General features: G+C 45.3%; 2 pseudogenes; both read right to left on the reverse strand.

The window, feature by feature from the left end:
* Window positions 1–13050: 13050 nt before the first annotated feature.
* Window positions 13051–35040, reverse strand: LOC116810411 (DNA-directed RNA polymerase III subunit RPC9-like; annotated as a pseudogene).
* A 35960-nt stretch (window positions 35041–71000) lies between these two features.
* Window positions 71001–71547, reverse strand: LOC116811834 (golgin subfamily A member 7-like; annotated as a pseudogene).
* Window positions 71548–72089: the final 542 nt, after the last annotated feature.

Here is a 72089-nt window from a genome sequence, read left to right on the forward strand (position 1 = left end):
GGTGTGTTTACTTAAGTCAATTTTTTTCCCAAGACTTATATATATATATATGTGTGTGTGTCTCTGTGTGTGTGTGTGTGTGTGTTTGTGTACATACCCCTCAATGATTTATCTATTCTCATTCTGGTATTACACATTATTACAGTTTTACAGTGTATTTTTCCATATAAGAGGAAGAATCTCTGTTATTACTTTTTTTTTTTTTTTTTTTTGAGCCAGAGTTTCTCTCTTGTTGCCCAGGCTGGAGTGCAATGGCACGATCTTGGCTCACTGCAACCTCCACCTCTCCGGTTCCAGTGATTCTCCTGCCTCAGCCTCCTGAGTAGCTGGGATTACAAGCATGTGCCACCATGCCCAGCTAATTTTGCATTTTTAGTAGAGATGGGGTTTCTCCATGTTCGTCAGGCTGTTCTCCAACTCTCGACCTCAGGTGATCTGCCTGCCACGGCCTCCGAAAGTGCTGGGATTACAGGCATGAGCCAGCACGCCCAGCCTATTACACTTATTCTTCACAGATTTCTCAGTGGTTATTATGTTTATTTTTTGTTGTTGTTGTTGTTTTTTGAGATAGGGTCTCTGTGTCACCTTGGAGTACAGTGGCACCATCTCAGCTCACTACAGCCTCAACCTCTCAGGCCCAAGCAATTCTCCCACTTCAGCCTCCCAAATAGCTGGGACTACCGACGCATGCCACCATGGCCAGCTATTTTTTGCATTTGTTGTTTTTATTTTTTTAGAGATGGGATTCTTGCTATGTTATCCAGGCTGGTCTTGAACTCCTGGACTCAAGCAATCTGTGCACCTTGGCCTCCAAAATGCTGGGATTACAGGCATATGCCACCATGCTCAGAATTTGTAAACACAGATCAAGAAACAGTGACTGCAGTGACTGCCAGCCCCGGCTGCACTTTGAAACCATTTGGGGACCATTTAAGAAAATATTGATGTCGGGACAGCAGGTTACTCCTACAACTCAAAGCTTTTCCCCATGGACCACTTATTGATTACAAAGAGGGAAAAATTACCTGTACAGCAGATAACTCTGGCAGACACCACATAAGTGACAAGCTTAGCACAAATAGTGGGCCAACGTGACAAGAGGAACCTTCCACTGTGATGCCACAAAAGGATCACAATGTCATCCTTGTAGAATTTCTGCCCAAAATGATGAACTTGAATCTAATAATGACAGGGAAAAAAAAAAACAAATCCAAATTGTGAGATAATCTGTAAAACAGATGCCTGGACTCTTGAAAAAATGTGTGTGTGTGTGCGTTTTCTTTTCTTTTTTTTTTTTTTTTTTTGAGACTGAGTCTTGCTCCATCGCCAAGGCTGGAGTACAGTGACACGATCTCGGCTCACTGCTACCTCTGCCTCCCAGGTTCAAGCAATTCTCCTGCTTCAGCCTCCCGAGTAGCTGGGATTACAGGCATGGGCCACTACACCTAGATAATTTTGTATTTTTAGCAGAGACAGGGATTTCACCATGTTGGCCAGGCTAGTCTCAAACTCCTGACCTCAAGTGATCCACCCACCTTGGCCTCCCAAAGTGCTGGGATTACAGGCTTGAGCCACCACACCCAGCCCAAAAATGTCAGTTTCATGAGGATCAAAAAAGACTGGGTGCCAATGCAGCAATGTGTGCCTGTGTCCTAGCTCCTCAGGAGGTTGATATGGGAGAATTGCTTGAGCCCAGGAGTAAAAGTCCAACCTGGACAACATAGCAAGACCCCATCTCTATATAATAAAATAAATAAAATGTTAAAAATAAAACAAGTAATATTAAAAATTTTTTGAGACAGTGTCTCACTCTGTACCCAAGCTAGAGCTGGAGTGCAGTGGTACAGTCACAGCTCTCTGCAGCTTGAAACTCCTGGGTTCAAATAATCTTCCTGCCTTAGCCTCCCCAGTAGCTGGAACTACAGGCATGAGCCACCATGCCCAGCTATTTTTTTTTTTTTTAACTATTATTACTTTTTTGTCTAGACAAAGCCTCACTGTGTTGCCCAGGCTGGTCTTGAACTCCTGGCCTCAACTGGTTCTCTCGCCTCAGCCTCCCAAAGTGCTGGGATTACAGGCAAGAGCCACTGCTCCTGGATAAAAATTATTTGTTAAACAGACTGGGCAACTGCTCTAGATCAAAGGCAACTGACTCGACAGGGAGACCCTGTCTCTACAAAAAATACAAAAATTAGCTGGGCATGGTTGTGCACGCCTGTAGTCCCAGCTACTTAGGAGGCTAAGGAGAGAGAATCACTTGAGCCTGGGAGGCAGAGGTTGCAGTGAGCTATGATTGCACCACGGCACTCCAGCCTGGGCAACAGGGTGAGACTCTGTCTCAAAAAAAAAATAAAATTAAATTAAAAAGTATGGTCTAGCTTAAAGGCAACTGACTCAACTTTATGCATTATGTGGTTACATAGTGCATTGGGGGGAAGGGCTCTGAAGGACATTTTCAGAACAATTTTGGAGAAATCTGAATAGTAATTAATAGAATTATATTAATGTTCAATGCTCTGGGTATGGTTAACTGTGATGTGGTTTATGTAGGAGAATACAACTGCTCTTAGAGTTACATGCTTGTATGAATCTGTTCTCATGCTGCTAATAAAGACATACCCGAGACTAAGTAATTTACAAAGGAAAAGAGGTTTAATGGACTCACAGTTCCACATGGCTGGGGAGACCTCACAATCATGGCAGAAGGCAAAGGAGGAGCAAAGGCGTGTCTTACATGGTGGTAGGCAAGAGAGTGTGTGCAGGGGACTCCCCTTTATAAAACCATCAGATCTCATGAGACTTATTCACTCGCAGGAGAATGGCACGGGAAAAACCCACCCCCGTGATTCAATTATCTCCACCTGGCCCCGCCCTTGACACGTGGGGATTATTACAATTCAGGATGAGATTTGGGTGAGGACACAGCCAAACCATATCATTGCCGAAATTTATAAAAACAAGTGTCATATCTATAATTTATTTTAAAAGGTTTAAAAAAAAAAAGACCCAAAGAGAGTGATAAAATAAAGGTGGCAATATGCCAAATGCTAATTTGGCTGATGAAGGATCAGCAGACATTTTCTGTAAAGAGCCATATTGTAAATTGTTTAGGCTTTGCAGCCTACAAAGTCTCTGCCAAAATACTCCACGTTGCTGTTTTAGCATGAAAGCAGCCATAAACAATATATATACCAATAAGCATGGGTTGGGTGTGGTGACCCATGCCTGTAATCCCACCACTTTGGCAGGCCAAGGCAGGAGGACTGCTTGAGCCCAGGAGTTGGAGACCAGCCCTGGCAACATAGCAAGATCCCATCACTACAAAAAAATTTTTTTAAGTAGCTGGGCATGGTGGTGCACACCTGTAGTTCCAGCTACTTGGGAGGCTGAGATGAGAGGTTTGCATGAGCCCAGGAGTTCAAGGCTGCAGCGAGCTGTGCTGGCACCACTGCACTCCAGCCTGGGCAACAGAGCAAGACCCTGTCTCAAAACAAACAAAAAAGCATGACTGGGTTTCAGTAAAACTTGATTATGAACAACGAAATTTGAATTTTTTTTTTTTTTTGAGATGGAGTCTCGCTCTGTCACCCAGGCTGGAGTGCAGTGGTGTGATCTCGGCTCACTGCAACTTCCACCTCCCAGGTTCAAGCAACTCTCCTGTCTCAGCCTCCTGAGTAGCTGAGATTACAGGCATGTGCCACAATGCCCAGCGGATTTTTTTATTTTTGAGAGAGACTGGGTTTCACCATGTTAGTCAGGCTGGTTTCAAACTCCTGACCTCAAGTGATCTGCCCACCTCAGCCTCCCAAAGTGCTGGAACTACAGGTGTGAACCACTGTGACCCAAATTTGGATTTCTTATCATTTTTATGTGTCTTGAAATATTTTCTTCTGTTAATTCCTGCTTCCATAAGCATGAATTTTATCTAAGATCAGTAAACAGCCATTTCAAAACTTGGCTCTCTGAAAGTATATACACCAAAATGTTATCAATGATGACTCCTTCAGGATCAGGAGGGAGAAGATGAAGGGGAATTTTATGTGTTTTTTGTTTTTGTTTTCCTGAGACAAGGCCTCACTCTGTCACCCAGGCTAGAGTGCATTGGTGCAATCACAGCTCACTGCAGCCTCAACCTCCAGGGTTCAAGTGATCCTCCCAGCTCAGCCTCCCATATAGCTGAGAATACTGGCATGCATCACTAGGCGCTGCTTTTCTAAAAATTATTTTTTGTAGAGATGGGGTCTCACTATGTTGCTCAGGCTGGTCTTCAACTTCTGGGCTCAAGTGATCCTCCCACCTCGACCTCCCAAAGTGCTGGGATTACAGGCATGAGCCACCACACACCCAGCCAGAACTTCATGTTTTACTTTATATATATCTATATTGTTTAAATGTTCGCAAGAGGCCAGGCACGGTGGCTCACGCCTGTAATCCCAGCACTTTGGGAGGCTGAGGCGGGCTGATCACAATGTCAGGAGATCGAGACCATCCTGGCTAACGTGGTGAAACCCCGCCTCTACTAAAAATACAAAAAATTAGCTGGGCGTAGTGGCGGGCGCCTGTAGTCCCAGCTACTCGGGAGGCTGATGCAGGAGAATGGCGTGAACCCGGGAGGCAGAGCTTGCAGTGAGCAGAGATCGCGCCACTGCACTCCAGCCTGGGAGACAAAGCAAGACTCCATCTAAAAAAAAAAAAAAAGGTTCGCAAGAATGCATGTGCTGGGCACAGTGGCTCACACCTGTAATCCCAACACTTTAGGAGGCCGAGGCAGGTGGACTGTTTTGAGCTCAGGAGTTCAAGAACAGCCTAGGCAACAAGGCAAAGCTCTACAAAAAACACAAAAATTAGCTGGGCGTGGTGGTGCAAGTCTGTGAGCCCAGCTACTCAGGAGGCTGAGGTGGGAGGATCACTTCAGCCTGGGAGGTGGAGGTTGCAGTGAGCCAAGACTGCACCACTGCACTCCAGCCTGGGCAACAGAGTGAGACCCCATCCCCCAAAATAAATGAATGAATGGATGAATGAATGTTCACAAGAGAGCTTTGGTTTGAGGAGGTGGTGTATTTTTTGTTTTCTTTTAATTAAGCTGCTTCTTAGTCAGCTTTTGCTGCAGTAACAAACAACCCCAACATTCCAGTGGCTTACAACTACACATATTTGTTCCTCATATTACAGGAGGGCTGAGGGTGGGCTGGACATCAGCCCAAGGCATTTACTCACTCTGAGACCCAGGCCAAAAGAACAAACGTATCTAGAACCTGAAGGCAGAACACCTAGAGACCAAGCTAAACCACGCAACTGCTTCTGCTCAGATGTAATATAAACCATGCACTTCAAAGGTTAAAATAAGTGACATGGCTGAGCCTCACAACAGAAGGCATAGTTAGGGTGGTTTGTAAAATCATTGTAGAGGGGAGGGAATGAGTAATTGTGAGGCAATGATATATTTTACTACACTTCTATTGATTTTTTTTTTTTTTTTTTTTTGAGATGGAGTCTTACTCTGTCACCAGGCTGGAGTGCAGTGATGCAATCTCGGCTCACTGTAACCTCCACCTCTTGGGTTCAAGTGATTCTCCTGTCTCAGCCTCTTGAGTAGCTGAGATTACAGGCATGTGCCACCAGGCCCAGCTAATTTTTGTATTTTTAGTAGAGATGGGGTTTCATCACGTTGGTCAGGCTGGTCTCAAACTCCTGACCTGAGGTGATCCCATTTGCCCACCTTGGGCTCTCAAAGTGCTGGGATTACAGGCGTGAGCCACCATGCCCAGCCACTTCTATTGAATTCAATTGGTCTATTTTGAAGAAATTTGTTTTGGTTATTGTGTAATTTTTTTCCTGTTGACTCATTTTTCTTTTCTTTTTTTTTTCTTTCTTTCTTTTTTTTTTTTTTTTCTTTCCCAGAAACAGGGTCTCTGTCACCAGGCTGGAGTGCAGTGGTGCAGTCTCAGCTCACTACAACCTCCACCTCCTGTGTTCAAGCGATGCTCCTGCCTCAGCCTCCTGAGTAGGTGAGATTACAGGCGTGGGCCACCACACCCAGCTAATTTTTGTATTTTTAGTAGAGATGATGTTTCACCAGGTTGGCCAGGCTGGTCTCAAACTCCTGACCTCAGGTGATCCGCCCACCTTGGGCTCTCAAAGTGCTGGGATTACAGGTGTGAGCCAGCATGCCCAGCCACTTCTATTGAATTCAATTGATCTACTTTGAAGAGATTCTTTTTGGTTATTGTATAATTATTTTCCTGTTGACTCATTTTTCTTTCTTTTCCTTTTGTTCTTTTTTTTTTTTTTTTTTTTTTTAAGAAACAGGGTCTCTCAGCTGGGTGCGGTGGCTCACGCCTGTAATCCCAGCACTTTGGGAGGCTGAGGTGGGCGGATCATGAGATCAGGAGATCCAGACCATCCTGCCTAACATGGTGAAACCCCGTCTCTACTAAAAATACAAGAAATTAGCCGAGTATGGTGGCGTGCACCTGTAGTCCCAGCTCCTCAGGAGGCTGAGGCCTGAGAATGATGTGAACCCGGGAGGTCAAGCTTGCAGTGAGCTGAGATCGTGCCACTGCACTCCAGCCTGGGCGACAAAGCGAGACTCCGTCTCAAAAAAAAAAAAAAGAAAGAAAGAAAAAGAGAAAAAAAAAAAAGAAACAGGGTCTCTGTCACCCAGGCTGGAGTGCAGTGGTGCCATCACAGCTCGCTGCAGCCTCGAACTCCTGGGCTCAAGCAATCCTCGCACCTCAGCCTCCCAAGTAGCTGGGACTACAGGCACACACCACCAGTGAGCTATGATTGCGCCACTGCACTCCAGCTTAGGCAATAGAGCAGAACCCTGTCTCTTAAAAAAAAATAAGTAAGTGGCTCACGCCTGTAATCCCAGCAATTTGGGAGGCCGAGGTGGGCGGATCACAAGGTCAGGACATCGAGACCATCCTGGCTAACACGGTTAAACCCCATCTCTACTAAAAATACAAAAAATTAGCCGGGTGTCGGGGTGGGCGCCTGTAGTCCCAGCTACTTGGGAGGCTGAGGCAGGAGAATGGCATGAACCTGGGGGGCGGAGCTTGCAGTGAGCAGAGATCACACCACTGCACTCCAGCCTGGGCAACAGAGTGAGACTCTGTCTCAAAAAAATAAATAAATAAAAATAAAAAAATAAATAAGTAAGCGGCTCACGCCTGTAATCCCAGCACTTTGGAAGGCCAAGGCAGGCGGATTACCTGAGGTCAGGAGTTCGAGACCAGCCTGGCCAACATGGCAAAACCCATCTCTACTAAAAACACAAAAATTAGCTGTGCATGGTGGAGGTGCCTATAATCCCAGCCACTCAAGAGGCTGAGACTGGAGAATCTCTTGAACCCAGGAGGCAGAGGCTGCAGTGAGATGAGATCACACCACTGCACTCCAGCCTGGGCAACAGAGTGAGACTCCATCTCAAAAAAATAAAAATAAATATATAAGATAAATAAAGCATTTAAAGAAGAAACAAAGAGAGGGCTGGGGCCTGACTGAGTGAGTCATCACAGCAAATGAGGAGCTGGGCCAGCTGACCCCAGCTGATAGGATGCAGAGGCTGAACCCCCAGGGAACAGAGGTGGGTATGGTCCTGCAGGGCCTATTGGAAATGCCCAGCTGCAGCTGGAGAGGTGAACGTCCACCACAAAGCCTGATCCTGGAGGATCCCTGCAAGCAAGACCTGTTCCCGGCCTCATGCATCCCCAGCCCGGGGCCAATATACCAATCTTGGGCCACTATCAGACCTGGCGAGCAAGCCTCCAGCATCAGAGATCTGCAAATACAGGCTCAGGCTCCGCTGCCCTGGTCCTATGTGATCCTGGCTCACCAGAGCTTGTTCTTGGCTCCAATCCTTGACTGCAGTCCCCTCCTGTGACCTCGCCTGCATCAGTGAATTCCGCATCTCCCAGCATTGAGACCCTGGTTGTCCTCTGGTTTCCCTGGTTCAGTGCACCAGCCCTGACTCAAGACTGGTGTCCCTATGACTCAAGACTCTGGCTCCCTGTCCCAGGAACCCACCCTGCCCATGTTCTGATCCTCCCAGCTAAGGCCCCACAAGGAGGAGTAATAGACAGCATTTAACCCAGAAGCTGCCAGGTTCCTGGAACCCTCTGCCCCTGCCCTTTGAAAGGACAACATGGGGCTTCTGGTTCTATGAACACAGCCACTGACCCAGCCGTGCCCGCAAGACACTCCAGAAGTGTAATTAATGACCCACGAAGCTTCAAACGGGCTCATTCTGAGCAGCTGGTACTATAGGGGGAGTGGACAGGGGAGATTAACTCTTGGCCACAAGCCATACCCAGCATGTCACAGCCCCCAGCCCTAAAGTCTACTTGCTCCATCTTCCTCCTTGGTCAGGGGTGTTTGGGAACAAGAAGGAAGGAGCTTTAGAAACAGGCTTGCTCAATAGAGCTGATACTTGGGCATTTCGAGTTCCCAGCAAACACTTGCTTCCCAAGACCTAGCACGTGATCTCTAGCTCTGGAGCAGACAGGTCTAGGTCTGCCTCCATCTCTTTTTGAGACATAGTCTCACCCTGTCTCTTAGGCTGGAGGGCAGTGGCACGATCTTTGGTCACTGCAACCTCCACCTCCCAGGTTCAAGGGATGCTCCTGCCTCAGCATCCTGAGTATCTGGGACTACAGGCGTGCACCGACCATGCCCGGCCAATTTTTGTAATTTTTGGTAGAGACAGGGTTTCGCCGTGTTGGCCATGTTGGTCTTGAACTTCTGACCTCAGTTGATTTGCCCGCCTCGGCCTCCCAAAGTGCTGAGATTACAGGCGTGAGCCTCTGTGCCTGGCCTAAAAAAATTTTTTTGTAGAGATGGGGACTCACTTTGTTGCCTAGCCCGGTCTCAAACTCCTGGCCTTAAGCGATCCTCCTGCCTCAGCCACCCAAAGTGTTGAGATTACAGGCATGAGCCACTGGGCCCTGCCATCTGCCTCCACCTCCACTGTTTGCTCCCTGGGAGTGCCTGGGCCATTGTTTTACTCTGCATGTTTGGTTTCCTCCTCCATGACACAGGGACAAGGCACGCAGAGCCCTTAGTGCAGCACCTGGAATTTGGTTGGTGTTCAAAAATAGTAGCTATTGGTTGAAGCAAGAACCATCACTAGATGCTAAGAGTAGTGAGTAAAAATGTGGTGAGAAAGAGAATATATCTATCTTAAATATCTCCCATAAATTGCTTGTTAATTAAAAACAGGAGCCAGGCACAGTGGCTCATGCCTGCAATCTCAGCACTTTGGGAGGCTGAGGTAGGAGGATTGCTTGAGGCCAGGGGTTCGAGACCAGCCCAGGCAACATGGTGAGAACCCATCTCTACAAAAAATACAAATTCTTTTGGCTTAGGATTGACTTGGCAATGTGGGCTCTTTTTTGGTTCCATATGAACTTTAAAGTAGTTTTTTCCAATTCTGTGAAGAAAGTCATTGGTAGCTTGATGGGGATAGCACTGAATCTATAAATTACCTTGGGCAGTATGGCCATTTTCACGATATTGATTCTTCCTATCCATGAGCATGGAATGTTCTTCCATTTGTTTGTGTCCTCTTTTATTTTGTTGAGCAGTGGTTTGTAGTTCTCCTTGAAGAGGTCCTTCACATCCCTTGTAAGTTGGATTCCTAGGTATTTTATTCTCTTTGAAGCAATTGTGAATGGGAGTTCACTCATGATTTGGCTCTCTGTTTGTCTGTTATTGGCGTATAAGAATGCTTGTGATTTTTGCACATCGATTTTGTATCCTGAGACTTTGCTGAAGTTGCTTATCAGCTTAAGGAGATTTTGGGCTGAGACGATGGGGTTTTCTAGATATACAGTCATGTCATCTGCAAACAGGGACAATTTGACTTCCTCTTTTCCTAATTGAATACCCTTTATTTCCTTCCCCTGCCTGATTGCCCTGGCCAGAACTTCCAACACTATGTTAATAGGAGTGGTGAGAGAGGGCTTCCCTGTCTTGTGCCAGTTTTCAAAGGGAATGCTTCCAGTTTTTGCCCATTCAGTACGATATTGGCTGTGGGTTTGTCATAAATAGCTCTTATTATTTTGAGATACGTCCCATCAATACCTAATTTATTGAGAGTTTTTAGCATGAAGGGCTGTTGAATTCTGTCGAAGGCTTTTCTGCATCTATTGAGATAATCATGTGGTTTTTGTCTTTGGTTCGGTTTGTATGCTGGATTATGTCTATTGATTTGCATATGTTGAACCAGCCTTGCATCCCAGGGATGAAGCCCACTTAATCCCTGGATAAGCTTTTTGATGTGCTGCTGGATTCAGTTTGCCAGTATTTTATTGAGGATTTTTGCATCGATGTTCATCAGGGATATTGGTCTAAAATTCTCTTTTTTTGTTGTGTCTCTGCCAGACTTTGGTATCAGGATGATGCTGGCCTCATAAAATGAGTTAGGGAGGATTACCTGTTTTTCTATTGATTGGAATAATTTCAGAAGGAATGGTACCAGCTCCTCCTTGTACCTCTGGTAGAATTCGGCTGTGAATCCATCTGGTGGCTGGAGGCATCATGCTACCTGACTTCAAACTATACTACAAGGCTACAGTAACCAAAACAACATGGTACTGGTACCAAAACAGATATATAGACCAATGGAACAGAACAGAGCCCTCAGAAATAATACCACACATCTACAACTATCTGATCTTTGACAAACCTGACAAAAACAAGAAATGGGGAAAGGATTCCCTATTTAACAAATGGTGCTGGGAAAACTGGCTAGCCATATGTAGAAAGCTGAAACTGGATCCCTTCCTTACACCTTATACAAAAATTAATTCAAGATGGATTAAAGACTTAAATGTTAGATCTAAAACCATAAAAACCCTAGAAGAAAACCTAGGCAATACCATTCAGGACATAGGCATGGTCAAGGACTTCATGTCTAAAACACCAAAAGCAATGGCAACAAAAGCCGACATTGATAAATGGGATCTAATTAAACTAAAGAGCTTCTGCACAGCAAAAGAAACTACCCTCAGAGTTAACAGGCAACCTACAGAATGGGAGAAAACTTTTGCGATCTACTCATCTGACGAAGGGCTAATATCCAGAATCTACAAAAAACTCAAACAAATTTACAAGAAAAAAACAACCCCATCAAAAAGTGGGCAAAGGATATGAACAGACACTTCTCAAAAGAAGACATTTATGCGGCCAACAGACACATTGAAAAAATACTCATCATCACTGGCCATCAGAGAAATGCAAATCAAAACCACAATGAGATACCATCTCACACCAGTTAGAATGGCCATCATTAAAAAGTCAGGAAACAACAGGTGCTGGAGAGGATGTGGAGAAATAGGAACACTTTTACACTGTTGGTGGGACTGTAAACTAGTTCAACCATTGTGGAAGACAGTGTGGCGATTCCTCAGGGATCTAGAACTAGAAATACCATTTGACCCAGCCATCTCATTACTGAGCATATACCCAAAGGAATATAAATCATGCTGCTATAAAGACACATGCACACATATGTCTATTGCGGCACTACTCACAATAGCAAAGACTTGGAACCAACCCAAATATCTAACAATGATAGACTGGATTAAGAAAATGTGGCACATATACACCATGGAATACTATGCAGCCATAAAAACGATGAGTTCATGTCCTTTGTAGGGACATGGATGAAGCTGGAAACCATCATTCTCAGCAAACTATCACAAGGACAAAAAACCAAACATTGCATGTTCTCACTCATAGGTGGGAACTGAACAATGAGAACACTTGGACACAGGAAGGGGAACATCACACACCGGGGTCTGTTGTGGGGTGGGGGTAGCAGGGAGGGATAGCATTAGGAGATATACCTAATGTAAATGACGAGTTAATGGGTGCAGCACACCAACATGGCACATGTATACATATGTAACAAACCTGCACATTGTGCACATGTACCCTAGAACTTAAAGTATAATAAATATATATATATATAAAATAAATTAAAATAAATAAATAAAAATTTAGGCTGAGTGCAGTGGCTTATGCCTATAATCCCAGAACTTTGGGAGGCCAAGGCAGGCAGATCACCTGAGGTCGGGAATTCGAGACCAGCCTGACTAACATGGAGAAACCCCGCCTCTACTAAAAAATATTTTAAAATTAGCTAGGAGTGGTGGCACACGCTTGTAATCCCAGCTACCTGGGAGGCTGAGGCGGGAGAATCGCTTGAACCCAAGAGGCAGAGGTTGCAGTGAGATCGAGCCATTGCACTCCAGCCTGGGCAACAAGGGCAAAACTACGTCTCAAAAAAAAAAATTAGTAGCTGGGTGCAGTGGTTTGCAACTGTAATTCCAGCACTTTGGGAGGCCAAGGCAGGCGGATCACCGGAGGTCAGGAGTTTGAGACCAGCTTGCCAACATGGTGAAACCCCGTCTCTACTAAAAACACAAAAATTAGCCAGGTGCAGTGGCACACGCCTGTAGTCCCAATTATTCGGGAGGCTTAGGTGAGAGAATTGCTTCAACCTGTTAGGCAGAAGTTGCAGTGAGCCGAGATCATGCCACCACACTCCAGCCTGGGCAACAAGAGCAAAACTCTGTCTCAAGAAAAAAAAAAAAAAAAGAGCAAGTTTACCACTACTTGATGAGCCAAGTCTCTAGTCAGTGTGTGAAAAATCAGTTGTTGTTGTTTTTTTTCTGCCACTCCAGGCTGCAGTGAGCCGTGATTGCAACACTGCGCTCCAACCTGGGCAACAAGAGTTAAGACCCTGTCTCAAAAAAAGAGAAGCCAATTCATTACCTTGAAAACAGGCAAAAAATGGGAAAGAATCAAACATTCATCTTGCCTGCCCTATACAAACGATATCCTGCAGCATAAGTCACAAAGACACATTATGTCCCTCATGAGGAAAGATCACAACACCACCTATAGTGTTGCCAAAGGGATCAAATGTGAATCTGACCGAGCTTATAGATCCAGCTGCTAAATTGTAGGAAAAACATAAGACAGCGAACAAGTTGAACTGTGGTGTAAGAAAGCCATCAGCAAAATCCAGGACAGTGAGAAATTCTACAGGTCAAACTTCTTGGGCTGTTCATCATGAAACTGCAAAAATAACAAGGGATGAGGCTGAGGCAGAAGGATCGTTTGAGGCCAGGGGTTCAAGACCAGCCTGGACAACATATCAAGATCCTATCTCTACAAAAAACAGTAAAATAAAGTAAAAAGAAATGAATCGAGGGTGATCCTCTAGAGTCTTTTTTTTTTTTTTTTTTTTGAGACCGAGTCTTGCTCTGTCACCTAGGCTGGAAGGCAATGGCCCGATTCGGCTCACTGCAACCTCCACCTCCCAGGTTCAAGCGATTTTCCCGCTTCAGCCTCCTGAGTAACTGGGATTACAGGAAACTGCCCAGCTAATTTTTATATTTTTGTAGAGACGGGGTTTCACAATGTTGGTCAAGCTGGTCTCAAACTCCTGACCTCAAGTGATCCGCCTGCCTCAGCCTCCCAAGTGCTGGGATTATAGGCGTGAGCCACCGTGCCCAGCCCCATCACCCTCTTTTTTTTTTTTTTGGAAATGGAGTCTCACTCTGTCACCCATGCTGGAGTGCAGTGGTGCAATCTCGGCTCACTACAACCCTGGCCTCCCGGGTTCAAGTGATTCTCCGGCCTCAGCCTCCTGAGTAGCTGGGATTACAGGTGTACACCACCATGCCCCGCTAATTTTTGTACTTTTAGTAGAGATGGAGTTTCACCACTTTAGCCTGGCTGGTCTTGAACTCCTGACCTCAGGTGATCTGCCCACCTTGGCCTCCCAAAGTGCTGGCATTACAGGTATGAGCCACCGCACCTGGCCCACCACAGGCACTCTCAATAGCAGCGAATCTTCCCCCAAGTAATGATAGCACTTTCCACAGGCTCTGGCTGAGGTCACACTAACCCTCATCTCTTCTCTCTGCCTGTCATTAAGCCATGAGTAACGTATGTTGCTGATTAAAGCTGGAGGAGACATGACATGTGATCTTTAACCCAGAGGGACAGGGATTCGTTTCTTGCTGTTCTGTTTGTTTCTTCTCTCCTCTAAGCTCTAAGTTGAATCTCTAACACAGCATAAAGCATGAAAATAATCAGGACACATGAGAAAGGGGTTTCTATTTAGCCTACAGGCGGGTTCCCAGAGAAAGGCACCCTTCATGGAAGGAAATGTTCTAATTTAATTTTGGGTGCATTCAGAAGGGCAGAAACAACCCTAGGAAGACAATGAACATTTCAGTAAAAATATCCTATGGCCTTTTGAGAAGTGTTTCCATAAGCAACTGTAAAAATCGTATTTTTCACTATTTTCTTCCATACTTTTCTAAAGGAAATTTGATAAAGAGCTAAGTATTTCTAAAGCTGACTTTGGAAACTGCTTTATTCTCATTTTCTTAATTCTCCAAAGCTTTTTTTTTTTCCCCACTGGCAGTTAGATGGCCTCCTTGACATTTGTCACGTACCGATGCTCTCTGCCCTGTAATAAGAAGGCAGAGGCCACGGCGTGCCCAGTGGCGACCGAGGTGTCTCCCTGCATCATTTCCCGGGCCCCTTACCCCATTGCAGGCCCCTCTACTCTGGCTGCCTCCTCCTATTCCAAAGCCTACGCTCTCAGTACAAAGCGGACTTCACGAGTGATGAGGCTTCACTAAATAAATGGTTTTATGCAGGGAAATGGGATCACATTCATGGTTTTAGATGTGATCTCTGATGGTGATGTGAGAGATGGACTTGGGGAGCCAGGGAGAATGGGGAGAGGACAACCACAAGAGTCGCGTGAAGAAACAATGGCAGAAATCAACGCAGTACAGGAGGGAGAGAAGAAAAAACAGAAGACAGAAGCAACAGAACTAGGCCGGGCATGGTGGCTCACACCTGTAATCCCAGCACTTTGGGAGGCTGAGATGGGTGGATCACGAGGTCAGGAGATCAAGACCATCCTGGCTAACATGGTGAAACCCTGTCTCTACTAAAAATACTAAAAAATTAGCCGGGCATGATGCCGGGTGCCTGTAGTCCCAGCTACTCGGGAGGCTGAGGCAGGAGAATGGCATGACCCCGGGAGGCGGAGCTTGCAGTGAGCTGAGATAGTGCCACTGCACTCCAGGCTGGGTGATAGAGGGAGACTCCGTCTCTAAAAAAAAAAAAAAAGCAACAGAACTTGGGGACTCTGTGACTATGAGATGAAAGGAAGAGAATGGCTTGCAGATTTCTGGCATGGGAGGCTAAGCCAGGAGATGAGCAAAGAAGAGAGCCGGTGGGACAGTGCACACAGGCTCCCCTCACCCAGAAGGAAAGGAAACAAGAGCAGGGTGAAGGGTGGGCGTGGGGAGATAGAACGTTCACCAGAGACATGCTGAATTTCATGTTTTTATGCAACATCTGGTTGGCAACAACGCCTACAGGGAAGCAATGGCAGAATGGCCTGGACATCAGGGGAGACAGACAGCCGCCAAGTCATCAGCCAAAACCCTAGGGGAGGAATGAAATCTCCTCCAGTGTTTTATGGTCCCTAAGTCCACACTAACTAGGATCAAACTGGCAAGGTCTCCTTTTCCTTAAAAAATGGGGTGGTTGGGCAGTCTCTTCAAAAAAAACGGCAGTTCCTGGCTTGTCCACCGCAGGCTTTCTAAATCTCAGACCCACAGCAGCCTCCCCAGGGCAGGCGCCCTTCACTCACCAGCTGGATCTCCATGGCGGTCACAGGCCGGTGGTTCAGCAGCTGGAGCTTCTCAGCTCTGTGGAGGGAAAGTACAGCATTGAGAACTCGCATAGCCCTAAGTCTTGAGTCCTGACTGAGCTGCACAGAGAATACTTTGTCAGATAAAAAATGGGAGAACCACTGGAGCATGGCCCTCAGTTCCTTCAACTATAAACCAAGAATGGGAACAGAAGCATGTGTTTGAGTGACTCCCAGCCCAGGGTATGAATGGGTATCAGAGGCGTGATTGTAGGAAACAAAGCAGCAGTGCGTGTGCCATTTTATTTTTGTTTATTTATTTTGAGATGGAGTTTCACTCTTCTTGCCCGGGCTGCAGTCCAGTGGTACGATCTTGGCTCACTGCAATCTCCGCCTCCCAGGTTCAAGCGATTTGCCTGCCTCAGCCTCCTGACTAGCTGGGATTACAGGCACCTGCCACCACACCTGGCTAATTTTTTGTGTTTTTAGTAGAGATGAGGTTTCATCATGTTGGCCAGGCTGGTCTTGAACTCCTGACCTCAGGTGGTCCGCCCACCTCAGCCTCCCAAAGTGCTGGGATTACAGGTGCAGGTGCCATTTTAAAAACAGGACGGTAATTTGTATCTGGAAAATGTGAAGAAAACAATGCTTTCTTCATCCAAATTATAGGAAGTACAGATTAACAAAACCACCTTGGGCCAGGTGTGGTGGCTCATGCCTGTAATCCCAGCACTTTGGGAGGCCAGGTGGGAGGATTGCTTGAGGCCAGGCATTCCTGATCAGCCTGGGCAACATTAAAAGACCTTACAAAAAAATTAAAATAAATTAGCTGGGTATGGTGGAGTGTGCCTGTAGTCCCAACTACAGAAGGCAGAGGACAAGGGGGTGAGGCAGGAGGATCCCTTTAGCCTAGGAGCTGGTGGCTGCAGTGAGCTATGATCGCACCACTGCACTCCAGATTGGGCGACAGAGCCACACCCTATCTCTAAAACTAAAAAATTAAAACACACAAAATCATCTTGTTTGGTCATCTCTTAGAAATGGGTGAATTCCTTTTCGAGATGAAGATTTAATGTTTCCCAGATTTCACCTATTATCTTACTAAACAAAACAGGGACTTCACGCTTGTAATCCCAGCACTTTGGGAGGCCGAGGCGGGCGGATCACAAGGTCAGGAGATCGAGACCACGGTGAAACCCCGTCTCTACTAAAAATACAAAAAATTAGCCGGGCGTGGTGGCGAGCGCCTGTAGTCCCAGCTACTCAGAGAGGCTGAGGCAGGAGAATGGCGTGAACCCGGGAGGCGGAGCTTGCAGTGAGCCGAGATTGAGCCACTGCACTCCAGCCTGGGTGAAAAAGCGAGACTCCGTCTCAGAAAAAAAAAAAAAAAAAACAAACAAAAAAAAAAAAAAACAGGGACTTAAAGAGGCAGGAGTTAATACACAGAAATACAAGGTACAGTGCCTTTGCCCTGAAAGCACTTAACCCAGCTGGAGAAAGAAGACAAATACATGCAAATTTTCACAACAAAAGATCTGAGTGACAGATATAGTGATCATCTGCCTCAAAGAAAGACACGGCTCATTGCTGAAAGGGTGGCCGAATCGTGTGGACCCTGAAAGACTACAGAACTTCAGAGGAGATCAAACGACTGCAGTGACCACCCCTGTGCAGGTGACAACTTCTACATTTCTCTCTCAATTTGACCCTGGGGCTGCAGATCCATCTTTCCAATCAGCTCAGTAAGTATTTATTGCATTAAAGACCTTCTGGAGCGAAAACATGAAGAAGCCACGACTCCTGCAGCCATGTGTTCGGGGAAGGAGAACACTTACCCACTCTCCCTGAGCCTCAGTTTCCTCATCTGTGAAACAGGAATGATAACAGTACTTACTATCTTATGAGAGGATTAAGAGGGATGAAAATCTTCCCAGAGGCTGCAGCTACCATTTATTGCTTGCTTTCCATGTGGAAGTACATCGAATCCTCAGATTTCACTAACACTGAGATATTAAATAACTTGTCCATAGTTGCAAAGCTAGTAAATGGCAGAGAAGCTCCTGTTCTTGGCCATCTGCTTCTAGTGTACATGTGATAACAGGTGGAAAGTGTCATAATGCCATCTGTCCCACAATAGTTTCTCCATAAATGGCAGTCATTATTAAGGCAGTTCTAGTCAATTTCTACTGCTTGTAATCCCCCAAATGTTTACTGGAGACTCAAGAAAGGACACTCCACAGAGATGACCCTTGCACTAGACCCTGATGGCTTTTCAACGCAAAAGGGATGAGAGGGACAGACAGCCAGGGCAGGGACAATACAAGGACATGCCCAGGGGAAAGAAAGCTCCCGGAGTTTCAGGAAACAGCTAGAGAGGGGCAGGAATGGGGTGAAAGTGTCATCTGGGACAAGATCGAAAAGGGCTCTATCAAGAGGCTGAGTGTGACTTGGTCAATACAGGAGAACAACCAAGGAAGAGGGGCCTGCTCTGGCTGGTGCTGGCAGCGATTCTGGAAGACCCAAGAAAATGGAGGCAAACAGTGAGGAACGCACTGTAACACCTTCTGGGTAAGCAAGAGTGAGGTTATGAAGTTGGCCAGCAGCGGCAGGCATGCCAGTAAGTGTCTAAACATGTGAAATGCTTCCTGTTACCCTCAGGTAAAGTCAACAGGACCTGTGTAGATTGTGTGGGGGGAGGAGGAGTGAAGGAACAGATACAGTCAAGGTTAGGTTGTTTAGAAAAAAATACATTATTTAGGCCGGGCACAGCGGCTTACACCTGTAATCCCAGCACTTTGGGAGGAGGTCAGGAGATGGAGACTATCCTGGCTAACACGGTGAAACCCCGTCTCTACCAAAAATACAAAAACTTAGCCAGGTGTGGTGTTGGATGCCTGTAGTCTCAGCTACTTGGGAGGCTGGGGTAGGAGAATTGCATGAACCTGGGGGGCGGAGCTTGCAGTGAGCCGAGATTGCACCACTGCACTTCAGCCTGGGTGACAGAGCGAGACTCCGTCTCAAAAAAAAGCACATTATTTAAAATGAAATTTGAGTTTGTAGTACCTTTATACCTCTGAAGACGTTTCTGTCAAAAAGTGTGTCTTAAAAAAAAAAAAAAGTGTGTCTAGTTTGAGGTCTAATTTGCTCTAGAACTAAAGAAAAAACCCAGCACTAGATTTAATTGCAAGGAGTTACATGAAACCATGGAGTGGATATTATGCTCCAAAAACCAACTGTGGAGTGAGTGAAGACCAGGACAGAATACCATAAAGTGCCTCCATTTAAGGGGCCAGGAGAAGCCAGGCCTCCCCTGGGATTACAGGCACACGCCACCATGCCCAGACAATTTTTATTTTTTTTTAGTAGAGACGGGGTTTCACCATGTTGGTCAGAATGGTCTCGATCTCCTGACCTCGTGATCCACCTGCCATGGCCTCCCAAAGTGCTGGGGTTACAGGCGTGAGCCACCGCGCCCGGGCTAACCAAACCTCTTTTTTTTTTTAATCGGAGTCTTGCTCTGTTGCCCAGAGTGGAGTGCAATAGCGCGATCTCGGCTCACTGCAACCTCTGCCTCCCAGGTTCAAGCAATTCTTCTGCCTCAGCCTCCCGAGTAGCTGGGACTACAGGGGAGTGCCACCACGCCTGGCTAAGTTTTTATATTTTTAGTAGAGACGGGGTTTCACCATGTTAGCCAGGATGGTCTTGATCTCCTGACCTTGTGATCCACCCGCCTTGGCCTCCCAAAGTGCTGGGATTACAGGCGTGAGCCACCGCGCCCGGCCCCCTCTTTCATTGTCTCTACTTTCTCCCCTTGCTTCTCAACTCCCTGCACCCTAGCTCTTGCCCAAGTGATCACCAAAAGTGTTCTTCCTTCAGGGCCTGGTGCCTCCACACGGACAAATCCAGTGGCTGCTCCTCAGTCCTTCTCCATCTGACACTGCTGATCATTCCCTCCTTAAAACTGCCTGCCCTCAGGGCTTCCATCACACCTTCTTTCTCAATTCTTTTCTGATCTTTCCGACTCTCCCTTCTTCATCTCCTTCTGGATTTTCTCTTCTCCCATGAGGCTCTGGAACTCTCATGATGTTGTCTTTCATCCTCTGACCCTCCTACTGACGTCCTCACCCAGGCCTCACAATGTCAGCTACCACTACAGGCTATAACCAAGAAGTCCATGCTTTCTGGAGACAGAGAGAGGAGAAGGACCAGAGAGTAGCAGAACAGAGGCGGAGATGGGCAGTGGGGGATGGGAGAGGTGGGGGAAGTGTGCATGGTTAATGGGTATGAAAAAATAGAAAGAATGAATAAGATCTAGTATTTGATAGTCCAACAGGGTTAGTATGGTCAGCAATAATTTAATTATACATTTAAAAATAACTATAAAAGTATAACTGGACATATTTATAAGACAAAGGATAAATGCTTGAGGTGATGGCTACCCCATTTACCCTACTGTGATTATTATACATTGCATGCCTGTATTGTAATATCCTATATACTGGCCAGGCACAGTGGCTCATGCCTGTAATCCCAACACTTTGGGAGGCCAAGGCGGGTGAATCACTAGGTCAGGAGATCAAGACCATCCTGGCTAACATGGTGAAACCCTGTCTCTAATAAAAATACAAAAAAATCATCTGGGCGTGGTGGTGGGCAGCTGCAGTCCCAGCTACTCGGGAATTTGAGGCAAGAGAATGGCTTGAACCTGGGAGACAGAGGTTGCAGTGAGCTGAGATGGCACCACTGCACTCCAGCCTGGGCAACACAGCAAGACTCTGTCTCAAAATAAAAAAAGGAATATCCCATATACCCAAAATATATGCACCTATCATGTACTCAGAAAAATTTAAAAATTAAAGAACAGCCATGTCCTCATGCCACGTGACCTGAGCTTCACATATCTGTGGCCGACTGCCTGCTGGATTTCTCCACCTTGACATCTCTGACATGCCATGAACTCAACACACCCCAGAGTGACCCTACAGCCTTCCCGACAAACCAGCTCTTCCCGCTGTACTTCTCTTCTCGGTGAAGTGCCAGGCACCCAGGCCAGAAATCTGAGGGTCCTCCTTGACTCCTCCTTCACCCACTGCACATATTCAGTCACCAAGTATCAATGATTACATTTCTTTCAGGATATCTACGCTAGGCATGGTGGCTCATGCCTGTAATCCCAGCACTTTGAGAGGCAGAGGCAGGCAGATCATTTGAGGTCAGGAATTTGAGACCAGCCTGGCCAACATGGTGAAACCCTGTCTCCACTAAAAATGTAACAATTAGCCGGGCATAGTGGTGGACACCTGTAGTCCTAGCTACTCAGGAGGCTGAGGCAGGAGAATCTCTTGAACCCGGGAAGAGGAGATTGCAGCGAGCGAGATCGCGCCACTGCACTCCAGCTTGGGCAACAGAGCAAGACTCCATCTCAAAAAAAAAAAAAAAAAAAGCCAGGCTCAGTGGCTCATGCCTGTAATCCCAGCACTCTGGGAGGCTGAGGCAGGCGGATCAGGAGGTCAGGAGATCGAGACTATCCTGGCTAACACAGTGAAACCCCGTCTCTATTAAAAAATACAAAAAATCGGCCAGGCGTGGTGGCTCACGCCTGTAATCCCAGCACTTTGAGAGGCCAAGGCGGGGGGCATGAGGTCAGGAGATCGAGACCATTCTGGCTAACATGGTGAAACCCCATCTCTACTAAAAAAATACAAAAAAATTAGCCAGGCATGGTGGCAGGCACCTGTAGTCCCAGCTGCTTGGGAGGCAGAGGCAGGAGAATGGCGTGAACCCGGGAGGCAGAGCTTGCAGTGAACCAAGATCGTGCCACTGCACTCCAGCACTTCAGCCTGGGCGACAGAGCGAGACTCCATCTCAAAAAAAAAAAAAAAAAAAAGGATACCTATCCCTTCCTCACCATTTCTACAGCCCTCTCCAACCTCTTGGTTAGAGGACAATGGCCTTCATCTGCAATGGGCTGCCACTTTTTCAATCTATCTGCATTCATACAAATAAAGTCTCTTTTAAAAGACAGAAACATAGTCATCTCATTATTCTGCTTGTAAGCCTCCACTGTCCTCACAGGTTGTAGTCTGAACTTGAATTTCCTTAGTTCAGCCCCCAGAACCCTCTGAAATCTGGTCCTTGTCAGACTCTATAGCTTTGTATGACCCTACTTTGCACTCATATCCCATTTGACCCAAACTGCAAACACCCTACAGAAAAGCACGAGGCTACTTCCTGATCTCAGGCCTTACTTGGCACGTGGTGTTTGTCGACACTTCAGTGTCTCTCCACCGTGTCCCTACCATAGCACTTCCGCTGAGTTCATCTTTGTGTCCTCAACAACCTAGACAAAGCTGCCATGAGGTAAACGTAATCTGAAGCATAAGTGAGAGAAAGAGCTAGGGAAGCCCCGACTTGCAGAAGTTCATGGGAGAGAAAGCGGAAAACTCTGAGGAGATACGGGGCAGGACTCCACTCTGAAAGCAGCCAGGGTACCCGACTCCAGACACCAGGAAACCTACAACTCATCCATCGACTCTGAGCTTTGCTGGTCCCAGAGGAACACATTCCAAATATGTTGTCAACTCCCAAGAATAATCTGTGCCCAGAAGAGTCCCTTTTAGGGATGCAGTTATTTATGACCCTACCTAAGCTGGGTCTTGAAGGCAAGTCCTCTTGCTCTATTCCTGGCAGACCTAATCCCAACCCTAAAACAGAGCTGTATACCTTAGGGAGGAGATGTCAGCATGAGAGCTGGGGCTACAAGCCAGGCTGCAGTTCTTTGGGAACTAGATGCCTGAAGCAAAAACTAAAATGATTAAAGAGCCAAATGCTTCAGAGGAAGTAACATGCTGTAGAAAAAATGACACAGAGCCAGGTGCACGGTGGCTCACATCTGTAATCCCAGCACTTTGGGAGGCCAAGGCGGGTGGATTCTCTGAGGTCAGGGGTTCAGGACTAGCCTGGCCAACATGGTGAAACTCCGTCTCTACTGAAAAAAAAAAAAAAAACAGAAATTAGCCGGGCATGATGGCAGGCACATGTAATCCCAGCTACTCAGGAGGCTGAGACAGGAGAATCACTTGAACTGGGGAGGCAGAGGTTGCAGTGAGCCAAGATCACGCCATTGCACTCCAGCCTGGGCAACAAGAGTGAAACTCCATCTCGAAAAAAAGAAAAAATGACACAGGACATCGTATCACAGTGACTTGCAGTTGAGTCCCAACACTATTGTTTTGCTGAATAAGGTTATAAATTCAAACAAAACATGGTTCCTACCCTACCCGCAAGGTCTCTGGTAGTGGAGGTATTTAAGCAAGTTAATAGAGCCCCAGCTTGCACTAACAGAATCAGATCCGTTAAGGGCTGTTATCTTGAATCTCCTCTCCCTGAGAGAATGGCAGAGAAAAATTCTGTTGTGGATATTCAAACACCAGGATTAAAGACACTTCAGGAGTTCCTGTTGTAAGTGTAATGTCTTAAGCTGCAACTAGCACACAATGGTCCAGGTCTTGATGGCTTTGGTCAAGCAGCCCCCTGGGTCATGGGACCCTGAGGCTGTTTGAACTGCAAGGGCTGCAAGTTCCCAGAGAAGGAGCCAAGCCCAGACGAAGTGAAGAAGCCTGCCGGTCCCTCTACTGGCTGTTGGATAACAACACCGCCTGTAGCGTTTGCTCTTGGCAGAGTCATGGAACCAAGTAATTAATGAAAGGGTTGAGGTTAAAAGGTTTAGAAAGCCTTTTAAAAAGATTTTTGGCCGGGCGCGGTGGCTCACCCCTGTAATCCCAGCACTTTGGGAGGCTGAGGTGGGCAGATCATGAGGTCAGGAGATCGAGACCATCTGGCTAACACAGTGAAACCCCGTCTCTACTAAAAATACAAAAAATTAGCCGGGCATGGTGGCAGGTGCCTTTAGTCCCAGCTACTCGGGAGGCTGAGGCAGGAAAATGGCGTGAACCGGGAGGCGGAGCTTGCAGTGAACCAAGATCACACCACTGCACTCCAGGCTGGGCGACAGAGCGAGACTCTGTCTCAAAAAAAAAAAAATTTAAAGTCCTCGATTTGAAGATCACAAGTGGAAAAAAGGACTTGAAATTAATCCTTCTTGAATATTACAGTCTGCTTTAAATTTATATAGATTATGGCCAATCATGAATCAGCCTGCAAGACAATGCCTATTTATTTGTAGGTTTTTTGAACAGTTTTTGTCCATATTTATAGTGGAAAAGATGTTGGGCTTAGGAAGCAGTACATCAGCCCAGACAAAGAGCTAAAAAGAGGCCTTAAAAATCAACTGTTAGCACTTCTGCTATAGGACAAGATGGAGAAAGCCCAAGAAAGCCTTTCTCTCTCCACAGATTACAATGAGAAATTTCAAGACAGCTGGGCACAGTGGCTCACACCTGTAATCCCAGCACTCTGGGAGGCTGAGGCGGTGGATCACCTGAGGTCAAGAGTTCAAGACAAGCCTGGCCAACATGGAGAAACCCCCATCTCTACTAAAAATACAGAAATTAGCGCTGGTGGCATGCACCTGCAATCCCAGCTACTCGGGAGGCTGAGGCGGGAGAATCACTTGAACCTGGGAGGCAGTGGTTGCAGTGAGCCGAGACTGTGCCACTGCCCTCCAGCCTGGCAACAGAGCGAGACTCCATCTCAAAAAAAAAAAAAAGAAAAAAAAGAAGAAGAAATCTCCAGACAAAATACACAAAAACATATCTGACAACTCTGAAAAGCAAACAAAAGCAGGTGGCCTGGGAGGGAAACAAAACCGGGTGGAGGATGAATCTGAGTTTCTTGCGGCTTTTTTCCCTCGTTTCTCTCAGGGCCTCAATCCTGGCGCAGCTCTTGTGGCACCATAGGCAACTCCAACTCCAGGAGAAATCCAATCTTTCTGGCCAGGGGACTGAGAAAGGCTGGAGACTTGGGAGGAGCTCACAACTCAAGGGCAGCCCCCAACGCGGGGACCAGCAGCAGGCGCAGCCCGGAAGGGAGCCCTTGCTGTCCAGAGTGCCTAAGAGTCATTTTTTCCTTTTCCACTTTCCCTGCTCTGCTCCAAGGACAGCTCTAGTAATAACCACACACAGGCAGGCAGGTAAACCTTTGAGAGACACTGGGAACAACCACGCACAGGTGGGCAGGCAAACCTTTGAGAGAAACTAGGAACTTGTGGCTAGAGGACCAAAAAAGGGATCTCATGTGAACCAGAGTACGAACGGGGGAGTCCCAGAGAGGAGAGCTAGAGAAGGGGACTCCTCCAAACTTGAATATCAATCAACACAAATCCTAGGTTCACCTGAGCTATTTATGTGCGGAACAGCACCAAAACAGCAAGCATGGAACAGACCCAGCACAGCAAAGACCCCGAGTGAGAAGGGAGCAAGTTCCACCACCAGTCCAGTCCCATATGCAAAGACCCAGAGTGGGTTTCAAAACCAAATGACACCGAAACCCTTGTCCCGACTTGAAGTCCGAACCTAACTGGATTGACAGCCTCCTAAAACACAAACCAGAGGCTTTTAACAGGACCCAGAGTCCAAACAATAAAATACTCAAATGCCCAGGATACAATCTACAATTACCTCGACCACAAAAATATGACTCATTCTCCAGGGAAAAGATAATCAACAGATGCCAAGCCCATGATGACCCAGATGTTAAAATTATCAAGATTCTAGCTACTATAACAACTGGTGGTAAAAGTAAACATTCCTGAAATGAATGAAACAATACTAGTTCTCAGGAAAGAACAGAAGTTATAACAAATAACCAAATGGAAACTTTAGAACTGAAAAATACCTGAAATGAAAAATTCATGGGTAGGCTTGATAACAGAAGATGCCAGAACAATCTGTGCGTATACAGACAGATCAACAGAAATTATCCCATTAGACTTTGAGGCTGCAGTGAGCCTGAGGGCGCCACCGCACTTCAGCTTCGGCAACAGAGTGAAACCCTATCTCTATTAAAAAAGAGACAGAAAAAAAGAGAGAAATTATTCCATTTGAAATATAAATTTTTTTAAAAAAGGAACAGAGCCACAGAAACCTGTACAGCAGCATCAGAAGTCTACCAACCACCCAGGAGTGACTGGGTGATTGGAGTCTCACTCTGTCACCCAGGCTGGAGGGCAGTGACACAGTCTCAGCTCACTGTGTTTTTGGAATTCAAGAAAAGGAGGAGAAAGAGATTGGGACAGAAAAAATATTTCAAGAATAGTTAAAAACTTCACAAATTTAGTAAGAAACATAAATTTACATAATCAAGAAGCTCAGTAAAGATAAATTGGGGAAAAAAGGCTGAAATATATCATTATCAAATTATTGAAGACCAAAGACTTGAACAATCTTTTTTCAAATTTAATTTTATTAAAAAAAATTTTCCTTAGGCTAGTCAAGTGAAGCAGTGGGAGTAGAAAGGGAATACAAAAATCTTAAAAGCAGCCAGAGGAAAATGACACAGGGCTAGGGTGATAGCAGATTTTTTAAAAATTTTTTCAATTAATTATTATTATTATTGTTTTCTTTTTTTGAGACAGAGTCTCACTCTGTCGCCCAGGCTGGAGTGCAGTAACACCATCTCGGCTCACTGCAAGCTCTGCCTCCCAGGTTCATGCCATTCTCCTGCCTCAGCCTCCCAAGTAGCTGGGACTACAGGCACCCGCCACCACACATTGCTAATTTTTTGTATTTTTAGAAGAGATGGGGTTTAATCGTGTTAGCCAGGATTGTCTCCATCTCCTGACCTTGTGATCTGCCCTCCTCAGCCTCCCAAAGTGTTGGGATTACAGGCGTGAGCCACCACACCCGGCCCCCATCTCTATTTTTTAAAAAATAAAAAAAAAAAGAAAGAAAAAATGTGGTTTACATTTAAAATGGAATCTTATTCAGCCATACAAAGGAAGGAACTTCTCATACATTATTTTTTGAGATAGAGTTTTGCTCTTGTTGCCCAGGCTGCAGTGCATTGGCACGATCTCGGCTTACTGCAACCTCCGCCTCCTGGGTTCAAGTGATTCTCCTGCCTCAGCCTTCCAAGTAGCTGGGATTACAGGCATGCACCACCACACCTGGCTAATTTTGTATTTTTAGTAGAGACAGAGTTTCTCCATGTTGGTCAGGCTGGTCTCGAACTCCTGACCTCAGGTGATCTGCCCACGTCGGCCTCCCAAAGTGCTGGGATAACAGGCATGAGCCACCACGCCCAGGCAAAGACATTATGCTAAATGATATAAGGACAAATACTGTATGATCCCATTTACATGCAGTACTAAGTATAGTCAAATTCATGAAGACAGAAAATAGAATGGTCGTTGCCAGGGGCTAGGAGGAGGGGAGAATGGGCAATTTATTGATTACTGGGCACAGAGTTTCAGTTTTGCAAGATAAAATGTTCTGTGGATAGATGGCAATGATTGTACAATGTGAATGTACTTAATGCCACTGAACTGCACACTTCAATTGTTAAAATAATTTTAAAAGTTAAACAATCAGATATGACTTTAAAAAAAAAACACCATATGATTCCACTTGTATGAGGGAGACAAACTCATAGAAACAAAAAGCAGAATGGTGGCTGCCAGGGACAGAGGAGAAGCAAGTGCAGAATTGTTTAAGGGATACAGAATTTCAGTTTTGCAAACTGAAAAGGTCTGCATATTGATTGCAACAATTGAACTGTACACTTAGAAATGGCTAAAATGGTAATTTTTTTGAGACAGAGTCTTGCTCTATTGCCCAGGCTGGAGTGCAGTAGCGCGATCTTGGCTAACTGCAACTTCCCAGGTTCGAGCAATTCTCCTACCTCAGCCTCCCAAGTAGCTGGGATAAGAGGTACCTGCCACCATGCCTGGCTAATTTTTTTATTTTTAGTAGAGACGAGGTTTCATCATGTTGGCCAGGCTGGTCTTGAACTCCTAGCCTCAAGTGATCCACCCGCCTCAGCCTCCCAAAGTGCTGGGATTACAGCTGTGAGCCACCGCACCTGGCCTAAAATGGTAAATTTTGTTATGTGTATTTATTTATATATTTTTTGAGACAGAGTTTCACTCTTGTTGCCCAGGCTGGAGTGCGATGGCGCGATCTCAGCTCACTGCAACCTCTGCCTTTCAGGTTCAAGCGATTCTCCTCCCTCAGCCTCCCGAGTAGCTGGGATTACAGGCATCTGCCACCACACCCAGCTAATTTTGTATTTCTAGTAGAGACAGGGTTTCTCCATGTTAGTCAGGCTGGTCTCGAATTCCCAACCTCAGGTGACCTGCCTGCCTCCAGCTCCCAAAGAGATGGGATTACAGGCATGAGCCATGGCGCCCGGCTATGTTATGTGTATTTTACTACAGTTTTTAAAAAATGTTATACACAAATACAGAAGATACACATGGAAGATTTGCACACACACACGGAAGATGTTTTGTCTTAAAAGTTCACTTGGAGAAAGAGGGTGGGAGAACCTGTGTGCCTGATGTAACATCAAATGGGTCCTCCAAAAGAAAATTACTGATTATCCTAAGTGAAATGACAAAAGCTTTTGAAATTTATCAGCTCTAGAACTGACTCTAAAAAACTTGAGCTAGTTTTCTTCTCCTCTAAACTCTTGATCTATGATGTTTTCTATTTTAATAGGTTGAACTAATTCCAGACCAAGAAAAGGAACTGGACACTACAAGAACTTACAGAATATGATCAAGACACTTTTGCCTCAAGCAAACACAAACATCAAAGGACTTCATTGATCAACTTTATAAAATGTACTTTAACTTGTAAACCTTACTTTTCATCCAGTTTGGTCTGAATTCTGGGAATGGGTGTGATGGGATAGGTCATACAAACTGGGACTCCAAGAAAAGATTTTTAAAACTCCATTAAGTTTTGTTCCTTACTCTAGAAGGGTCCCTATGTCTAACTTTTAATTGTTTCATCTACAATACTATGATCCTCCTTTAAATCCAAACCCAGCTGAATATCAATACACGGTTGCTACTAATGGCTTTCCTCAGCTATCATTTCACCATGTGTCACTCTCTTCCTACTTAAGAGGTTTACTTACTTGGTCAACTTGTGGCTTTTCATTACTGTGAGAAATTCTCCGACAATCTCAGGACTCTGGTACCCGCATGGTGTTTTTGATATGTATTTTCACATCTGGGAAAAAAAAAAAAAAGCCAAGCATAAGACAAAGAACCCTGAATGAGAAAAAGGAAACACAATGGCTGTAATTAAAATTCTAAAATTTTGTTTTAAAAATCCTGTACAGGCCGGGTGCAGTGGCTCACACCTGTAATTCCAGCACTTTGGGAGGCCAAGGTGGCTGGATCACCCAAGGTCAGGAGTTCGAGACCAGCCTGGCCAACATGGTGAAATGCCATCTATACTAAAAATGCAAAAAAAAAAAGCTGGGTGTGATGGTGCACGCCTGTAATCCTGGATACTAGGGAGGCCGAGGCAGGAGAATCACTTGAACCCAGGAGGCAGAGGTTGCAGTGAGCTAAGATCGCACCACAGCACTCCAGCCTGGGTGACAGAGTGAGACTCTGTCCCAATCAATCAATCAATCAATCAATCAATAAATCCTGTATAAAACAAGCAAAGAGATGTTCAGGAGAACCAATCTTCGTGTAATAGGAATTCCTGAAAGAGAAAACCAGTAGCTAGAATAGGAATAAGTAATGAAATTTTAGAAGAAAACTTTTCTGATGTTAAAAAAAAAAAAAACTCAATCTGACAATTATATTTCAGACAATTTTTTTAAAGGGGGGAACCCAAAGAATAAAATAAATTGCCATGAGTCTACATGGATATATACTAATGAATAAATAAATGGGTAAGAAGAGACAACTTTTTCTTATGGAAGAATTCTAACTCATATGACCTGGGTGCAGTGGTGCACACCTGTAATCCCAGCACTGTGGGAGGCCAAGGCAGGAAGATCACTTGAGCCCAGGAGTTTGAAACCAGCCTGAAGCAACACAGCAAAATCTAGTCTCTTAAAAAATATATATATATATATATATATATAAATCTAATAAGCATAGAAGGAATGAGAAAAATTTTAAAATCACTATCAGGCAACTCTACCATAGTTATAATTACTGCAGGAAAGATCCACCAATGAATGCTAAAATTGATGGTTAAAAGTGTAAGCAAAGGGTAGGCTGTTTTCCTAGCCGCAAAGCATCTCCCACAAAATATTTTTTAATTACTATGGTGGTTTTAACATACATCCACAAATTCTTTGATATCCCTCCCTTCAAGAGGTGAAGCTTAATCTCCCCCTTCCCCTTGAATATGGGCTGAACTTGGTGAATCCTTTCTAACATAATATGGAAATGAAGAAACATAGCTTTATAGTGGACAATCCAGGCAGATACTATCTTAACCAAATGACCAAAGTTAACAATAGTAGCCATAAGAAACATCGATATTGGCCAGGCGCGGTGGCTCACACCTGTAATCCCATCACTTTGGGAGGCCGAGGTGGGCGGATCACGAGGTCAGGAGATCGAGACCATCCTGGCTAACACAGTGAAGCCCCATCTCTACTAAAAAAATACAAAAAATTAGCCGGGCATGGTGGCAGGCACCTGTAGTCCCAGCCACTCGGGAGGCTGAGGCAGAAGAATGGAATGAATCCGGGAGGTGAAGGTTGCAGTGAGCCAAAACTGCGCCACTGCATTCCAGCCTGGGCAACAGAGAGAGACTCCGTCTCAAAAAAAAAAAAAAAAGAAACAAAGAAACATCGATATCATGTACCCTGAGATATCATGACACGAGAAGGGGAGATCACCTCTGTGGTGCTCTTCCTCAAAAGCCATAGGTTCTGTGTAATCATAAGAAAACATCAGACAATCACAAATCAAGGGACATTCTACAAAATACTTGACCAGCCCTTCACAAGTGTCAAGGAAGACAAAGGAAGAGTAAGGACACAGAACAAATGACATTATGGGGACATGTTAACTAAATATAAAATGGTATCCTGGGCTGGGTGCGGTGGCTCACGCCTGTAATCCCAGCACTTTGGGAGGCCGAGGTGGGCGGATCACGAGGTTAGGAGATCGAGACCATCCTGGCTAACATGATGAAACCCCGTCTCTACTAAAAATACAAAAAATTAGCCGGGTGTGGTGGCGGGCACCTGTAGTCCCAGCTACTCAGGAGGCTGAGGCAGGAGAATGGCGTGAACCTGGGAGGCGGAGCTGCAGTGAGCCGAGATCACAACACTGCACTCCAGCCTGGGAGACAGAGCCAGACTCCCTCTCAAAAAAAAAAAAAAAAAATGGTATCCTGAACTGAATCCTGGAACTCAGAAGACAGCAGTGGGAAAACAAGGTATTCAAATAAAATTTTAGCTTAGTTTAATAGTATGTACCAATGTTAATTTCTTGATTTTGATCAGTGTACCACGGTTATGTAAGATGTTAACATCAGAGAAAACTATGGGAAGGGTACATGAGAACTCCCAGCACTGTCTCTACAACTTTTATGTAAGAGAAAAATGGCTGGGTACAGTGGCTCACACCTATAATTCGAGCACTTTGGGAGCCTGCGATCGGCAGATCACCTCAGGTTGGGAGTTCGATACCAGCCTGACCAACATGGAGAAACCCCGTCTCTACTAAAAACACAAAATTAGTGAGGCGAGGTGGCGCATGCCTGTAATCCCAGCTACTCAGGAGTCTGAGGCAGGACAATCCCTTAAACCTGGGAGGCGGAGGTTGTGGTGAGCCGAGATCGTGCCATTGCACTCCAGCCTGGGCAACAAGAGCGAGAATCCATCTCCAAAAAAAGAAAAGAAAAATGATTTCAAAATAAAAGGTGTTTTTTTTTAATTGATTTGCAATGGTCTGATATTTTCTCATGATTACACAGAATTTGTGGCTTTTGAGGAAGAATACAGATGTAATTTGAGAGGAATTACAATTACATATTTTGGGAAGAATCTGAAACTTGAAAAATAATAGCCTTAAGCATCTAAGTCCCCAGCACTTTGGAAAGATGCGATGGGGAGACCCCTTGAGCCCAGGGGTTCAAGACCACCATGGACAACAACAAAAAAATTAGCCAGGCATGGCAGTGCATACCCATAGTCCCAGCTACTTGGGAAGCTGAGCTGGGAGCACCACTTGAGCCTAGGAGGTTGAGGCTGCAGTGAGCTGTGATCCCCTTTCAAGAAGTGAGGGCAATCTTTTACACTATTCCTTCTAACTTTGTAGCTGGCTAAACTCTAAACTTGACCAAACTCCTCTCACTTTTATAAACAGAATAAAAATCAGGTTAGAGTAAAACTATTCAGATCATATAAAAAGCGATCTTGATTCCAGCTGCCAGTCATTGGGAGAATAAACCCCCCTCTCTCAATGGTACTTCAGGTAGGTCTACCAGAAGCCCAGCCTTACTTCATAGGTGATAGTGTTCAAGTTCTGTTGCCCAGAGCTGTGTTTATTCTTTCCACTTTCTTTACGCTGCTCTTTCAGATCAGTTAGTAACTGAAACACCTAGGAGGAGATACAAAAAAGACGTTTATGAATAAATTTGAGAAATATATCTATCCAAGGTCAGTGGTTTTGAAGGATAAACAGGAAACTGTAGTACTTCCTTTCACCCGCCCATTACGCAGCTTCCAATTCTTGGATTTGCGCAAATATGAGTCCCAGAGGCATATGACATAAAAAAAAATGCTCTTTTATATAAGCCAAATAATCCAAATTCATTAATTTACTTAAAGTATTTCAAATATGGCCAGGTGCGGTGCCTCATGCCTGTAATCCCAGCACTTTGGGAGGCCGAGGCGGGCAGATCATGAGGTCAGGAGATCAAGACCATCCTGGCTAACATGGTGAAACCTCGTCTCTACTAAAAATACAAAAAATTAGCCGGGCGTGGTGGCAGGCATTTGTAGTCCCAGCTACTCGGGAGGCTGAGGCAGGAGAATGGCGTGAACCTGGGAGGCGAAGGTTGCAGTGAGCTGAGATCACACCACTGCACTCCAGCCTGGGCAACAGAGCAAGACTCCGTCTCAAAAAAAAAAAAAAATTCAAATATTTCCTATCAATATTCACATCACTAATCTCCTCTGATCTCAAAAACATACTATTTGAAAGCAAATTTTCTTAAAGCAAATATTTTGTTAAAAAAGAATTCTGCTTCTCTAGTATAAAAATCCAACATAGGCCAGGTGCGGTGGCTCACACCTTTAATCCCAGCACTTTGGGAGGCCAAGGCAGGCAGATCACGAGGTCAGGAGATTGACGCCATCCTGGCTAACATGGTGAAACCCCATCTCTACTAAAAATACAAAAAAAAATTAGCCCGGCGTGGTGGCGAGCACCTGTAGTCCCACGTACTCGGGAGGCTGAGGCAGAAGAATGGCGTGAACCCAGGAGGTGGAGCTTGCAGTGAGCCCAGATCGTGCCACTGCACTCCAGCCTGGGCGACAGAGTGAGACTCAGTCTCAAAAAAAAAAAAAAAATCTAACATAATAATTTCTTTCTGGAAAAGAAAAATTTTGAAGCAAGTGATAAGACAGAGTTTACCAAAAAAAGGGGAGGAAAAAATGCTATGGATTTTTAGAAGCAAACTTTCCCCACAAGGATAAAACATACATGCATTAGAGTGCTGGGGGAAGGGGGGAATCTCAATCTCATTCCAGTTTTAGAGATTCTACCAGAGAAGTGAAGAAAATGCAGACTCACACACCATCACTAGATACAATGCAACCCCTCTCATCTGCTGTTCCTTTCAGAAATAGTGGCATGAGACCAATGAATGCAAAGTTTCCCCAATGGATAAAACACCCAAACACCTAGCAAAAAGTCCAAACTGGACAAGGAGGCTCCTAAAAGCCAAAGGCTTGGCCAATAACCACTCAACCATTTCCTTCCTCTTCTAAGCTGCAACCACTCGAGACTGAGCCTTTAGGGAGGAAAGAATATGGCCAACTCTGTTTATTCTACTACCTTCTTTTCTTTTGGGGGGATGTGGGAGGGAGGCGGTTACTTTCTTTTTGCTGTCTTCCACTCTGGGAGCTTTTTTTAGGGGACAGGGTCCCAAAGGCTGTCTCCCAGGCTGGAGTACAGTGGTTATCACTGTAACCTCAAACTCCTGGGCTGAAGCAAACCTCCCCTCTGCCTTCCAAGTAGCTAGGACCACAGTAGGTGTTTGCCACCATGCCCAGCTAATTTATTTTTTTAAGAGCTGGGGGTCTTGCTAGGTTTCCCAGGCTGATCTCTAACTCATAGCCTCAAGCAATCTTCTCTCCTTGGCCTTCCTAAGTGCTGAGATTACAGGCGTGAGCCACAGCACTTAAGCTACTACCTTCTAGACCTCCTCTGAGTCTTCCTGAGTTCAGACTCTAGCACATGGAAAATTCACAGTCAAGGTATAAATGGTTCTTTCTACACGTGGATTGAGCCTATCAGATGGTTTTGCTAGTGCCAAATAGGAGGCAAAAATGCTGGAATATCTCCTGTCTTACCAACCTTTTTCCTTCTTTTCCTTTCCCCAGCAACCCCACCCTAAGCCCAAAAAATTATTAATTTGTTAATTTATACTATTCAGAAAGGTGAGTCAACTAAACTCACTTTCAAAATAACAATGTTAATACCCAAAAGACTATTTGAAGATTAAAATAACAATGTACAAAAGCATTATAAATATATAAATATATCAAGGGTGATAATTAGGAAAAAGCATAAATATTTCAATGGGAAATTTTGCAGAAACAGCTCTAAAATAGATGCTTCTATCCTATGACTACATCCCAAATGATTATCTAGAATCTTTGCGATTTACTGAAATTTGCCTACTCTGAATTAGTCTTCCCAGCTTCCCTGAAGTACTACGTATATCAAGTTTAGACTATTTCAAGGTCCACTAGATGGTGCCACATGTCTTGTTTTAAAGTGGAAAATTCAAACACATTTTTTTTTTTTTTTTTTTTTTTTTGGAGACAGAGCCTGGCTCTATTGCCCAGGCTGGAGTGCAGTGGCGCGATCTTGGCTCATTGCAACCTCCGCCTCCCAGGTTCAAGTGATCCTCCTACCTCAGCTGGGATCCCAAGGAGCTGGGACTGCAGGTGCGTGCCACCACAGCCGACTAATTTTGGTATTTTTAGTAAAGATGGGGTTTCACCATGTTGGCCAGCCTGGTTTTGAACTCCTGACCTCAAGTGATCCACCTGCCTCAGCCTCCCAAAGTGCTGGGATTATAGGCATGAGGCACTGCGTCTAGACTGAATTCAGTCATTTCTAACCAAAATCAATTCAACAATCTTAGGAGCAACGGGCAAATTACCAGAGAGGAAAACGTAACAGTTCAATTTACCTCAGTTACTGAGAAGCGCAGAATCGACATCCTTCCTAAAAAAGAAAGTAAGCTATCAGTCTGGGCTCACACCCCTTTCTGGGTATCAAATATCTGTAAAAGAATTACCGCCTGCCAGGCGCTGTGACTCACGCCTGTAATCCCAGCACTTTGGGAGGCCGAGGCGGGCGGATCACGAGGTCAGGAGATCAAGACCATCCTGGCTAACACGGTGAAACCCCATCTCTACAAAAATACAAAAAATTAGCTGGGCGTGGTGGTGGGCGCCTGTAGTCCCAGCTACTCGGGAGGCTGAGGCAGGTGGATGGCGTGAACCTGGGAGGCGGAGTTTGCAGTGAGCAAAGATCGCGCCACTGCACTCCAGCCTGGGCGACAGAGCGAGACTCCGTCTCAAAAATAATAATAATAATAATTCCTGTCAAGTTGGGGGCTGGGCACGATGGCTCACACCAATAATCCCAGCACTTTGGGAGGCCGATGCAGGTGGATCATGAGGTCAGGAATCAAGACCATCCTGGCTAACATGGTGAAACCCTATCTCTACAATCAATCAATCAATCAATCAATAAAATACAAAAAAAAAAAATTAGCCGGGCGTGGTGGCAGGTGCCTGTAGTCCCAGCTACTCGGGAGGCTGAGGCAGGAGAATGGCATGAACCGGGGAGGCGGAGTTTGCAGTGAGCTGAGATCGCACCAGTGCACTCCAGCCTGGGCGACACAGAGAGACTCTGTCTCAAAACAAAAAAAAGAATTCCTGTCAAGATGTAGTAATCCAGTTTTGGAATTTGGGGACTACAACCTAAAATTGAAACTGAGAAATGTCCTAAGTCCAACATAGTTTAGCTAACTGTGGGCAATTTCAGAGCAGACTTGAGAACAAAGTGCTGTCCCATCCCACAGCCATGTCCTCTCCCCATTACTATCTGCCTCCCATCAGCTATTGACATCTTGGGCAGCCACGTCCTCCTGCTGAATCAACAGAAATGGCCCACTTAACACTAATGTCACCACTGGGAATTCCAGCCATGGTCAAGCATCCTACCAAATATCCACCATGCTCCCAAGGTGTTCACTACCTACGTCAACTCAACGGGTACAGTCAGGGTGGCAAGCAGTGGCCAAAAGCCGGCTTCCCTGTGTAACAGTTAATCTAGGCAATATGCCATCTTTCCTGAGTGAAGAAACACAACAATGTGACATATATTAAATCACAATCGATCCACTCTACAATAGCATATCAGAAAGCATTGTTTTCGGCAGTCTGGAGGCAGTGGAGTATGACAGAGAATATAGTTTTGAAATCAGATTTGGGTTCACATTCTAGCTCTGCCATTTATATGCTGTGAGAGTTTTAATTAAGTTAATTACTCCCTAAGTTTTCCTTCTAAAATAAAAATGGGATGAAACGAGTATCTAAAAGTGTGGTCTGGATTTCAATCCAGCTCTTGCATTCTTTGGCTATGTGAATCTGGGCAAGTTACTTAATCTCATTATGCTTAAATTTCCTATCTATCAAATGGCAATTATAGTATCAACCTTGTAAGACTGTTCACAGGGTTCACTGGAAACATGTAAAGTACCTGGAACATAGTAAGCGCTCAATAAGCACCGTTATCATTACTACTACCTGTGCAACTACCACTACCACCAGCTCCTCCTACCTCATCAAACTGTTATGATGAAGTGAAACAACAAATTTTAAAAGTTTAGCACAGTTCTTGGTACTTGTATTGACATTTCCATAATGGAAATTTATTATTTTTAAAAGATATTATCTCAGTTAATTGTCATTAAAAACCCTGTGATGTAGAAGCTATTCGTATGATTCCTACTCTATAGACAGGAAGCCAAGGTTCAGAAATTAAATAACTTACTCAAGGTCACACAGTAAGAAGTCTAAATAAAGTGGAAGGCAACTATGGAATTGTGGGAAATGAGACTGGACTGGATGAATGGAAACTGGTCATGCAGAATCCTGAAAAATCAGGTAGAGGGGTCTGCACTTGACATATTGTGCAACAGAGACCCTGTATGTTCTTAAACCAGGAGTGCAGCGAGATGATGCAAATGATGACCCAAGACTTCAAAAGCACGGGCCAAACAGATAGGTGATTTCCCAGTCGATAAATAAAGCAAAACCAACAGTGGTTCACACAGGGCTCAACCTAGGCCTTAGGTCATCAGCACAGTGATGGCAGCATTGTAATCAAATCAGTTCTGTGAAGCTTACCAAATGCTACCAGTGATTCAAGCTGCGATTTCACAGAAGTGCTGCTTTGCCCAAATGACCACAAACACACTCAAGTCACAAAGAGTATCATATTTGAAAGGAATCTAACACAGGAAGGACAATGCATAATTAGTACATGTGACACAGTTCATTTAAAATTGAAAATGAGAAATCAAACCACATGTCATCTTTGCCTACTTAATCAAGAAATCAGCCCACTGGCTTCCTCCTATCTTTGCTTGAAATTGAGTTATAACTCCCTGTGTTCTCCAAAATATGAGGTGTTAAGACACCCCTTCCTGGAATAGTTAACTAGAGAAAAAATATTAATATTGTTTCTCTTCAGGACCAACGGATCCATCCCAGGTGCACTGTTACAATTTCATTTCCAAATCATGGCCCCTCCTCTGTCATTCAGAATATTCCAGGCTCTGCGGAAATTTGTCCTTGGCCATTCCAAGTTACTACGCCACTGAAAAAGTCAATACTGTAATGTAAGAATCCAAAGAACATTCTCTGCCTCTTCTAGAACAAATATAAAGGAGGAAAACTCTCTTTCACATAAGTTTTAATGAATCTGTGCTTTGGGATCAAGAGAACAATCGATGTTTACACAGGTACTGCATTTTGCAGACTCTGGCTGACAGAAGCTGATTTATTCATTGATTTTCTTTAATCAGGAAGATAAGTTTTCTTAACCCAGCTAAATACTCTCAGACAAAATGCCAATGTATGCTAGGCCCTTCTTTATTTAATAAAATGTCAAGAGGTACCTTATCTACCTTTTTATGAAGTCCTAAACGAGCTGTATGTGTTGGGGAATTTTTTTAAAGGCAGTTTTTATCCTTGAGAAGTTACTGTAACCACCACTAAACGACAGGTTGTTGGCAACAGGATATGGTGAAACCAGGCAGACATCAACTTAATCAAGTTATCCAATTTCACAGCACCAATGATGTGATGCATGAGAAAGACACATCCCTCAGAGCAATCTAGCCCCAAGATGTTTAATTCAAATCTATCCATGAGGATATAATCAGAGAATTCCAAACTGAGGAACAGTCTTCAAAACAACTGGGTTAGATTTAGACTCTTCAAATATCAACGTCATCTGTCACAGTGCCAATGTCACAAAAAGAAGCTAAGGAAACTTCCAAAGGAAAGGAAATTAAAGAAACATGACAACTAAATGCAATGTGCAGTTCTTCACTGGATCCTGAATTGGGAGGAAAAAGAACACTATTAGGGCAACTGAAGGAATGTGAGTTTACATTGTATCTTTTTTTTGTTTTTTGAGACAAAGTCTGGCTCTGTTGCCCAGGCTGGAGTGCAATGGCACAGTCGGCTCACTGCAACCTCCGCCTCCCAGGTTGAAGCAATTCTCCCACCTCAGCCTCCCAAGTAGCTGGGACTACAGGAATGCACCACCATGCCTGGCTAATTTTTGTATTTTCAGTAGAGATGGGGTTTCATCAGGTTGGCCAGACTGCTCTCGAACTCCTGACCTCAAGTGATCCACCCGTCTCGGCTCCCAAAGTGCTGGGATTACAGGCATGAGACACCGCACCTGGCCTACATTGCATCTTAATAATAGTAGATATATCAGCGCTAAGTTTCCTGAGTGGGATAAGGCGATTGTAGCTACACAGAATGCCCTTTTTCAAGAAGGGGTGAAATGATCTGCTATCTACAACTCTCTAATGGTTCAGTAAAGTAAGTGTGTGCACCTGTGTATGGAGAGAAAGCTCAGCCTGTGCAAAAGAAATAAGAGAATGCCAGGCACGGTGGCTCACACCTGTCTTCCCAGCTACTCCGGAGGCTGAGACAGGAGGATCGCTTCAGCCCAGAGTTTAGATCCAGCCTGGGCTCAAGTGTCTCTAATCAAAAAAAAAGAAAGAAAGAAAGAAAGCAAGCCAACCTGGCCAACATAGTGAAACCCTGTCTCTACTAAAAATACAAAAAATTAGCTGCGTGGGGTGGCAGATGCCTGTAATCCCAGCTACTCGGGAGGCTGAGGCAGGAGAATCACTTGAACTTGGGAGGTGGAGGTTGCAGTGAGCCGAGATCGCACCACTGAACTCCAGCCCGGGCGACAGTGTGAGACTCCCTCTCAAAAAAAAAAAAAAAAAAAAAAGAGAAGGCGGGAAGGGCAGCAAATACCCGAATCAAAATGTTAACAAGTGGTGACTTCAGGTAATGAGTATAATACAGGTATTTGTGGTACTGTTTTTGCAGCTGTTTCATAGGTTTAAAATTTTTCATGCCAAGAAGTTAAGGAATATGAAAATGTAAAACTAAAATAAAGAATGCCATAAAGTTAAAAATGAAATGACTGTAACTTATAATTGAAGATGTAAAATACATTTGCCCCAAAAGTTTTTTTTGTTTTGTTGTTGTTTTTTTTTGTTGGTTTTTTTTTTTGAGATGGAGTTTTGCTCTTGTTGCCCAGGCTGGAATGCAATGGCCCAATCTCATCTCACTGCAACCTCCACCTCCCGGGTCCAAGCGATTTTCCTGCCTCAGCCTCCCAAGTAGCTGAGATTAACAGGCATGTCCCAGCTAATTTTGTATTTTTCGTAGAGACCGGGTTTCTCCATGTTGGTCAGGCTGGTCTCGAACTCCTAACCTCAGGTGATCCCCCCGCCGTGGCCTCCCAAAGTGCTGGGATTACAAGCATGACCTACTGCACCAGGCCTTCAAAAGTGTTTTAGAGCTACTAGAACTTAATGGACACATCTAGCAATTATAAATGTACAAACTGTAGATCTCTACAAAGCTGGAACTGTCTGCTCTACAGCTAACACTTTAGTATTATGTAATACGTTCACATGCAATCAGACTTCCAGAAACTGCTTACCTATACAAAAACTTCATATTCTCCTGTAGGACTTAGAATAGTACTCATTCTATTTACATGTGTTTAAAGCAAATACTCCAAGCACATTTTAAAGACTGTCTAAATCTATACTACAGGCAGGCAGTTACTTAATTTCCTTAAGTAATGAATTAGATGACTGAAGCTGACTTTCTAGTTGACACTTAATTTGTAAAATTTGCTTAAAATGGTGAGTCAATTAAATGGATATAAACAATTCAGTTTATTTGGAAACTGAATTCCGAATAAACAGAACAAAATGATCTCTTGGTGAACTTTCCTTAGAAGCACACACATACACAAATGGCACATGCAAACAGTGCCTAGTAATTGCCACACAGTCAACTCTTACGCAGGCAATGATGAAAAGAATTGCTCAAATTCTCCTATGCCCAGACTATGCCATCAAGTCATGCTCTGAAAAACTAAACTCTGGTACAAGCAAACTGGGCAGCTTCGGAAGTCAATGAACAACTTAACCTGTAGCATTCATTCTCTTGGGAGCGAGCAAATGAGTATCCTCTTTGCAGTCCTGTTACTGGGTTGTTATAGTACCTATTACCCACCTTTTCTAAATATCAGTACTTCCAGCTGTAAAAGGAAAGAAATCCTGACACTACCTCAAAAAGATGGTACAGAGGATAGTGTCCATTTTCCTAATTATATATATTACGTTCAAGAATAAAAGAGTGGGCTGCGGGCGCAGTGGCTCACGCCTGTAATCCCAGCACTTTGGGAGGCTAAGGCGGGTGGATCATGAAGTCAGGAGACCGAGACCATCCTGGCTAACACAGTGAAACCCCGTTTCCACTAAAAATACAAAAAAATAGCTGGGCGTGGTGGCAGGTGCCTGTAGTCCTAGCTACTCAGGAGGCTGAGGCAGGAGAGGCGGAGCTTGCAGTGAGCCGAGATCACGCCACGGCACTCCAGCCTGGGCGACAGAACGAGAGTCCGTCTCAAAAAAAAAAAAAAAAACGTGGGCTGCGCGGTGGCTCACACCTGTAATCCCAGCACTTTCGGAGGCCAAGGTGGGCGGATCATGAGGTCAAGAGATTGAGACCATCCTGGCCAACATGATGAAACGCTGTCTTTACTAAAAATAAAAAAAAGTTAGTCAGGCATGGTGGCGGGCGCCTGTAATCCCAGCTACTCAGGAGGCTGACGCAGGAGAATTGTTTGAACCCAGGAGGCAGAGGTTGCCATGAGCCGATTTCGCGCCACTGCACTCCAGCCTGGTTGATGGAGCAAGACTCTGTCTCAAAATAAATAAACAAATAAAAAGAATAAAAGAGTTGACACAAACCTTTCCAGCCATATCAATGATCATTTATAGACAAAGTTAGCCAAATAGTAAATACCTAATATACAGAAATACCTAACTTTGCTACATAAATATTTTGCATGGTGGCACATGCCTGTAGTCCCAGCTAGTCAGGAGTCTGAGGCAGGAGAATCGCTTGAACCCAGGAGGTAGAGGTTGCAGTCAGCCAAGATCGTGCCATTGCCACTGCAGCCTGGGTGACAAGAGCGAAACGCCATCTCAAAAAAAAAGAAGAAATTTCTGGTATTATTATTATTATGTATTATTTACTTAGTAGGTATTTACTCAACCAGAATTTTAAAAAGTAACAAAAACTTAGGGGAGTTGTTCATTGTGCCTCCTCACTTCAGGTTCTGGGAGTGTCTGATAGAGGTACAATATACAGGCATCCTCTGGTACATATTGGAGATTGGTCCCAGGACCCCCACATACACCAAAATCCGAACATGCTTGTCTCCCAGAGAGCCTTGCAGAACCAGCAGCTAGGAAGCCAGCTCTCCACATACGTGGGTATATTCTCATCCCTCAAATACTGTATTTTCATTCTCTGCGTTTGGTTGCAGATGTGGAACCTGCAGATACAGAGGGCCAACTGCATTTATTTTTTAAGATCTGCATATAAGGAGATCCATGAAGTTCAAGCTCATGTTGTTTAAGGGTCAACTGTATCTGCAACTCAAGGTTCTGCTAAAGATCCTAAGGAGCAGACTTCCAAAGGTCACACCTCCTGCTGAAGACCAGGTGAGGACCAGAAGTTAGGCTTCTAGACCTTTCCACTCCAGGGCCCTTCCACTCCCAAATCACGTCTATCTCAGGAAACCTCATTTTCCCATGATGTACTAGCTGCAAAATTCTTGATTGGTTACAGGAAGTCACTGACTACTTGGCAGAAGTGGACAGGCTGTTACAAGAACAAAAACCCCTTGATTCAAACCATTTCACTTAGGAAAATCAGAAAATATACATGCCTAGCAACTAGGATGCTAGCTAATGAATTTATCCAGTTGGCTCTCCTTAGCCTCAGGTTCCACATCCTTAGATTCAACCAACCTCAAATGAAAAACATGCAAAAAACATTTTTAAGAAAATGCTACATTGTTGCTCACATGTACTATGTAGTTAGGCCTAGGATGGCTGCCTCTGTACTGAACATGGATAGACTGCTTTTTGTCATTATTCCCTAAACAACACAGTACAACAGCTATTTACACAGCCTTTACATTGCATCATGTATTATAAGTCGGTTGAGAATCAAACTGGTTTTCCTCTGCTCTCACCTGACAACAATCAACACAAAAGACTTCTGTGACCAGATGCCTGGGGATTTCTCTCCACCAATAAGTAAGCCATCAATTCTGCAGCCAGCACCAGCTGGGTGCCTTCCAATCCAATTCAATTCAGACACTATCTGAAAACAGTGTGAGATTCCACAGGCTGAGGGCTCAGTCCCAGAAGACTGCTCCTACTTCAGACACCAGTCACACAAGTCAGGGGCTCCAGAACTTCTCAATGGCGGGCTTCAAGCTGCAGTTCCCAAGACCTCCTCTTTAGGCTTCATTAATTTGAACACTTACTTAGGTTTACTGGTTTATTATAAAGGGTATTACCAAGGATACAGATTAAGTGGTACACAGGGTGAGGGATGGAGAGGGGGCACAGAGTTCTATGCCCTCCCAGGCGTACCACCCTCTGAAAACTTCCACCTGTTTGGCTATCCAGAAGTTCTCTTGGGCGTTTTGTAGAGATTTCACTGGAGAGAGATTATTGAAGCATGACCAACCTCACAGTAACTGATTGGACAAAGAGTGTGATCTAACTGAGTGCAGAAACCCAGCAAGGCCCATCCAGATTCTCCTTGGCCTCTATTCCTTCCTCCCGGGCAAGGGGCAGGACCCCCTCTGAAACGGGGGTCTTGTAACATAAAATCAGACAAGATATGTCAAAGATTTCTTTACGGCCAGCTCTAAGACAGAAAGGCGGGGATGATTAGAGGGCAAGAGACAGAGCTTCTGTTTTCTGAGGCCTGCTTCTGAGGCTTAGAGTGCCCCAACATTCTTTTTTTTTTTTTTTTTTTTTTTGAGACAGAGTCTCGCTCTGTCGCCCAGGCTGGAGTGCAGTGGCACGATCTCGGCTCACTGCAAGCTCCACCTCCCGGGTTCACACCATTCTCCTGCCTCAGCCTCCCGAGTAGCTGGGACTACAGGCACATGCCACCACATCCGGCTAATTTTTTGTATTTTTTTTTAGTAGAGATGGGGTTTCACCGTGGTCTCGATCTCCTGACCTCTTGATCTGCCCACCTCGGCCTCCCAAAGTGCTGGGATTACAGGCGTGAGCCACCGCGCCCGGCCTAGAGTGCCCCAACATTCTAACAAAAGACTGTCTTTCACCTTTACTGCTCTGAAGCTGTTCCAAGGCCGCTTCAGGAACCATGGACAAAGGACAAAGACTTTAACAAAAGTTATGCTTACTGTTTTAGTCATTTAGAAAGTAACAAGGGCTACGGCAGTTATGAGCCAGGAACCATGGACAAAAACCAGTATTACATGTCATGGTATCATAATAAGGCAGCTAGAGATTATTTAAAGTATATGGGAGAATGTGCATAGATTATATGCAAATACCACACCGTTTTATATCAGGGACTTGAGCATCTGTGAATTTTGGTATATGCAGGGGGTCCCGGAACCAATCCCCCAAAGACACTGAGAGAGGACTATATTTATGAAGCTAATAAAGTATTGTTACATTACTTTATTGAACAAGTATTTGCTGAATGCTTACTGTGTGCCAGATGCAATGCTAAGCACTAGGTGAACAGACACTGGTCCCCACCCTCCAAACAAGTAAACATACATTTATTATTGCAACTTGTAATTATTTGAGGGAAAGTAAATCAAGGTGCTATGAAAGACAAAAAGAACTTATGTTAGTTAAGACTTACTGAAGACGAAAGGCAACTTTGAAAAGGGACACAACCCAAGAAGAGAACAGGTGGCCAGGTGTGGTGGCACACGCCTGTAATCCCAGCACTTTGGGAGGCTGAGGCGGGCAGAGCACCTGAGGTCAGGAATTCAAGACCAGTCTGGCCAACACAGAAACCCTGTTTCTCCTAAAAATACACAGATTAGCTGGGCATGGTGGCACACACCTGTAATCCCAGCTACTTGGTAGGGTGAAGCAGGAAAATCCCTTGAACCCAGGAGGCCAGGAGGCAGAGGTTGCAGTGAGCCGAGACTGCACCACTGGACTCCAGCCTGGGTGAGAGGAAGATTCCATTAAAAAAATTAAAAATAAATAAATAAATAAAGAGAACAGGGTGAGGGCGAGGAGGAAAGTATACCAGACAGAGGGTACCACAACACAATGGTCCTCGGGAAGTGCTTAGAAGGTTAGAGGAGAAGGAAATACCTGTCAGTGGAAAGTGTGTGTCAGGGAGGCTGGGAGAGTGGCAAGTGGTAAGGCTGGGGAGTGTAGGTGAGGTTTTACAGGGTCTTGCAGGTCCTGGTAAGAGATGGAGATTTTCTCTAAGTACAATGGAAAGTCAATGAAGGGTTTTACCCAGGAGCGACATGTTCCAATCATGACTTAAGATCACTCCAGTTGCCATGTGGAGAACAGAATGGAGGCTGGGGAAGAGTGAACACCCAAAGGCTATTGCTTAATCCAGCCCAGAGGTGATGGACTACAAAGCTAGCAGTGGAGATGCTGAAAAGTAACTGCATTCAAAATACATTCTAGGGTGGAGACAACAGGACCACTGATGGACTGGATTTAGGGAGTGAAGAGAGAGGGCTAGATTTTTGGTCTATGCAATTGGATAGATGATGACAAGAAGGTTAGAAACATACCTTTGGGAACCATCAGCACATAGATGGGTTAAATGACAGAGTGTGGAGAGAAAGCGTCCCAGGACTGAGCCCTAAGATACCTCAACACTTAGACATCAAGCAAGAGAGGAACGGGACCCAGGGAAGGACACTGAAGTAGTCCTTGATGTAGGAGGAAATATCAAAAGGGAACATACATCACAAAAAAAGAAGTTTCTAGAGTTTCTGTATTAACCACTGCTGAGAGATCAAGAAAGTTGAGGCCAGAAAATCAACCTCTGGATTTGACAAGATGGAGGGATCAGGTTTTTTTTTTTTTTTTTTTTTTTTTTTTGAGACAGAGTCTTGCTCTGTCACCCAGGCTGCAGTGCAGTGGCACAATCTCGGCTCACTGCAAGCTCCACCTTCCAGGTTCACGCCATTCTCCTGCCTCAGCCTCCCCAGTAGCTGGGACTACAGGCGCCCGCCACCCTGCCCGGCTTTTTTTTTTTTTTTAGTAGAGACAGGGTTTCACCCTGTTAGCCAGGATGGTCTCGATCTCCTGACCTCGTGATCCGCCCCCCTCGGCCTCTCAAAGTGCTGGGATTACAGGCGTGAGCCACCGCGTCTGGCCCCATCTGGCTAATTTTCTAAAACAAAAAATTATTTGTTGTCCAAAGGGTCAGCTAGAATTTTGTTTGTTTGTTTGTTTTTGTAGAGATAGGAGAGTCTCTATGTTGCCCAGGCTGGTCTTGAACTCCTGGCCTCAAGCGATCCTCCCACCTCCACCTCCCAAAGTGCTGGAATTACAGGTGTGAGCCACCGCAGTGGCCTCTGTTCCCTACTTTGTAAATAATAAGTGTGTTAGATAATCCTCATAAAGTGCCTGGCAAGTACAACCATGACTCTCTGTGAAGTAGATTCCTTTATTATTGACATTTTATAATTGAAGAAACTGAGGCAGTCTTAGAGAGATTATGATTTACCAAAAGTCACTCATCTAGGGACTTGTCCAGTGGGTATTGAACCCCAGTCAATCTGAACAAATACAAGGGATGCATTAACCAGAGACTGATGAGTGGATGAATAAAATGTGACACATTTGTACAATGGAAAACTATTTAAACATAAAAAGGAGGCCACGCTTGGTCCCAATACTTTGGGAGGCGGGGGCAGGAGGATTTCTTGAGACCAGGAGTTCCGGACCAGCCTGGGCAACATAGCCAGACCCGTTATCTACAAAAAGTTAGCCAGGTGTGTGGTGGTGAGCACTTGTAGTCTCAGCTACTGGGGAGGCTGAGGTGGGAGAATCACTTCAGTCGGGAGGTCGAGGCTGCAGGGAGCTATGATCACATCACTGCATTCCAGCCTACAGAGTGAGAGATCTCGTTGCAAAAAATACATATAGATAGATGGATAAATACATGCTACAACATGGATAACCTCCCAAAACATGATGCTATTAATAAGTGAAAGACGCCACACACAAAATAATACATATCACCTGGCCGGGTGGCTCATGCCTGTAATCCTAGCACTTCAGGAGGCCGAGGCGGGCGGACCATCTGAGATCAGGAGTTCAAGATCAGCCTGGCCAACATGGTGAAACCCTGTCTCTACTGAAAATACAAAAATTGCCAGGCACAGTGGCTCACGCCTGTAATCCCAGCACTTTGGGAGGCCGAGACGGGCAGATCATGAGGTCAGGAGTTTGAGACCAGCCTGGTCCACATAGTGAAACCCCGTCTCTGCTAAAAATACAAAAATTAGCCTGGCGTGGTGGCAGGCGCCTGTAATCCTAGATACTCAGGAGGCTGAGGCAGGAAAATAGCTCGAACCCAGGAGGCAGAGGTTGTGGTGAGCCAAGATTACGCCACGGCACTCCAGCCTGGGCGACAGAGCAAGACTCCTTCTAAAAAAAAAAAAAAAAATACGGCCGGGCGCGGTGGCTCACGCTTGTAATCTCAGCACTTTGGGAGGCCGAGGCGGGCGGATCACAAGGTCAGGAGATCGAGACCACGGTGAAACCCCGTCTCTACTAAAAATACAAAAAAAATTAGCCGGGCGTGGTGTCGGGCGCCTGTAGTCCCAGCTACTCAGAGAGGCTGAGGCAGGAGAATGGCGTGAACCCGGGAGGCGGAGCTTGCAGTAAGCCGAGATCGTGCCACTGCACTCCAGCCTGGGTGACAGAGTGAGACTCCGTCTCAAAAAAAAAAAAAAAAAAATACATACCGTATGATTCACTTTATATAGAATGTCCAAGAAGAGGCCAATCTATGGATACAGAAAGAAGGCTAGGAGAGGGGTTGGGGGCAGGGATGGGCAGTGACTGCTAGTAGATATGGAGTTTCTCTTTGGGAAACAAAAATGTCCTAAAAGTATTATGGATGGTGGTGGTGGTTGCACAACCCTGTGAATATACTGAAAACATTGAGTTGTACACTTTAAATGGCAAATTGTACAGCATATGAATCGTATATTAATAAAGCTGTTAAACATTTTTTACTCGGCTGAGCGTGGCGGTCCACACCTGAAATCCCAGCACTGTGGAAGATGAAGGCAGGTGGATTGCTTGAGCCCAGTTTGAGACCAGCCTGGGCAACGTGGCAAAACCTCATCTTTACCAAAAAAAAAGAAATTTACCAGCGCGGTGGCTTGCACCTGTAACCCCAGCTACTCAGGAGGCTGAGGCAGGAGAATCGCCTGAACCCAGGAGGCGGAGGTTGCAGATCGCGCCACTGCACTCCAGCCTGGGTGACAGAGCGAGACTCCATCGCAAAACAACAACAACAAAAAAAAGTACATAAAATGCCACCCAGACCCAGCTGGCCTGGTTAGTGTGGAGAATTCCCTGTACCTTCATTGAGAAGATGGGGCCCCACAAAGAAATGCTAAAGATGCTCCTTGTGTTATTCACTCAACAAGTATGTAGCCATGGCCCATCGGGTGCTGATGATACAAATGTGACTAACATACCCCCTGCACTGGCTAGCTGACAGCCTAGTTGGGGAACCAGCTCTGGACATAAATAACCACAATGCATTGTGTTTTGACGCGATGGGGCAGAGGAGGGAATGACTAACGAGGTAGAGAGGCGTCCCAAAGCCCCAGGCCTTTGAAGTGGGTGAGGGGAAAAGCATACAAGGCCGAGGGATTGGGTACGGGCTTCAGTAGAAAAGAGCAGTGCCTCTGACAGCCTCCATGATAAAATGATCAGGTGTGACTTAGAGTAGGGAGTTAGCTGGGTGTTCAAATGGTACCCAGGATGCCGGGCGCAGTGGCTCACGCCTGTCATCCCATCATTTCGGGAGGCCAAGGCGGGTGGATCACTTGAGTCCAGGAGTTCAAGACCAGCCTGGCCAACATGGTGAAACCCCGTCTCTACTAAAAATACAAAAATTAGCCAGGCATGGTGGCTAGCGCCTGTAATCCCAGGTACTCAGGAGGCTAAAGTAGGAGACCCACTTGAGCCCGCGAAGCAAAGGCTGCAGTGAGCCAAGTAAAAGTTCTTTTTACCATCTGCACCTCTGGCCCTGAATAGTTGCTGATCACCATGACAATTAAGGGTATGGGCCTTGAGATGAAAAGAAAAGATTATCCTGGATTTTCTACATGGTATCAACCTAATCACAGGAGTCATTAAAAGCATAGAATCATTCTCAGCTAATGTCAGAACCCAAGGGAGGTGTGGCTAGGGAAGAATGGTCTGAGAGATGCAATGTTCCTGCCTTTGATGGAAGAGGAAGAGACCATGAGCCAAGAAGTGTAGGTATCCTCTAGAAGCTGGAAAAGGCAAGAAAACAGAGTCTCATCTGAAGCTTTCAGAAAGGACTGCAGCCCTACCAACACCTTGATTTTAGCCCAGTGAGACTCATGTAGGACTTCTGTATTAGTCCGTTCTCACACTTCTGTAAAGAAATACCTGAAGGCCAGGCACGGTGGCTCACATCTGTAATCCCAGCATGTTGGGAGGCCATGGCGGTCAGATCACAAGGTCAAGAGTTTAAGACCAGCCTGGCCAACATGGTGAAACCCCGTCTCTACTAAAAAAAAAAAATCCAAAAAAAATTAGCTGGGCGTGGTGGTGCACACCTGAAATTCCAGCTACTGGGGAGGCTGAGGCAGGAGAATTGCCTGAACCCAGGAGGCGGAGTTTGCAGTGACCTGAGATTGCGCCACTGCACTCCAGCCTAGGTGACACACACACACACAAAAAGTAAAAAGAAAAAGAAATACCTGAGACTAGGTAATTTATAAAGAAAGATTGTTTAATTAGCCTACAGTTCCATAGGCTCTAGAGGAAGCATGGCAGCATCTGCTTCTGGGGAAGCCTCAGGGAGCTTCTACTCATGGCAGAAGGCAAAGGGGAGCAGGAGCAAGAGAGGAGGGGAGGAGCTACATACTTCTTTTATTATTATTTTATTTCTCTGTTTTCTTTGAGATGGAGTCTCCCTCTGTCGCCCAGCTGGAGTGCAGTGGCACCATCTCAGCTCACTGCAACCTCCACCTCCCGGGTTCAAGCGATTCTCCTGCCTCAGCCTCCTCATGAGCTGGGATTACAGGCGTGTGCCACCACACCCAGTTAATTTTTGGTAGAGACAGGATTTCACCATGTTAGCCAGGCTGGTCTCGAACTCCTGACCTCATGATCTGCCTGCCTCAGCCCCCCAAAGTGCTGGGATTACAGACATAAGCCACCACACCTGGCCTTATTTAATTTTTTTAGACAGAGTCTCACTCAGTCGCCCAGGCTGCACAATCTCGGCTCACTGCAACCTTCACCTCCTGTGTTCAAGTTACTCTCCTGCCTCAGCCTCCCAAGTAGCTGGGATTACAGGCACACACAACCACACCTGGCTAATTTTTGTATTTTTAGTAGAGACAGGGTTTTACCATGTTGGCCAGGCTGGTCTCCAACTCCTGACCTCAGGTGGTCTGCCTACCCCGGCCTCCCAAAGTGCTGGGATTACAGGCATCAGCCACCGTGCCCGGCCGGAGCTACATACTTTTAAACAGCTAGGTGTCGTGAAAACTCACTCATTATTGCAAGAACAGCACCAAAGGGATGATGCTATACCATTCATGAGAACTTCGCCCCCATGATCCAATGACCTCCCACCAGGCCCCATCTCCAGCACTGGAGATTACAATTCGACATGTGAGGACACAGATCCAAACCATATCGACTCCTAATCCAGTGGTCCCCAACCTTTTTGGCACCAGGGACCTGTTTTGTGGAAGACAGTTTTTCCACTGACTGGGAGGCAGGGAGGTTTCGCGATGGTTTTTTTTTTTATGAGACGGTGGAGTCTCGCTCTGTCGCCCAGGCTGGAGTGCAGTGGCGCAATCTCGGCTCACTGCAAGCTCCCCTTCCCGGGTTCACGCCATTCTCCTGCCTCAGCCTCCGGAGTAGCTGGGACTACGGGCGCCCGCCACCATGCCCGGCTAATTTTTTGTATTTTTAGTAGAGACGGGGTTTCACCGTGGTCTCCATCTCCTGACCTTGTGATCCGCCCGCCTCGGCCTCCCAAAGTGCTGGGATTACAAGCGTGAGCCACCGCGCCCGGCCGGTTTCGGGATGGTTTAAGCACATTACATTAAAGGTGCACTTTATTTCTATTATGATTACATTGTAATAGATAATGAAATAATTATACAACTCACCGTCATGTAGAATCAGTGGGAGCCCTGAGCTTGTTTTCCTGCAACTAGACAGCCCCATCTCGGGGTGATGGGAGACAGTGATAAATCATCAGGCATTAGATTCTCATAAAGAGCCCACAACCTAGATCCCGCACATGTGCTGTTCACAATAGGGTTTACGCTCCTATGAAAATCTAATGCTGGCCGGGCGCGGTGGCTCACGCTTGTAATCCCAGCACTTTGGGAGACCGAGGCGGGCGGATCATGAGGTCAGGAGATCGAGACCACGGTGAAACCCCATCTCTACTAAAAATACAAAAAAAAAATTAGCCGGGCGTGGTGGCGGGCGCCTGTAGTCCCAGCTACTCGGAGAGGCTGAGGCAGGAGAATGGCGTGAACCCGGGAGGCGGAGCTTGCAGTGAGCCGAGATTGCGCCACTGCACTCCAGCCTGGGTGACAGAGCGAGACTCCGTCTCAAAAAAAAAAAAAAAAAAAGAAAATCTAATGCTGCCACTGATCTGACAGGAGGCAAAGCTCATGTGGGAATGCGAGCAATGGGGAGCTGCTGTAAATACAGAAGAAGCTTCGCTCGCTCACCTACCACTCACCTCTTGCTGTGCAACGTGGTTCGTAGCAGGCCACAGACTGGTACTGGTCTGTGGTTCAAGGTTTGGGGACCCTTGTTCTAACCTATGAAATTTTAAGACAATAAATTTGTGGGGTTTTGTGCAGCAGTTTGTTATTGCAGTAAGAGAAAATCAGTACATTCCCATATGTATCTGTTGTTCCGTGTAGACTGTCTCCTGCTTACTCAGGGTCCAAAGTTACAAACTGCTGCTTCTCCAGGTCTGTCCCCACCTTTTCTGCAGGAGGCTGAGTACCTCTCAGATACTTCCTAGATAGATCCAGGTGTCTCAAAGTATGATATGCACACACGCACACACACACACGCATGCACGAGCACCCCCAGAGTCTGTGCCCCCCATGGTGGCTGCCACCAGCCTCTGCAGTAGGGGCTGCTATCTTGCTGCGGCAGGCCAGGCTGCTGTTATTCCTGTGCCCTGAGGCATGGCCTCCTGCCTGACATGATTTCTGCAGATGCCTTGAGATGCTTTAATTTATTATTATCTTCATTCTCTGGCTGCTGGAGTCCATGGGGCCTTGTAGGGGGACAATCAGAGTGACAGTCACAGTATTCCACTCAGGACTGCCCCTTGGACCTTCCAACCAAGCAGGAGCCTTAACTTTGCACCCTTGGGAGGAAGGACTCTTTCCTGGAGGCTCCATGGTCCTGAGGGGGCCTGCTCTCCACTCCCAACCCAGCCCTCCAGGCAGGCCTGTCTCCTGGGGCCTCTGCTGTGGGCTTTTTCCCATAAACATACACAGTCCCCAGAAAAGTGCTTGGGATAGTGCTTGGCACTTAGTAAACACCGCATAAGGATGCTTATTGGCCAGATGCCATGCCTATGCCTGTCACTCCAGCACTTTGGAAGGCCAAGGTGGGAGGATTGCCTGAGCCCAGGAATTCAAGACCAGATGGTGCAACACAGCGAGACCACACCTCTACAAAAAATTAGCTAGGCAGGGTGGCATGTGCCTGTAGTCCCAGCTATTCAGTAGGCTGAGGTGGAAGAACCACCTGAGCCTTAAGGTTTGAGGTTACAGTGAGCAACACTGCACTCCAGTCTGGGTGACAGAGGGAGATACTGTCTCTTTAAAAAACAGAAAAAAAAAAGTTGGGCGCCATGGCTCACGCCTGTAATCCTACCACTTTGGGAGGCCTAGGCAGGCAGATTACCTAAGCTCAGGAGTTCGAGACCAGCCTGGGCAACACAGTGAAACCCCATCTCTACTAAAATACAAAAAAAAAAAAAGAGGGCAGGCGTAGTGCCCCAGCAATTTGGGAGGCCAAGCCAAGTGGATCACTTGAGGTCAGGAGTTTGAGACCAACATGAACAACATAGTGAAACCTCATCTCTACTGAAAACGCAAAAATTAGCTGGGCGTGGTGGCACTTGCCTGTAATCCCAGCTACTCCGGAGGCTGAGGCAGAAGAATCACTTGAACCTGGGAGGTGGAGGCTGCAGTGAGCTGAGATCATGCCACTACACTCCAGCCTGGGTGACACAGCGAGACTCCATCTCAAAAAAAAAAAAAAAAGATGGCTGGGCGCAGTGGCTCACGCCTATAATCTCAGCAATTTGGGAGGCCAAAGTGGGCGGATCACCTGAGGTCAGGAGTTCGACACCAGCCTTGCTAACATGGTGAAACCCCCATTTTACTAAAAATACAGAAAATTAGCAGGGCATGGTGGCTTATGCCTATAATCCCAGCTAGTCGGGAGGCTGAGGCAGGAGAATCACTTGAACCCAGAAGGTGGAGGTTGCAGTGAGCTGAAATCATGCCACTGCATTCCAGCTTGGGCAACAAGAGTGAACCTCCGTCTCAAAAAAAAAAAAAAGTGCTTATTAACAAATCCCCGCCGGACACAGTGGCTCACGCCTGTAATCCCAGCACTTTGGGAGCCCAGGGTGAGCAGATCACCTGAGGTCAGGAGTTTGAGACCAGCCTGGCCAACATGGTGAAACCCCGTCTCTGCTAAAAATACAAAAATTAGTCGGGTGTGGTGGTGGTTTCCTGTAATCCCAGCTACTTGGGAGGCTGAAGCAGGAGAATCACTTGAACCTGGGAGGTGGAGGTTGCAGTGACCCGAGACTGTGCTTCTGCACTGCAGCCTGGGTGACAGAGCAACACTACGTCCCAAAACAAAACAAAACAAAACAAAACAAAAACAAAACAAAACAAATCCCCTTTATATTTTAGTCTAGTATAATTTCTATAGCATAGGGATTAAGAAAACAAGTCCTGGCTGGGTGGGTGGCTCACACGTGTAATCCCAGCACTGTGGGAGGCCAGGGTGGGTAGATCACCTGAGGTCAGGAGTTCAAGACCAGCCTGGCCAACATGGTGACATCCCGTGTTTACCAAAAATACAAACATTAGCTGGGCATGGTGGTAGGAGCCTATAATCCCAGCTATGCAGGAGGCTGAGGTGTGAAAATTCCTTGAACCTGGGAAACAGAGGCTGCAGTGAGTTGAGATCATGCCACTGCACTCCAGGCTGGGTGACAGAGTGAAACTGTCTCCAAAAAAAAAAAAAAAGAAAGAAATAAACAAAAAGAAATTGACACTTTTGGTCATAAAGCTTGAAACTTACATTTTATTTTACCTGAGTTCCTTCCTTAGGAAAGGATCCCCAGGCCTCCCAAAGTTTATCAAAGAACTGAAACTCACCAGGTCATGGCATCCTGACAATGAGACTCCAGACCCCTCATTCATCATGATTGCTTCCTTACCCTTCCTGAGTTCCTGTATTCCCACACATAGTTGCATTTCTTCCCGCTGTATAAACCCCTAATTTTAGTAGTCAGGGAGATGGATTTGAGACTGATCTCCCATCTCCTCAGCTGCAGCACCCAATTAAAATCTTCCTTGGCAATAATCATTGTCTCAGTGATTGGCTTTCTGTGTGGCCAGCAGCTGGAGCTAGGCTGAACTCTGCTGCTTTGGTAACACTAAAAGAATGAAATGTGATCATACACATGCAGTGGTTCTAAAACATGTCTGCTAATTTCTTTTTTTTTTTGAGACGGAGTCTCTCTCTGTCACCCAGGCTGGAGGGCAGTGGTGTGATCTCGGCTCACCACAACCTCCACCTCTTGGGGTTCAAGCGATTCTCCTGCCTCAGTCTCCCGAGTAACTGGGATTACAGGCGCCCACCACCAAGCCCAGCTAATTTTTGTATTGTTAGTAGAGACAGGGGTTTCACCATGTTGGTCAGGCTGGTCTCAAATTCCTGACCTTATGATCCGCCCGCCTTGGCCTCCTAAAGTGCTGGGATTACAGGCGTGAGCCATCGCGCCCAGCCCATGTCTGCAAATTCTCTGACACCCCTCATGGAGTGGAGTCTAATCCCTCCTCACCTTGAACATGATCTGGCTTTCGTGACTCACTTCCTTTTCTTTTGAGATGGGATCTCACTCTGTTTCCCAGGCTGGAGTTCAGTGGCGCAGTCACAGCTCACTGCAGCCTCAACCTCCTGGGCTCTGGCGATCCTCCCACCTTAGCCTCCTGAGTAGCTGGGACCATAGGTGCTCACCACCACACCCAGCTGATTTTTATTTTATTTGTTTGTTTGTTTGTTTGTTTATTGTTTTTTGAGACAGAGTAATGCTCTTGTTGTCCAGGCTGGAGTGCGATGGCGCGGTCTGAGCTCCCTGCAACCTCTGCCTCCCAGATTCAAGAAATTCTCCTGTCTCAGGGTCCCAAGAAGCTGGAATTACAGGTGCCTACCACTACTCCCAGCTAATTTTTGTATTTTTTACAGGAGATGATGTTTCACCATGTTGGCCAGACTGGTCTCGAACTCCTAACCTCAGGCAACCTGCCCACCTCCACCTTCTAAAGTGCTGGGATTACAGGCGTGAGCCACCACATCTGGCCCTGACTCACTTCTAAGGAGTAGAATGCGGTGGAAGAGACCTGCATGACGGCTGAGGCTGCGTCAGAAAAGGTGGTGCAGCTCCCACGTGGCTCTCTCTGGGAATATGGGCTGTTGAAGCACAGAGCCAGGCTATAAGAAGCCCAGCTGCCTCCAAGCCACCATGCTGTAGGGATTACATAGAGAGACCACACGGTTATACTGTGAGATGTCCTGTCTGTTCCAACCCTCAGCCATTCGAGTCTTCCCTGCCTAAATACAAGACATGTGACTGACGAAGCTTTTGAAATGACTCCACGTGGTGGTGAGCACCTGTAATCCCAGCTACTTGGGGGGCTAAGGCAGAATTGCTTGAACCCAGGAGGCGGAAGTTGCAGTGAGCCATGATCAAGCCACTGCACTCCAGCCTGGGCAACAGAGCAAGACTCCCTCTTGAAAAATAAAAATGAAAATGAAACGACCCCAGCCTCAGCCAGTACTGTAACCATAGGAGGAACCCTAAGCAAGACCTTTTCCTATGTAATTCAACACCCTGAATTATCAGAGGTAATAATTCTGACAGTTGTTGTTTAACAATCTGGGATGTCTCCTTACACAGCAAAAGACAACAGATAGACACATATAGTACTTTGCACATAAAAAACATTGAAAACATAGCAGTCCTGGCCAGCCACGGTGGCTCACTTCTGTAATTCCGGCACTTTGGGAGGGCTAGGCAGTGGGATCACCTGAGGTCAGGAGCTCAAGACCAGCCTGGCCACCATGGCGAAGGCCCGTCTCTACTAAAAATACAAAAATTAGCCGGGTGTAGTGGTGGGCACCTGTAATCCCAGCTACTCAGGAGGCTGAGGCAGGAGAATTGCTTGAACCTGGGAGATGGAGGTTTCAATAAGCCAAGATCGTGCCACTGCACTCCAGCCTGGGCAACAGACTGAGACTCCATCTCAAAAACAAAAACATAGCAGTCCTAATTGTTATTATTTCAAACCAGTTTTATCTTGACCCACTAGGACCTTATGTATTAATCATAGCAACTATTATTTATTGAACACTTAGTATAAATCAGACATAGCACATATGCGCACACCTTGTTATACTGTTCTTTGATTTACTGTGCTTCACAGAAACTGCATTTTTTACAAATTGAAGGTTTGTGGCAACCCTGTGTTGAGTAAGTCTGTCAGTGGCATTTTTCCAACAGCACGTGCTCACTTCATACCTCTGTGCCACAATTCGGTAATTCTTACAATATTTCAAGTTTTTTCATTATTACTATGTCTGCCATGGTGATCTGTGATCAGTGGTCTTTGATGTTACTACTACAGTTGTTTTGGGCATCATACACTGTGCCCATTTAAGATGGTGAATTTAATCAACAAGTGTGTGTTCTAACTGCCTCTCTGACAAACTGTGCCTCCATCTCATGCCCTCTTGCCCTCTTGAGTCTCCCTATTTTCTGAGACAGAGCAATATTGAAATTAGGTAAATTAATGACCCTACAATGGCCTCTGAGTGTAAAGTGAAAGGAAGGGTCCTACGTACCTCACTTAATGTCAAAAGCTGGAAATGATTAAACATAGTGAGGAAGACATGTAGAAAACTGAGGTGAACAAAAGCAAAGCCTCTTGTACCCGTTAGCCAAGTCTCTTGAGACCAAGTCTCACTCTGTGGCCCAGGCTAGAGTGCAGTGGCACGATCTCAGCTCACTGCAACCTCCACTTCTGGGTTCCAGTGATTCTCCTGCCTCAGCCTCTCAAGTAGCTGGGATTACAGGCATGCACTACCACACCTGGCTAATTTTTGTATTTTTAGTAGACACGGGGTTTCACCATGATGGCCAGGCTGCTCTCGAACTCCTGACCTCAGATGATCTGCCTGTCTCCCAAAGTGCTAGGATTACAGGCATGAGCCACTGTGTCTGGCAGGAAAATTCTTGAAGGAAATTAAAAGTGCTACTGCAGTGAACACATTAATGAAAAAAAGCAAAACAGCTTTATCACTGATATAGAGAAAGTTTCAGTGGTCTGGATAGAAGACCAAACCAGCCACAACATTCCCTTAAGCCAAAGCCTAATTCAGAGCAAGGCCCTAAGTCTCCTGAATTCTATGAAGGCCAAGAGGGGTGAGGAAGCTGTAGAAGAAAAGTTGGGGCTGGGCGTGGTGGCTCAGGCCTGTCATCCCAGCACTTTGGGAGGCCGAGGTGGGTGAATCACCTGAGGTCAGGAGTTCGAGACCAGCCTGGCCAACATGGTGAAACCCCGTCTCTACTGAAAATACAAAAATTAGCCAGGCATGGTGGCCCATGCCTGTAATCTCAGCTACTCAGGAGGCTGAGGCAGGAGAATAGCTTGAACCTGGGAGGCAGAGGTTGCAGTGAGCTGAGATCATGCCACTGCACTCCAGCCTGAGCAACAGAGCGAGACTCCATCTAAAAAAAAAAAAAAAAAGTCCGGGCGCAGTGGCTCACGCCTGTAATCCCAGCACTCTGGGAGGCCGAGGTGGGTGGATCACCTGAGGTCCGGAGTTCGAGACCAGCCTGGCCAACATGGTGAAACCCCATCTCCATTAAAAACACAAAAATTAGCCGGGAAATCCCGTCTCTACTAAAAATACAAAATTAGCCACATGTGGTGATGCATACCTGTAATCCCAGCTACTCCAGAGGCTGAGGCAGGAGAATGGCTTAAACCCGGGAGGCGGACATTGCTGTGAGCCAAGATCACGCCATTGCACTCTGACCGGGGCAACAAGAGCGAAACCCCGTCTCAAAAAAAAAAAATACATTTTGTAAGGCTATAGCTGCGAGAGCTAGTGATTCCTCTGATGGATCTGGGTGAAGCCATTGAAAACTGGAAAGGATTCACCATTCTAGATGCCATTAAAAGCATTTGTTGGCAGGCGTGGTGGCTCACACTTGTAATCCCAGCATTTTGGGAGGCCGAGGCGGGCGGATCATGAGGTCAGGAGATCGAGACCACGGTGAAATCCCGTCTCTACTAAAAATACAAAAAAAAATTAGTCGGGCATGGTGGCGGGCGCCTGTAGTACCAGCTACTCGGAGAGGCTGAGGCAGGAGAATGGCGTGAACCCGGGAGGCGGAGCTTGCAGTGAGCCGAGATTGCGCCACTGCACTCCAGCCTGGGTGACAGAGCGAGACTCCGTCTCAAATAAATAAATAAATAAATAAATGCATTTGTTATTCATGGGAGAAGATCAAAAGATGAACATGAATAGAATTTTGGAAGAAGCGGATTCCAACCCTCGTGGATGATTCCGAGGCGTTCAAGACTTCAGTTGGGGAAGGAACTGCAAGTGTCGTGGAAATAGCAAGAGAACTAGAATTAGAAGTTCAGACTGGGTGTGGTGGCTCACATCTGTAATCCCAGCACTTTGGGAGGCCAAGGAGGGTAGATTACCTGAGGTCAGGAGTTCAAGACCAGCCTGGCCAACATGGCGAAACCCCATCTCTACTAAAAGTACAAAAATTAGCAGGGCATGGTGGCACGCGCCTGTAATCCCAGCTACTTCAGAGGTTGAGGCAGGAGAATTGCTTGATCCCGGGAGATGGAGGTTGCAGTGAGCCAAGATTGCGCCACTGCACTCCAGCCTGGGTGACAGAGCGAGACTCCATCCCCCCCGCCAAAAAAAAAAAGAAGTTCAGCCCGAAGATGGGAGTGAATTGATTGCTAAATCCCATGAGCAAACTTGGATGAATGAGCAGTTGCTTCTTATGATTGAGCAAAAAAAATTGGTTTCTTCCAATGTGATGTATTCCTGGTGAAGATGCTGTAGATATTGTTGAAATAACAGCAAAAGATTTAGAATACTGTATAAAATCCTAGTTGGTAAAGTAGCAGCAGGGTTTGAGAAGATTGACTCTAATTTTGAAAAAAGTTCTCCATGTGTAAAATGCTATTAAACAGCATCACATGCTACAGTGAAGTTGGAAGTCAATTGATGCCATAAACCACTGTTGTCTTTTTTTTTTCGACTGAGTCTTGCTCTGTCTCCCAGGCCCGAATGCAGTGGCACAATAACAGCTCACTGCAACCTCCACCTCCCAGGCTCAAATGATTCTCCTGCCTCAGCCTCCCCAGTAGCTGGGATTACAGGCATGTGCCACCACGCTTGGCCAATTTTTTGTATTTTTAGTAGAGACAGGGTTTCACCGTGTTGGTCAGGACGGTCTCGAACTCCCGACCTCATGTGATTCACCCTCCTCGGCCTCCCAAAGTGCTGGGACGACAGGCGTGAGCCACTGGGCCAGGCCACACTGTTGTCTTATTTTAAGAAATTGCTGGCCAGGCGTGGTGGCTCATGCCTGTAATCCCAACACTTTTGGAGGCCGAGACGGGTGGATCACGAGCTCAGGAGATCGAGACCATCCTGGCTAACACGGTGAAACCCGTCTCTACTAAAAATACAAAAACATTAGCCAGGCGTGGTGACGGGCACCTGTAGTCCCAGCTACTGGGAAGGCTGAAGCAGGAGAATGGCGTGAAGCCGGGAGGTGGAGCTTGCAGTGAGCCAAGATCGTGCCACTGCACTCCAGCCTGGGCGCCAGAGGGAGACTCTGTCTCAAAAAAAAAAAAAAAAAAAAAAAAAAATTGCTGGCTGGGCGTGGTGGCTTACACCTGTGGTCCCAGCACTTTGGGAGGCCGAGGCAGGAGGATTACCTGGGGTCAGGAGTTCAAGACCAGCCTGGCAAACATAGTGAAACTCCATCTCTACTAAAAATACAAAAAATTAGCCAGGCATAGTGGTGCACACTTTTAATCCCAGCTACTCGGGAGGCTGAGGCAGGAAAATCGCTTGTACCAAGGAAGCAGAGGTTGCAGTGAGCTGAGATCGCATCACTGCACTCCAGCTTGGGCAACAAGAGCAAAACTCCATCTCAAAAAAAAAAAAAAAAGAAATTGCCACAGCCATCTCAGCCTTCAGGAACCACCACCCTGATCAGTCAGCAGCCACCAGCGTCGAGGCAAGACCCTCCACTAACAAAAATGTAATGACTTACTGAAAACTCAGATGATCATTAACATTTTTAAGCAATATTTTTTAAGGTAGGTACGTTTTTGTTTTTTTTGTTGTTGTTTTTGGTTTTTTTAAGATAGACTCTCACTCTGTTGCCCAGGCTGGAGTGCAGTGGCGCGATCTCGGCTTACTGCAACCTCCGCCTCCTGGGTTCGCGCCATTCTCCTGCCTCAGCCTCCTGAGTAGCTGGGACTATAGGCACCCGCCACCACGCCTGGCTAATGTTTTTGTATTTTTAGTAGAGACGGGGTTTCACTGTGTTAGCCAGGATGGTCTCGATCTCCTGACCTGGTGATCCGCCCGCCTCAGCCTCCCAAAGTGCTGGGATTACAGGCGTGAGCCACCGCGCCTGGCCTACAATAGCATTTCTATTTTTTATTTTCTTTCTTTTTTTTTTTTAATAGAGACAGAGTCTCACTTATTGTCCAGGCTGGTCTCAAACTCCTGACCTCAAGTGATCTTCATGCCTCAGCTTCTCAAAGTGTTGGGATTACAGGCGTGAGCCACTGCACCTGGCCAGCATTTCTATACAATAATAATCATTTATTAAAATATTATGAAAATAAGTTTAGGCGTGGTGGCTCATGCCTGTAATCCCAGCACTTTGGGAGGCTGAGGCTTGTGGATCACTTGAGTCCCATAATTCAAGACCAGCCTGGCCAACATGGTGAAACTCCGTTTCTACTAAAAATACAAAAATGGGCTAACCATGGTGGTGCACACCTGCAATCCCAGCTACTCAGGAGGGTGAGGCAGGGGAATCACTTGAACCTGGGAGGCGGAGGTTGCAGCTGAGATTGTGCCACTGTGCTCCAGCCTGGGTGACAGAGTGAGACTCCATCTCAAAAAATAAAAGAAAACACAGATGAAATGCAGATATTTCCAGACATACAAAGGCTGAGAGGATTCATCACCAACAGAACTGCACTACATAAAATATTAAATAAGTTTTTCAGACAGGAGGAAAATGATAACAAATGAAAATCTGGATTGACAGGAATAAAGAGCATAGGAAATGGAAAGTACATAGGTTAATATATAAGATTTTTATTACTATTTAAACCTCTATAAGTATAATTCACTGTTTAAACAAACAGCAATAAACTAGAAAGAGAAGGAAACTTCCTCAACCTGATTATGGGCAACTATGGAAACCTCAATGTAGAGGATTAAACTGCGTCCCCAGAAATATAGGTTCAAGTCCTAACTTCCAGTACCTGTAAACCTGGTCTCATTTGGAAATCGGGTTTTTTCAGATGTAATCAAGTTAAAACAAGATCATTCTGGATTAGCATGGACCCTAAATCTAAGGACTGATACATTTATAAGAGAAAAGAGAGGGAGTGTTAGTCCATTCTCACACTGCTATAAAGAACTACCTGAAGGCTGGATGCGGTGGCTCACACCTGTAATCCCAGCACTTTGGGAGCCCGGGGTGGGTGGATCACAAGGTCAGGAGTTCAAGACCAGACTGGCCAACATGGTGAAACCCCGTCTCTACTAAAACTATAAAAACTAGCTAGGCGCGTTGGCAGGCACCTGTAATCCCAGCTGCTCGGGAGGCTGAGGCAAGAGAATCGCTTGAACCCTGGCAGCACAGGTTGCAGTGAGCTAAGATCACGCCACTGCACTCCAGCCTGGGCGACAGAGTGAGACTCCGTCTCAAAAAAAAAAAAAAAACTACCTGAGACTGGGTCATTTACAAAGAAAAGACATTTAATTGACTGTTCCACAAGCTATATGGAAGTCATGGCTGGGGAGTCCTCAGGAAACTTACAATCTTGGTGGAAGCGTGAAGGGGAAGCAAGCATGTATTCACATAGGCGGCAAGAGAGAGAGCAAGTGAAGGGGGGAAGTGCTACACACTTTTAAAAAACCAGATCTGGCCGGGTGCGGTGGCTCACGCCTGTAATCCCAGCACTTTGGGAGACTGAGGCGGGCGGATCAAGAGGTCAGGAAATCGAGACCATCCTGGCTAACACAGCAAAACCCTGTCTCTACTAAAAATGTAAAAAATTAGCCGGGTGTGGTGGCGGGCGCCTGTAGTCCCAGCTACTCGGGACGCTGAGGCAGGAGAATGGCGTGAACCCAGGAGGCGGAGCTTGCAGTGAGCGGAGATCGCGCCACTGCACTCAAGCCTGGGCAAGAGAACAAGACTCTTTCTCAAAAAAAAAATAATAATAATAAAAATAAAAAATAAGAAATAAAAAACCAGATCTCATGAGAACTCACTCACTATCACGAGAACAAGGGAGAAATCTGCCTCTATAATGCAGTCACTTCCCACCAGGTCTCTCCCCCAACACTGGGGATTACAATTCAACATGAGATTTGGGTGGGGACACAGAGCCAAACTATATCAGAGGGAGATTTGGATACAGAGACAGAGACCCAGGGAGAAGGTCATGAGACGATGGAGGTACAAATCACAGTGATGCACCTAGAAACCTAAGAATGCCAAAAATTGCTAGGCATCACCAGAAGCTAGAGAAAGGCAGAGGGAACTAGAGGGAGGCTGAGACAGGAGAATCGCTTGAACCTGGGAGGCAGAGGTTGCAGTGAGCCAAGATCGCACCATTGCACTCCAGCCTGGGCAACAAGGGCAAAACTATCTCAAAAGAAAAAAAAAAAACAAAAAACAAGAAAATTTTATCTACAATAGCATCAAAAAAGAATAACATACTGAGGCCAGGTGCAGTGGCTCACACCTGTAATCCCAGCACTTTGGGAGGCTGAGGCAGGTGGATAACCTGAGGTCAGGAGTTCCAGACCAGCCCAGCCAACATGGTGAAATCCAGACTCTACTAAAGATACAAAAATTAGCTGGGCGCGGCGGTGGGTGCCTATAATCCCAGCTACTCGGGAGGCTGAGGCAGGAGGATCATTTGAACCTGGGAGGCAGGGGTTGCAGTGAGCCGAGATCATGCCATTGCCCTCCAGCCTGGGCGACAAGAGTGAAACTCGGCCAGGCATGGTGGCTCACACCTGTAATCCCAGCACTTTGGGAGGCCGAGGGGGGTGGATCACTTGAGGTCAGGAGTTCAAGACCAGCCTGACCAACATGGAGAAACCCCATCTCTACTAAAAATACAAAATTAGCCAGGTGTGGTAGTTCATGCCTGTAATCCTTGCTACTTGGGAAGGCTGAGGCAGGAGAATTGCTTGAACCTGGGAGGCAGAGGTTGTGGTGAGCCGAGATCATGCCATTGCACTCTAGCCTGGGCAACAAGAGTAAAACTCTGTCTCAAAAAAAGAAAGAAAGAAAGAAGGAAAATAAATAAATAAATAAATAAAACCTTACATTTAGGTCAACTGATTTTTTACAAGAATGTCAAGAGAATTTCATGGGGATATTTGAAAAGACAAGCTAATATAAAAATGAGAAAATGATTTGAATAGATATTTCTCCAAAGAAGATATACGAATAGCCAATAGACATATGAAGAGATGCTCAACGTTATTATTCACTAAAGAGATGCAAATTAAATCCATGATGAGATACTACTTGGCCATGATTTGTCTTTGCAACAAATACTGCAAAGATTACTACATATCCACATGCAAAGGAATCACTTGCACCCCTACCTCACACTATGTAGAAAAATTAACTCAAACCAGACCATAGACTTAAATTTAAGAGCTAAAACTATAAAACTCTTAGAAGAAAACAAGAGTAAATCTTTATGACCTTGGGCTAGGTAAAGTTTTCTTAGATATGACACCAGAAGTACAAAAAAAGAAGAAAAAAGAAATATGTTGGACTTCATCAAAATTAAAAACATTTTTGTTGCAAATGATGCAACCAAGAAAGTGGAAAGACAATCCACAGCATGGAAGAAAATATTTTTAGACTGCTAATAGCTGTAGAGTTCTTTTATGAAAAATTTTTTTGCTTTCTTTTTTTTTTTTTCTTTTGAGATGGAGTCTCACCCTGTCTCCCAGCCTGGAGTGCAGTGGTGTGATCTTGGTTTACTGCAACCTCTGTGTCCCGGGTTCAAGCAATTCTCCTGCGTCAGTCTCCCAAGTAGCTGGGATTATAGGCATGTGCCACCATGCCCAGCTAATTTTTTGTATCTTTAATAGAGACAAGGTTTCACCATGTTGGCCAGGCTGGTCTCAAACTCCTGACCTTGTAATCTGCCCACCTTGGCATCCCAAAGTGCTGGGATTGCAGGCGTGAGCCACCATGCCCAGCCTATGAAAATGTTTCTAAATTAAGCTGTGGCAATGGTTGCGTAACTTTTGCATATAATAATCACTGAATCGTGCATTGTAAATGTGTGAATTTTACGCTATATGAATTATATCTCAATAAGCCTATTTTTAAATAATCAATGTAACTCCTTTATTAAACTAAAAAAGAAAACCATTAATATCTTTCAATAGATTCAGAAAAGTGTTTGACAGGATCCATTCAGCAAATTAGAAAAGAGAACTTCCTCAAACTGATAAAGGACACCATCAACCTACAAGTAACAGCATGCTTGATGGTGAAAGACTAAATGCTTTCCCATAAAGATCAGGTCAATACAGGAATGTCCACTCCCATCACTTCTATTCAGCACTGTACGAAATAGTCTCTGTTTTTTTGTGTGTGTGTTTTTTTTTTGTACAAAATAGTCTAACCAGTGCAATGAGGTTTTTATTTTTTATTTATTTATTTTTTTTTTTGAGACAGAATCTTGGTCTGTCACCCAGGCTGGCGTGCAGTGGTGGAATCTTGGCCCACTGCAGCCTCCACCTCCCGGGTTCAAGAGATTCTCCTGCCTCAGCCTCCCTAGTAGCTGGGACAACAGTCACGCACCACTGTGCCTGGCTAATTTTTGTATTTTTAGTAGAGACAGAGTTTTATCCCGTCAGGCTGGTCTCGAACTCCTGACCTCAGGTGACCCGCCCGCCTCGGCCTTTCAAAGTGCTGGGATTACAGATGTGAGCCACTGCGCCCAGCCTCAATGAGGTTTTTTAAAAAAGACATTCAATTTAGAAAGGAAGAAGTAAATTCTAGTTATTCCCAGATGATTATCTATGTAGAAAATTTAATAAAATCTACTTTTTAAAAGCAGGATATAAGATCAACACAAAAATTAGGTGTATTTCCATATGCTAGCAACAACGAATCAGAAATTAAAAGTAAATTAATAATACAATTTATAATGGCATCAAAAATGTGAAATACTTATGGCTAAATTTGACAAAAGATGTTGTTATGGGTTGAATTGTGTTCTCCAGATATATAGGTTGAAGTCTTAACCTCTACTACCTCAGGTTATAACCTTATTTGGAGACAGGTTCATTTCAGATGGAATTAGTTAAAAGGAGGTTATATTGGAGTAGGTGAGATCTCAATACAATATGACTGGTGTCCTTATAAGAAAACAATGTGAAGACACAAGGGGAAAATGCCATGTGATGATGAGGGTAGAAAGTGAAGTTATGCAGCTACAAATCAAGTAATGCCAAACATTAACAGTGACACCAGAAGCGAAGAGAAAGAAACAGATTCTGGAACACATTCCCCTCTACAGCCTTTGAAAGAGGATGGCTCTGCTGACACCTTTGTTTCAGATTTCTAGTCTCCGGAACTATGAGAAAATAAATTTATTGTTTTAAGCCAGATCAACAGAAATTTGTGTTCATAGTAATTTGTTATAGCAGCCCTAGGAAGCTAAGACAAATGTGAACGTGTGTACACTTTAAACTATAAAATATTGCTCAGAGAAGTTAAAGAAGACCTAAATAAAAGAGATATATACTTTAATAACATACAAAATTTCAAGAACATACAGAAACTCTTTATTTCCAGCTCTGTCTTCAACGCTTTCAGTTGCTGATGTACAAAATTATATCTTTATACATTGTGTGTCCCCAAACAGAAACTAATAATTCTTTTTTTTTTTTTTTTTTTTTTTAGACAGAGTCTTGCTCTGTCACCCAGGCTGGAGTGCAGTGATGTGATCTTGACTCACTGCAACCTCCGCCTCCCCGGTTCAAGCGATTCACTTGCCTCAGCCTCCTGAGTAGCTGGGATTACAGGCACACGCCACCAAGCCCAGTTAATTTTTGTATTTTTAGTAGAGACGGGGTTTCACCATGTTGGTCAGGCTGGTCTCAAACTCTTGACCTCATGATCCACCTGCCTCAGCCTCCCAAAGTGCTGAGATTACAGGCATGAGCCACCGCGCCTGGCCTAATAATTCTTTTAAATACATTTGTTCCTTAAATTATGTGGAAAACAAGATGTAGAGTTACAAACTTAAGTCACAATAACACTAGCTTTTAGACTACTATTTTTGAAAATGTATTCTTTCTTTAAATCGTTTAGAAAACAAAACGTGGACGCCAGGTGCAGTGGCTCACACCAGTAATCCCAGCACTTTGGGAGGCCGAGGCAAGCAGATCACCTGACGTTAGGAGTTCAAGACCAGCCTGGACAACATGGTGAAACCCCATTTCTACTAAAAGTACAAAAATTAACCGGGCATGGTCACTGGCACCTGTAATCCCAGCTACTTGGGAGGCTGAGGCAGGATAATTGCTTGAACCTGGGAGGTGGATGTTGCAGTGAGCCAAGATTGCACCATTGCACTCCAGCCTAGGCGACAGAGGGAAACTCTGTCTCAAAAAAAGAAAGAAGAAAGAAAGAAAGAAAGGAAGAAAGAAGGAAAGAAAGAAAGAAAGAGAGAGAAAAAAACAAAACAAAAAGTGGAGATACAGACTGTTATTACAATAATACTGGCTTTTATAATTACCTATGTATTTATCTTTATTGAGATATCTAGTTCCTCAAATGGCTTGGAGTTACTGACTAGTGTCTTTTCATTTCACCCTGCAGGATTCCTTTGAGCATTTCTTCCAGGGCAGGTCTCGTGGTAACAAACTCTCTCAGCATTTTTTTTTTTTTTTTTGAGACAGAGTCTTGCTCTGTCACCCCGGCTGGAGTGCAGTGGCGCGATCTCAGCTCACTGCAACCTCGGTCTCTCAGTTCAAGCGATTCTCCTGCGTCAGCCTCCTGAGTAGCTGGGATTACAGCCTCCCGCCACCACACCAACCTAATTTTTGTGTTTTTAGTAGAGACGGGGTTTCACCATGTTGGTCAGGCTGGTCTCAAACTCCTGACCTCATGATCCGCCTGCCTCAGCCTCCCAAAGTGCTGAGATTACAAGCATGAGTCATCGCGCCCAGCCAGCTTTTTTTTTTTTTTGAGACAGAGTTTCGCTCAGTTGCCCAGGCTGGAGTGCAATGGTGCGATCTTGGCTCACCGCAACCTCAGCCTCCTGGGTTCAAGCAATTCTCCTGCCTCAGCCTCCCGAGTGGCTGGGATTACAAGCATGTGCCGCCACGCACGGCTAATTTTGTATTTTTAGTAGAGACGGAGTTTCTCCATGTTGATCAGGCTGGTCTCGAACTCCCGACCTCAGGTGATCCGCCCGCCTTGGCCTACCAAAGTGCTAGGATTACAGGCATGAGCCACTGTGCCCAGCCCAAACTCCCTCAGCTTTTGTTTATCTTGAATGTCTTAATATCTCCCTCATTTTTTTTTTTTTTGAGACGGAGTTTCACCCTGTCACACAGGCTGGAGTGCAGTGGCACAATCTCGGCTCACTGCAACCTCCACCTCCCAGGTTTAAGCAATTCTCCTTGCCACCATGCCCGGCTAATTTTTGTATTTTTAACAGAGACAGGATTTCACCATGTTGGTCAGGCTGGTCTCAAACTCCTGACCTCATGATTTGCCTGCCTCGGCCTCCCAAAGTGCTGGGATTACAGGCATGAGCCACCACACCTGGCCACTCTCTCATTTTTGAGGGATAGTTTTGCTGGATATAAGATATTTAGTTGACAGCTCCCCACTTCACTATATTAGCTTTTTGATCTCTATAGCTTCTGATGAGAAATCTGCTGATTTTCATCTTATTGAGGATGCCTTGCATGCTCTTCTCTCATGCTCTTTTCAAGGTTCTCTCCTTGGTTTTCACAACTTTGATTATAACGTGTCTCACTATGGGTCTCTGAGTTCATCTTACTTGGAGTTCATTGAACTTCTTGGATTTTTTATACTTATGTCTTTTATCAAATTTGGGAAGTTTTCAGCTATTATTTCTTCAAATATTCTCTCAGCACCCACCCCCCTTCTCCTTTGGAACTTTCACAATGTGTAGGTTGGGGCACATGATGGTTTCCCGCAGGTCTCTTAGGCTCTGTTCACTTTTCCTCAATCTTTTTTCTTTCTATTCCTCAGACTCAATACTTTCCATTGCCCTTTCTTCAAATTTGCTCATTCTTTTTTGTATTAGGCCATTCTTTGTGTTGCTATAAAGGACTACCTAAGACTGCATAATTCACAAAGAAAAGAGGTTTCATTGCCTCATGGTTCTGCAGGCTTTGTGGGAAGCATGGTGCTTGCATCTGCTTCTGGTGAGACCTCAGGAAGCTTACTTACAATCATGGTGGAAGGTGATGGAGAGCCAGCCCATCACACAGCAAGAGCAGGAGCAAGAGAGAGAGGAGGGAGGTGCCACACACTTTTCAACAACCAGATCCCACAAGAACTCACTCACTATTGCAAGGAGAGCACCAAGCCATTCATAAGGGATCTGTCCCCATGACCAAAACACCTCCCACCAGGGCCCACCTCCAACATTGGGATTACATTTAAATATGAGTTTTGGGGGGACAAACATCCAAATTATATCATTTATTCTGCCAATTTGTCATTTTAGTTATTATACTTTTTAGCTGCAAAATTTGTTCTTAGTTTCTTTTTCAGGTTTTCTATCTCTTTATTGATATTTCCATTTTGTTCATACATCATTTTATTGGCTTTTTCCATGTCTTCTTTTTTTTTTTTTTTTTTGAGACAGAGTCTTGCTCTGTCACCCAGGCTGGAGTGTAGTGGCGCAATCTTGGCTCACTGCAACCTCTGCCTCCTGGGTTCATGCCATTCTCCTGCCTCAGCCTCCCCAGTAGCTGGAACTACAGGTGCCTGCCACTGCGCCAGGCTAATTTTTTGTATTTTTAGTAGAGACTGGGTTTCACCATGTTAGCCAGGGTGGTCTTGATCTCCTGACCTAGTGATCCGCCTACCTCGGCCTCCCAAAGTGCTGGGATTACAGGCAACAGCCACCGCGCCCGGCCTTTTTTTTTTTTTAATCTCCTGGGCTGGAATGCAGTGGTGGAATCTTGGCTTATTGCAACCTCTGCCTCCTGGGTTGAAGTGATTATCTTCCCTTAGCCTCTGGAGTAGCTGGGATTACAGGCGTGCACCACAACGCCTGGCTAATTTTTGTATTTTTATTTTTATTTTTTTTTTTAAGAAAAATTTTATTAATGTGTTAATATTTCAGCAAAGTTATTGCAATGGGTTGAAAACACAAACACACTATCACAGGCTTTAAAGTGACAAACGAGTTTTACACAGTTGAAATATTACACATACTTATAGGATTTATTGAATGACCAACAGACCCATAAAAGAAATTAAATCTGAAAGACAAAATCCAGTATTAGCACCTACAATATCTCTGACCATTAAACTTTCAATGGTTTCCCTCTCCTAATGTATTTTTAAACTCTCTCCCGAATACAGTGCTCTCAAACCCCAAGGATGAACGAAAAGGCATAAAGAGCCCTGATCCTAGAAATGTACAGCCAAAAGCAGAGCTACAAATATGGACCCAGACTTGAGGTTTTACTTAGAAGTAACTTACTGTACTTGAGCCAGTCATAAGTTTTCTGTGCACTGAATACTGTGTATGAGAAAATTCTGTGAGTCATAAGGTTTGCATAGGGATAGTTAAAAATTAGTAATATACAGTATTATTCCTATTAAATTTTTTTCTCATAAGTTACATTTATAAGAAAACTATAATTAAAATATTTTTATAACTGCTTATTACATATCCAAGGACACAGCAGGAACATCTGTGTGTTTGATGGTTTGGCATCCACTTTATTGTGCTTACTGATTTTTGTGATGAACAAGCAACGCACATCACATTATCACAACATTCAAGGTAATGCAACAATGACATAAAATTCTCCAAAAAAATAACTGGAAATTGCATTAAATACTGCTTTAATGAGGAATAATTGCTACAATAAAACAAATAACATGATATATTATTTTTTCAATGAGCTTCAGTTTGAGGAACTGAATAGTAGAAACAGATCTTAATATTTGAGTCATGGTAAAACTGGTAAATCTTTGAAATCTTGGAGGTGCATTAGCAAAACCACGGCCACAGCTAACCCTCGCCAAAATCCTGGAGAAGAGCATTTTATTAATTTAGGGGAACAAGATGGAACACTGGCAAAGATACAACTTGTTGAGGTCTGAAGCTGGCCCAAGGAATGAAGAGAACCAATGGTACGTACTGGTGGCAGATAATAAGCTTTGCACTGGGCTAACCAGCTGCGTTTTATTAAATGGCCTACAATAAAAAAAAAAATGAAATGCTTCATGTGTTTTCTCAGAAACTAGTCAAAAGATTACAGAGTCCTACACAATTTGGAGACACAAAGTGGATACCAAGCGACTAGAGGTCATTCCAGGTGTGGAATTTTACAAAGTCCTTGGAGTAAATGGCACCGTGGCTCTGGCAGCAGATAGAAAGGAATGATGCTCTGGAGAGGAGGTAGGGACACTCTGCAGTTGGCCAATGGATACATGAGGGGCCCGGCTGGAAGTGGGATCTTTAATTCTATGGTTTATCTTCCATGGCTCATGCCTCTGCCTTCATAAATGGTAATTTCAATAACTCTCAGTCCTCACTCAATGGAGTCTGTCAGGAGGAGGCCTTGTGGAGCATAGATCTTCTCATTCTGCTCTTGAATGCATTTGAAGACTTTCTTCAGAACCTCTGGTAATGAGTTTCCATGCGTAGGAAGATGGTATATGCTGTTAAACAAGCCAAACAACCTTCAAGATATGATTGGCCACCAAGCTTCTCTGCTTCTCCATAAAGGTTATTTAGAGTTCGAACTATTTCTTCAAACTGCTGCCTATCAATCTGGTTCTCCAGCTCTGTGGGGAACTCAGTCTGGAACTGGCAGCGTGTGCCGCTGCTGTAGTCTCTGAATGAACACCTTTCTGGACTCTGGAGCCTGGTACAGCGTCATGGCAAGGACAGGACGGGTCGCACTCTGATTTTTGTATTTTTAGTAGAGACGTAGTTTCACCATATTGGCCAGGCTGATCTCAATCTCCTGACCTCAGGTGATCCGTTCACCTCAGCCTCCCAAAGTGCTGGGATTACAGGCATGAGCCACTGCGCCCTGCCCTCCTATGAGTCTTTAATGCCAAGGATGCTTTGTCAAGATAAAGCCTCACACCCATTTCAGTGTCAACTGTCAGGGACTCAGCTGCAGACACTTTTGACTCATCTGCTTTTTGTTTATTTGTTTTTGATTTTTTGCTTTTTGCAAGCCTTTATGCTGCCTTCTTGTCTTTTTTTGTTTGTTTGTTTGTTTTTTAGACCAAGTCTCGCTCTGTCCCCAGGCTGGAGTGCAGTGGCATGATGTCGGTTCACTGCAACCTCCACCTCTTGGGTTCAAGCGATTCTCTTGCCTCAGCCTCCCAAGTAGCTGGGGCTACAGGTGTAAGCCACCGTGCCCACAGGCGTGAGCCACCGTGCCCGGCTTGCCTTCCTGTCTTTCTCCTCTTCCTG

The sequence above is a fragment of the Hylobates moloch genome, unplaced genomic scaffold, assembly GCF_009828535.3.
Source record: "Hylobates moloch isolate HMO894 unplaced genomic scaffold, HMol_V3 SCAFFOLD_1, whole genome shotgun sequence".
Classification (NCBI taxonomy): Eukaryota; Metazoa; Chordata; class Mammalia; order Primates; family Hylobatidae; genus Hylobates; species Hylobates moloch.